At 39.5% G+C, this 72,089-nt stretch overlaps 1 protein-coding gene and 1 pseudogene across 1 annotated transcript; both read right to left on the bottom strand.

Annotated features, from left to right (window-relative positions):
• Positions 1-1,086: 1,086 nt before the first annotated feature.
• LOC100916647 lies at positions 1,087-1,454 on the bottom strand (annotated as a pseudogene).
• A 5,534-nt stretch (positions 1,455-6,988) lies between these two features.
• SLC26A9 (solute carrier family 26 member 9) lies at positions 6,989-35,742 on the bottom strand. Its single transcript, XM_003767623.2, has 20 exons — positions 35,502-35,742; positions 30,531-30,670; positions 29,996-30,106; positions 28,889-29,064; positions 27,250-27,414; positions 26,463-26,615; positions 25,558-25,640; positions 24,612-24,759; positions 22,834-22,947; positions 22,374-22,451; positions 21,595-21,690; positions 20,611-20,717; positions 19,590-19,659; positions 19,371-19,463; positions 19,135-19,248; positions 18,325-18,606; positions 16,597-16,651; positions 14,354-14,499; positions 11,234-11,305; positions 6,989-9,987 (listed from the first exon to the last, which is right to left on the bottom strand). Exons 1-20 carry the CDS (start codon positions 35,624-35,626, stop codon positions 9,940-9,942), a joined length of 2,376 nt encoding a protein of 791 aa, XP_003767671.1. The 5' UTR covers positions 35,627-35,742; the 3' UTR covers positions 6,989-9,939.
• Between the last annotated feature and the right edge of the window lie 36,347 nt (positions 35,743-72,089).

The following is a 72,089-nucleotide window of genomic DNA, read 5'->3' on the forward strand; positions in this document are numbered from 1 at the left end:
GGCTTCTGCCTCTCCTTTCTTCAGCCTCCAGCCAGCACCAAGGTGGAAGATGCAATGAATCTCTCTTGCCTCGAAGATAGGGCTTGTGGGCTTCCTCCCAGAGTGTTCCTCTCCGACCCCAGTCAATGTTCCGGAGAAATTCTTTTAAGCTGTAAGAGCTTCCTCCATATATATGATCTCCCAAAGGTTAACTCCTCCTTCTGGAGGAGAGGGATTCTGGGTTATCTCCCAGAGTACTTTCTGGCCCTAAGAACTTCAAGGGAGGTGTGAATTCCGATATCTCTTTCTAAATTCTGAAATCTCCCAAACATGTGAACTCCAATGAGTACTTAAATATTTCTTGCTTCTAAGAGCTCTCTAAAGGTGTGAACACAAACATCGTTTCTATCAGTTGTACTTAGTACCTTGTTTCAAGTTTTGACCCAAAATATCTCCTTCTCAGATCAAATCAAACATATTGAACCATGCTAAATTAGATAATTATTGTCTCTATCAACTCTAATGGCTTAACAGTTTGTAAAGATTCCAACAAATACTGATGAAAGTAAGGTTCAAGCAATGCTCATTATACTCTCCCATCTTCTCTTTCACTATAATAGATGTTTTGAGCTTCTTCATATGAAATAATTCACCCGATTCTACCTCTCCATTCCTTTTGTTCCTTTGTATTCCTCTTTCTCATCCTTTTTTATATTATTCCCTCAAATTCACTTTAAATATATATATATATATATATATATTCCTTTTAGCTGTACTATTAGTGATACAATTTTAAGAATTACATATATCACCTTCCTATATGTTTTCTTTTCCCTTTTTATCTGTTTATGCTTTTCTTGAGTCTTAATATTGAAGGGCATTAAAATTTTTTTTAAATCTTCTTATAAAAGCTTGAAATCTATCTATTTTGTTGAATGACCATTTTTCCCCTATGTGATGTATTATGCTTAATTTTGCTTGATAGGTGACTCTTGGTTGTAGTTCTAGATATTTTGCCTTCTTCAATATCATATTCCATGACCTCTGGTATTTTAATGCTGTAGCTGCCTATGTAATCCCTTTTTAAAGTAAGTTTTGGCTAGTTTATTAAAGAATAGTTTTGTACAGTTTATTTATCACTGTCTCTTCTGGTTTGCTTCAAATGATATCAAAATCAGCTGGATTAATAATAGCCCATGTACATATGCTGTAGTACTTTCCACATGCCCTATCCAATTCTATATTGTTGCCTCTATAGTGATGTTCTCCAGTTTGGCCAACATAGAGAAATATTTAATCTCTGATATCCTCAGGTCGGGGCAATTGTTGGCTAACATGACCAGTTTAGCTTTGTCTTGTGTAATCATTTTCTGGATCTGTTTGTGTTCTAACACATATTTTCTGCTTTTCATGACCAGCGGGAGGCTGAAGCTGATAAACTCTAGTGAGTTTTTCATTTTCTTTGCAGCCACCATTTTCCTGCCTACAGTGTAGAAAAAATCCTCAACCAGAGTCCTACTGCCAAGATGTCGGGGAAGTGAGAAAAAAAGGTACCTTATGTACCTAAAATAAGGTACCTTATGTACCTAACCTATTCCACTGATCTGCCATTTTATTAACCAGTACCAAATAGTTTTGATGATTGCAGCTTTATAATATAATTTTAGATCTGGTATGGCTAGGCCACTTTTTTTGTATTTTTCCCATGATTTCCCTTGTTTTCTCTTGACCTTTTGTTCTGTCAAATGAATTTTGATATAATTTTTTAGCTCTATAAAATATTTTTTGGTAGTTTAATTGGCATGGCACTGAATAAGCAAATTAATTTATCTAAAATTGTAATTTTTATTATGTGAGTTCTGCCTATCTATGAGCAATTGATATTTTCCCAGTTATTTAGATCTGAATTTACTTGTGTGAAGTGTTTTGTAATTGTGCTCATATAGTTTCTGAATTTGACTTGGCAGGCATATTCTCAAATATTTCATATTGCCTACAATTATTTTAAATGGGATCTCTCTTTCTATCTTTTGCTGTTGGGCTTTGCTAGTAATATATAAAATGGCAACAATTTATGTGGTTTTATTTTATATCCTACAAATTTGCTAAAGTAGTTAATATTTCAAATAGTTTTTTTTAGTTAATTCTCTAGGATTCCTTAAGTATACCATCACATCATCTGCAAAGAGTGATAGTTTTGTTTTCTCATTGAAATTTTAATTCATTCAATTTGTTTTTCTCCTCTTATTGTTAAACATAACATTTCTAGTACAATATTAAATAATGATCATCCTTGATCTTATTGGGAAGGCCATTACATTTAATGCTTGCTGAGGGTTATAGACTCCATTTATTACTATACCCTCTAGAATTTTTCACAGGAATGGGTGCTGTATTTTGTCAAACTTTTTTTGGGATCTATTGAAATAATCATATGATTTCATTTAGTTTTATTATTAATATAGTCAATTATATGAATAGCTTTTAAATATTGAACCAGTCCTGCATTACTCATATAAATCTCACCTAGTCATAGTGTATTATCCTTGTGATAAATTGTTATAATCTCTTTGCTAATGTTTTATTTAAAATGTTTGCATCATAAGTGAAATGAGCAGAACCAAGAGATCATTATACACTTCAATAACAATACTATATGAGGATCAATTCTGATGGAAGTGGCTATCTTCAACAATGAGAGGATCCAAATCAGTTCCAATTGATCAGTAATGAACAGAACCAGCTACACCCAGCAAAAGAAAAATGGGAAATGAGTGTGGATCACAACATAGCATTTACACTCTTTCTGTTATTGTTTGCTTGCATTTTTGTTTTTTCCCCAGGTTATTTTTACCTTCTTTCTAAATCCATTTTTTCTTGTGCAGCAAGATAACTGTATAAATATGTATACATATATTGTATTTAACATGTATGGGACTACCTGCCATCTAGGGGAGAGGGTGGAGGAAAGGAGGGGAAAAGTTGGAACTGAAGTTTTTGCAAGGGTCAATGTTGAAAAATTACCCATGCAAATGTTTTGTCAATAAAAAGGTATTAAAAATGTTTGCATCAATATTCATTAGGGAGATTGGTCTGTAATTTTCTTTCTCTATTTTGGCTCTTCTTGTTTTAAGTATCAGCATCATATTTGGCTTATAAAAAGTATTTGGTAGGACTCCTTTACCTATTTTTTCAAATAGTTTACATAGTATCAGAATCAATTGTTCTTTAGATGTTTGGTAGAATTCACTTGAAAATCCATCTGACACTGGAGATTTTTTCCTTAGAGAGTTTATTGATGACTTATTCAATTCTTTTTTTCTAACATGGGGTTGAGTTTTGTTTTCAATTTTCCTGGGAAATTTATATTTTTGTAAATATTCATCCTTTCACTTAGATTTTCAAAATTACTATTATACAGCTGGGCTCCTAATTATTGTTTTAATTTCCTCTTCATTAATGCTATATTTAGCTTTTAATTTTTGATACTGGTAATTTGGTTTTCTTCTTTTTTTAAATCAAATTACCCAAAGATGTAGCTATTTTATTGCTTTTTTCATAAAACCAACTCTTATTTTTAATTTACCAGTTCAATAATTTTCTTTCAATTTTATTAATTTGTCTTTTCATTTTCAGAAGTTCTAATTTGGTATTTAATTGGGAATTTTTAATTTGTCCTTTTCCTAATTCTTTTAGTTGTATGCTCAGATTATTGATTCTTCATATAAGCATTTAGAGATATAAAATTTCCTCTAAGAACTGCTTTGGTTGCATCCCACAAGTTTTGGTATTTTGTCTTTATCTTTGATGATATAATTGATTATTTCTATGTTATTTAACTCACTCATTCTTTCAGATTAGGCTATTTACTTTCCAAATAATTTTTAGTTTATCTTTTCATGATCCTTCATGAAATTTTTATTGTATCTTGATCTAAAAAGGATACATTTAATATTTCTGCCTTTCAGCATTTGATTGTGAGGTTTGCCTTATGATGCCCTAGTACATGAGTTTTTGTGTAGGTGCCATGTACTGCTGAGAAAAGAAAAAAAAATATATATATATATATTCCTTTCTCTCCCCATTCAATTTTCTCCAGAGGACTATCATATTTAACTTTTCTAAAATTCTGGTCAACACCTTCTTTCTTGTGTGTGTGTGTTTTTTTTGTGTGTGTGGTTAGATTTTATCTAGCTCTGAGAGGGGGAGGTTGAGTTCTCCCTCTAGAATAGTTTTGCTGTCTATTTCTTCCTATAGCTCACTTAACTTCTCTTGTAAGACTTTGGATGCTATACCACTTGATGTATACTTCTCTTATGATTTTTTAGGTTCCTTTTTGAGTTCTTCCATGATTTTTTTTCTGGGTTGACACCACTTACCATTTTTCTTTGGTGTTTTGCCCATAGGTGTTGTGACATTTTTGTTCTCTTGTGTCTTTGTCTTCCCTGTCACTGTAATAACTTTCTTTGTTTGTATTCTCCTTTTTTTTGTTGTTGTTTTTTGCTTGTCTCCCCACCCCCCTTTTCTCTTTTTAAAAAAACTTTGAGCTGCCAGGGTTCAAGGACTACTATCTCAGTCTTCTTGTGCCAGGGGCTGCAGGTCCTGGCTATTTACCTGTGCTGCACTGATATTGCCCTTAGATACATGAGGGATCCTTGTTTCTAGTGCTGGACTGAGGAAGTGGTGTTGGGGGTAGTTGGTGCTGCTGAAAGCTGTAGGGATATGGCAGATTACCTGGTGCTGAGCTGGAATCCTAGGGTGGTGTTTGGCATGTGCTAAAGCCTGATGAGGTATTTCCACATTTTCTTGGGGCTACAGACAAGCACATAATGGTCTGGCATTGGAGGAACTCTGCCCACACAGGCTGTACTGATGCATGTGGTGGCCTGGATGCTGGAGGATGCTGCTTGCCTGGGGCTGAAACACATGGTGGTTCCTAGAACTAGAGTCTGATGGCTCCCCTGACTATGCCAAGGCACAGGGATCCTGGCATTGGTATTTACCCACTCTACCACATTGGGGCTCAGGATTTCCTGATGATGTGCTGAGGAAGGATTTGCTGCTGGTTCATTAGAAAGTTTTATGTCCTGGACTGCATCCTCTCTTCCCCAAATGAGACAGACCCTTTCTGTTAGTCCTCCAAGTTTTTTGGATTGACAGATTGTCTTACTCTATTTCTTTTCTGTCTTATGAAACTATTGTATAATTGCTCAGAACTGAACATGGGAGAATTACAGCGATTCCTTGCTTATTCTGTCATTTTAGCTCCTGGAAATCCCTCTTTATTGCATTTTTATTTATTATATTAAATATTTCCCAATTACATTTTAATTTGATTCTGGCAGCACTGGGGAATGTTGAAGTCAGCCTTTGCCCCTGGCCATGTGATTGACATTTTTGATCCAGTCTAGAGTGTCCCTGGACAAAAATCTCGAGAAAGACTGGCATCATCCATCCTCTACTGGAACATTTCCAAGGAAGGGAAACTCGCTATTCCTGTAAAAACCTGCTCCAATTTTAGACTATTCATATTGTTAGGAAGGATTATTAGGAGCTGAAATCTAATTTATAAATTTTATGCCTTTTTCCTAATTCTGTCTCCTATGGCCAAGCAAAACTTGCCAAATTCCTTTTCCTCACCTCACTTGCAAGGGATGATTTTTACACTGATCTTTTCCTATTTCTCTTGGGACAGGATTGGAATTATCGATGTGTCTCTGACTACATGACAGGAGCAAGATTTCCCACCTCTATCCCCTAGTTTTTCTGTTCCTCATTCACTTACTATCACCAATCCAAGAGGGAAGGAGCAAAGGTGGAAGGAGTGAAGATTCTGACTCTTAAGATATTCTTCTTGGTTCTTATTCAGAGCAAGACCTGAATCTGCCACTAACTTGTTAGATGAGAGGCCAGTTTCTTAATGTATCTGAGTCTGCTTCCTCATCTGTGCAATGGAAATAATAGCACTTGTTTTATATACATACATACATATGTATATTTATATATATACATATATGCATACATATATATATGTATATATATATATATATATATATATATATATAAAATCTCAGTTATAGAGACCAAATGAGATAATGCATGTAAACCACTTCATCATTTCCAAAGTATTATATAAATGTAAGTGATTACCATTAGTCACAATCCCCCTTGAAGCTGAGAGAGATGGTGAGACTTTCTTAAGCTCACAACAAGGTCACACAAGGTGGATTGGAGCCAGAATCAAGCATCCCAATTTGGATCAGTGCTCCATTTGTCATTGTTTAAGAGAAAGAGCAGAAGAAAATTCATCTCTTCTATGCTGAGCTGTTACTAGCACAAAATAATTGGGGCTTATTCCCAATGCACAGACAAATGAATTTCACACTTCTTCCCCATGGTGGTCCCCTATGATCTTTGGATTGACTGGTAATTCTCTTTCTCACCTTGCCCACTCCTGGGCAAACATCATCCATCATGGCTGTCATTCTTCCCCCAGGGTTTGCCTTCCCTCTTCTATGCTGGTATGATAACACACAACTGGGGCAGACCTGTACTATGTAGGATCCCATAGATCCACAACAATGATGGCAGGTGCAGGTCTCTCCAGGAATAAATAGCCTTGAAGGTATCCTGTGGTTTCTGCCTTTCTTCTGTATACTCAAGAGAATTTGCTCCAAGTAACAGAATTTCTATATAGGAATTCTGCCTTCTTGCCTCAGTATTTTTTACTCCCTCCTTAATAATTATAATAGCTACTATTTATAAAACACTAAGATTTTCAAAGCCCTTTATAGATTTCATTGAATACTGTCCATGCATTCAATCTTCTCAAGGAAATCAATCTCTCTCTATATATCTATATCTATCTATCTATCTATCTATCTATCTATATTAGATTGATTTCCTTGAGAAGATTGAATGCATGGACAATATATATATATATATATATATATATGTGTGTGTGTGTGTGTGTGTGTGTGTGTGTGTGTATCCATTTGTTCACATTTTTAGAAAATTTATTACCAAAAGAACAAAAGAAGAATGGTGATTAAATTAAATAAATTATACAAATATCTATGATCTCAAAACCCCTAACCTGGGGAGGGGAAGGGGCAGCATCTCACAGGTCAGTATCAATAGAAACATTCAAAAGCATTGAAATTCTGGATTATTTCTCTATCTTTCCCTTTTCTCTCCTTCTGATTCATTCCCAGAAAGGCTGTTAGTAGAAACTTGGTTACATTCTTGTCACAAATGTTCCAGTTCAGGGAATGTTCACATTGTCTGCATATCTCTCTTCTCAGGAGCAGGAAGGCTTTTCATTGACTTCATTCACTACTGACTGAAGGTAGTAAGTGGCTGGAGAGGCATCCTAAGATGTATCTGAGGATGCCGGTTGCTCAGCTTTCTCCAGAAATCTGGAAAGTCTGTTTCCTCCTGGTTTATCCCTGAATTATTCTGGATCAATTTTGGTTCTTGAAGTTTCCATTCACTCTGTGGTGGTTCTGGACTTTTATTTCTAGATAAATCCTCTGGATCTCTTGGAGGTCTCTGGATTAGGAATGAAGAGGGTCATCCTAAATTTACTTTCAAGAAGATGGAATGAGCAGATGCTGTCCAGAATATCTGGCAAGTAAGTGAGGTATGATGAATTTTCAGAGAATTTGGCAAGAGTGTGAGAGATATGGTGAATCTTCAGTCCTTTGCTCTCTGAGTTTAAACTTCTTGAACAGCATAATGGTGTACCTGATTCCTACCAAGTATCTCTGCCCCAACGTTGCTCTGGGTCTATTCTAGCATTCCCTCCTTTAACAGTAAATTTTCTAGTTTGTTGGCTCACTACATACAGACAGACACACAGAATGGCTTCCACTTCAGTGAATCAATGGCAGAAACATATGTGGTTGAGGTTGGTGGGGAGGGAAGGCTTCAATCAAGTCCGATTGGGGGATTTTCCAGGCTGGGCCAGCCCAACCTTTTGGAGTGGGATTCACTGAAGCAAAACGGCTATGGAGAGAGATTTTGGAGATGGGGTGGAGTAGTGAGGGGCAAGAGCAAGAGGCACAGGGACTTCTGCGTGGTGTTGATTGGATGGCATCAATGGAAACTTTATAAAAGTGCAAAATAACAAAGATAGCCTATTCATTTGTGAGACTGTGATATATAGGCCCTCTTGTTGCCAATATTCTCTGCTAGGAATGCTATGTTAATGGGGCACCATGAGAAACAGGGGTCTTCTGGTTGAAAAAGGGTATTGTCCCCAAATGAGATAATGACCCCAGATATTCTAGTGTGGTCATGTCTCCATCCCTACTCCGTTTTTTGGTTTGTTTGCTTTTTTTAGTATCTAGATATATCTATCCCACCCAGGCTAGAAGTAAAGTGACCACACACAGGCCTGATCATTGATCTGCAGGGGAGTTTGGATGTGCTATGTTTCTAACCTGGTCAATTCGCCCATCCTTAACTTCTTGCTCCCACGAGCTCACCATGTTGGTGCATAATAGTGTTGACATCCATCAGCTTGGCTGGCTATAGCTTAGAACTTCCAAGTTCCGGTGATCCACCACATTCAGCTTTCCCAGGTGTAGGCTTACACCACACTCAGCCCTATCCCTAGTCTACTCCCACAGGGTAGGGATAGTGTTCATATATTTATATTTCAGTGTTGGGGAGGATGGAGGGGAGGGAAGGGATAGGGACTGCTGTGGGAAATTCTTTTAAGCCAGGAAGATCTGTTGCTGCTTTCCAATTTATAATCTTGGGGGATTGCTCGAGTAGCTGTGAGGTAAATATGTTATCTGGGCCACATAGCCAGGGTGCCCTGTTCTTGAAGGGCATTCTCCCCGCCAAGGAGGGATGAATGTGACCTCTTGGCTTCAGGCCCCTAGGTGAGCCACTTGGCTTGCTTCCTACAGGGGAGCAGGCTGTGGCTGGGCTGGGGTGATCATTGTGGAAAACATGAAAAGGGATAAAATGATACGTCCTCTCTGTCATTGCAGCTAGTTTAGGCAGACAAAGCACCTTGCCCAGGAGATCTGAAGGACCATCAGGTGACAATACTGGAATTCAGCCTGATACCAGGTAGTATTATGTTGGTACCAGCTTCCCCCAGGCTTGTGGACAGATTCAGATCTCTGTTCTTCGTGTATGTTGTTGCTTCTCAGTACCCCACATTCTTGGCACCCAGCATCCAGGATGGGACTCAAAAGGACACTTTGGTTTCTAGAGGTCTGGTTCCAAGGGGCATGTCCAGGGTGGAAGAGAAACTATTTTTGGCCCCTGATCATTCCACATGGGCTGGCAGTGATATACTGGAGGGCAAAGGAGGAAATGGAGGGAATGACTGTCACCCCTGAAATAGACTGCTGAATTCAAGAGAGACAGTAAAAGTGGTCCCAGAGGAGGCACAGAAATGGCCAGTGGACAGACTCAGGGAAGTTGGTCCTAGAAGGAGTGTAAGCCACAAAGTATCAGTCAAATAGAGTAGAAAATTCTTCTTTTCCATGGCCTCATCCCCCAGTGACCTTGGGCAGCCTGGAACCTACTGGCATCCAAGTGTGGCGGGGTAGGGCTGGCTTTCAGTCTCTGGAAAAGTCAGAATCTTGCATTTTTCTTTCCATCGTGGATTATCCTAGGAAGTGGAGGGACCTTTCCAATTGCCTAGGGAGTGAATGCCTTTTTAGTGTCAGTCAGACTCTCCAAGTCTTTGCTCTTGCCAGTCCTGAGAACTTTGTGCTGCAGTGGTTGGGTCCTTCTGAATGGTCCAAGCAGAAGAAAAAGGAAAAGGATGGAGAAGGTGAAAACGGGAAGCCTGCTGCACGTGCTTTCCTGTATCCAGCCATGACTCTGGAGGTCCATTTCTGGCATAATCCTAGGCTGAGAGAGTCAAACACTTCTTCATGGAAGGTCCTGGGCAATGGGAAATGCTGGAGATGGCGAAAAGTTCCTGCTGAAGTCTCACAGAGCTGTTAGTGTCTCAGAATGGAACATGCTCCCAAATATCTCCTGGAGGGGAGGCAGAAAGGAGAGGGCATTAGGCTTGTTGGTCATGAGAGGCTGAGAATAGAGCCTGATGGTTGGGGTCAGAATCATGTGGATTGAGAAGCAACAGAGAGAAAAATCAAGAAAGCAGCAGCATATATGCTGTAACATCTTCTACAGGTTTATGGCTACTGGATTTGATATGAGCACATCTCAGGTTTTTTCATCTACAAAATGGGAAGATTCATCTCTGTACAATTCTGACCTTTGAGGAATTTTGGGAGATTAGATCCCTTTTTCTGCCCCCTTTATTTCTTTCTTCCTTAATTTCTAAGCTTAGAATTTGCACTCATAAGCAAATAGGCTCAAGGCTTGTCTAGCCACAAAATATGGTGTCATGGTCTTTGTATTATTAGCTTTATTTAATCATTTTACTTTGTTACAAGAGATCTGTTACAAAATGAGAGTAATCTATTAATTTTTGGAATGTATAAACAAAAGAGATCAATAAATCTTAATTAGTAGTTTAAAAAAATCCCATTAGCTGACAACTGTTGTCTCTCCTGGTAGAACTTAAGTTCTTTGGGGCAGCTAGATGGTCTAGTGCAGTGGTTCTCAAAGTCTGGTTCAGAGCATCCTCGGAATCTCTGAAATCCTTTCAGAGAATCTACAAATTCATAATTGGTTTTTATTTTTAATGTGATCAATATCTATAACTATAACCCACATAAACAAAAACTCTTTGGACAGATCCTCAATCATTTTTAATAGGATAAAGATATTGAGAACAAAAGTTTGAGGACCACTGGTGGATAGAACACCTAATCTGAAGTCAGGAAGCCCTGAGTTCAAATTTGGCCTCAGAGATTTAATACTTAACCAGCTGTGTGACTCTAGGCAAGTCTCTTAATCCCAATTGCCTTGCAAAAAAAATTACTTAAAAATAGTCTATTTTTTTAAAAAAAGGATGTAAGCTCTTTGAAAGCAGATACTATACTGTTTGTCCTTGCCTCCCAGTGCCTGTATATAATTAGTGCTTAATCAATATTGATGGTTTGCTATGGAAATCATGGTTTTGGTGGAAATGGTAATGGTATGGAAATGGTTAAAAGAATAAAGATCATTAAAAGATGAGAATGAGAATTCTTCTCTGACCAAACTCTTTCCTTGACCTTCTCTCCTGACCCTACCATGGCTGCTGAGTGGGAGTCTTATTTCTGAGGGACATCTGTGTGATCCTCTTCCCTCCCCAATCCCACTCCTAGCTTACCTGTTCCAGATCACGGTAGCTAGATCCACTATCGTCTGAATCATACAGAGAAAGGTCAGTGTTTACTGGAGCCTGTGAAGGAGAAAGGAAGCTTGCGTGGGATGGTTGCCATTTAAAAGGAGCTTCAAACCAGGCTGGGGGACTGACCAAAGCCGGTGTTCTGGCTATTCTACAGTCGCTTATGCCATCCCCATTCTCATTCAGCCACTCTCACTCTCAGTATAACCTTCCTTTTTCTCCAAACTGCACAGCAACACACACCCTTCCTTCCCCTTTTCCCGTCATCAGTCAGATGCCAACGAGCTGTTACTGGCATGAAATGATTTAGGAGGATCAAGAGATTTAGGGCTTAACTGTCTGATCCCTTCTGTCGGCAATGACCTTCCCCCTCTGTGCCAGTGTTTTGCAATTCTCTATAGCACTTACAGCAAACGTCTAATATTCTACATGAATAGCATAAGGGTTTAGGAAATGTTTGTTAAATGAATGGACGGATCTAGTACCACCTACTTAATTTGTACACAAAGAAGCCAAAGGTACCAGATGCAGTGGTGAGAGCCCTGAGTCTGGACTGAGGAAGACCTGAATTCAAATCTCTCCAAAGCCACTAACTAATTGGATGATCTTGGACAAAGCATTTTAATCTCTTTGCCTCAGTTTCTTCAACTGTAAAATGGGGATAACAGTAGCATCTTCCTATCAGAGTTGTGAGGATCAAGTGAGACAAGATTTATAAAGTGTTCACACAGTGCCTGGCACATAGTAGGCTCTAGATCCATCTTATTTTTCTTTCCTTTTTCCAAGGATATACCTATAGTAAATTGAAGGGTAGGAATTTAAACCTAGACCTTCTGACCCAAAGTTCAGTGTTCTTTCCCCTTATCCAATCTACCCAACTTCATGTATCAGGAGGGTGTTTCCTTTTAGGGAGAAAATTTCCCTCCCTCTGACCTGGGACCAAAACTCACCAGGTTAAAGATGGCAGGCTGCTTTAGGACAGCTAGACTAGCTCTTGCTAACCCTGTTTCTTTGCACCTCCCCTTTTTTTCCATTCCTTTTGCCATCTTTAGGATGGCAGCCAAAAGCCTATTTATTTTCCTAGGCAGATTTTCAGCGTGATTACAGATGGTTTCACCTTTACCCATCTCTTAAGGCAAAGAACAAATAGTTGTTCTGTGGCCAGAATAGCCTTTTCTTACACGTGAAAAAGGCCTGGGAAGTTTTCCTGACATTTAGAGTGAAAGTGAGACCCAGGGGCTGAGGGCAAGGGCTGAGTGAGGAGGGGAATTAGAGAGCCTGGGCATGACTCCCTCATCTCCCCAACATTTTGGATATTTGCATCTCATATGCATATGCATACTATTCTTTGAGAGCACCAACAAATTAATTCAGAATTATTTGAATGTTTTTCTTTATCCAAGGAAAAGAAATGTTTTTCTTTATCCAATGGAGCAGCTAGATGGTACAGTGGATAGAACACTGGGCTTGGAGTCAATTCAAATCCAGTCTTAGGCATTTACTAGCTATGTGACCTGGGACACATTTTGCGCTGTTTGCCTCAGTTTCCTCATTTGTAAAATGAGCTGGAGAAGAAAATAGCAAATCACTCTAGCACCTTTCTCAAGAAAACTCCCAAAGGGGTCATGAAGAGTTAGACATGACTGAAAAAAAATGAGTAAGCAAGAGTGACTTGACCTAGGAGCTCTGTGTGATAGCAAATAGGAAGATGAATAGTTTTGGTGAAGATTTGAATTTAAGTTCTGGTGCCTCAGATGGTCTCTGTTTTATTAGCTTTATTTAACCATTTTACTTTGTTACAAGAGACCTATTATAAAATATTGGACTACTTTGGCATCTGGGGGAAGGGATGGGAGAAAGGGGAGAAAAATTGGAGCACAAGATTTTGCAAGGATTATTGTTGAAGAATTATCCATGCATATGTTTTGAAAAATAAAAAAAAAACTTTAATTAAAAAAAGAATGAAGGAGACCTGTTATAAAGTGAGAATAATCTATAAATTTTTGGAATGTATAAACAAAAGAGATCAATAAATCTAATTAGTAGTTTAAAAAAAATCCCATTGGCCAACAACTAGTGTCTCTCCTGATAGAATGTAAGCTCTTTGAGACAGCTAGATGGTCCACTGGATAGAGGATCTGCTCTGAAATGGTTCTGGGCAAACCATCCCTTTGCAACTCACTTTCATCATATGGGAAGTAAAGAAATCAATCCTGACACTATTTCATGAATTCTTGTAAGAAAAATCCTTTGTACACCTTCAAGTGTTGGCTCAGCCTCTGTTGATTATTTCCATTTCTGTCCTGGATATACTTTGCTTGTACATAGTTGTTTTCCTTGAAAACAACTTGAAAAGAGGGATTATTTTTTGCCTTTCTTTCCTAGCACTTTGTGCTAGTATTAGGAGTCCCTTAATATTTATTGACTGACTACCGGATATAAGCTATTATTATATCAGGGTTGTTTGGTGCAAGTTGGGAAAGTAAATAATTAGTGTAATTCCAGAAATATACACTGCCCACTCCTGACTGAGAGGAGATGTAATTCCTGAATGAGTGCTGATTGAGATGTAATTTTTAAATTTATTTTTGGATATGGTCAAATGAGGGAATTTGTTTAACTTGACTATACATGTTTATAATGGAGGGATTGTTTTTTTTTCTTTTTTTCTGTCATCAAGGTGGGGGGAAGTAAGAGAGAATGAGAAATTTTTGTTGATTAAAAATTAATTAAAAATTAAAGAGAAAAAATAAAACACTCATTTAGGTTCTCTGTTTTAGAGTGTTTCTAAGGCTTTTGCCTATGAGTTTTCTCTCTACTCTTTCCCCAATACCTTTTTCTGGAGAGTAGGCCTTCCTGGGGAGAATGGAAGAAAGGAAAAGGGCACATTTTCCTTTGAACTTCAATTTTTTCAAACGTAAAATGAGTTGGATTGAATGGAAGAAAATTCCAAGGTTTCTTTTTAGCTCTAACATTCTACAATACTACTTTAGTTATTGGTGAGTACAGAGAAGGCATCATTTATTTTCGTTCACTATTTTTTGGTACCCTGCTTCCTTCCCCTATTCCCACATGGGGTACCCTTAATATCAGGGGTCATACCATTCCTAAGTCTTGTCCTGTGACCACTGCTCTGCTGTTGGCTTGGGCAAAAAGGACAGCGTCATGGATGCTGGGAAAGATGTGACTTCGTTCTAAGGTCCCGTCTTCAAAGACACCTCCATTATTAATGTCATTGTACACTTGGGCTGGAAAGGAGAAAAACATTATCTGTCAAGAAGGTACCTGCTTGTGATCCAAGACAATTCCAATAGACTTGAGATGGAAAATACCATCTATATCCAGAGAAGGTAGGAGATTAAAATGTACGATTTTTACTTTTTTTGGTTTTTTTGTGGTTTTTGTTTTTTGTTCTGATTTTTCTTTCACAAGATGATTAATATGGAAATAATTTTTAAATAAGTCTACACATATAACCTATATTAGATTGCTTGTTGTCTTGGAGAAGAAGGAGGGAAGGGAAGGAGGGAGAAAAAAAATTGGAACTCAAAATCTTACAAAAATGAATGTTGAAAACTATATTATAATTGGAAAAAATAAAATACTATTAAGTGAAAAAATCTATCGAGAGAAATTTTTAAAGGGAAGAAGGAGGAGGAGAAGAAAAGGAAAAGGGGAAGGAGAAAGAGAAGAAAGGAGGCCTTGTGGGCTGAGGCAAGGAGAAGGAGGGAAGAAAGAAGTAGATGGAGAAAGGGAGGAGAGAAAAGTTAACGTTTAAGAACCTCTCTTACCTCGTTTGTGACATAACCTTTGTGTTGCCTACCTTAAAAGAGGGGAAAGGGGGTTTTTACAAACTTGAAGGCCCTGATTAAATGGGAATCATTAACTTCTTAAGACTTGGAAATCAAACTTCCCACTAGTTATCTTGTAATAGTGCAATGCTGGGTTGAGCAGCAGAGGGCGTTATGAACATATGGAAAAGCTTGAGCCTGAGAGTCAAGCTTATTACAATTTAACCTGAGGAATCTTTGGTGGTTATGTTCAAAAATATTAAAACTTCCTTGTTGTGGGGAATTAGACCTGTGCTTTAAAGAAGTGCTCATGGTATTCATTAGATTGTAAGTTCCTGGAGGAAGGGGTCTGCCTTTTGCTTCTTTTTGTATCTCCAGAGTTATCAAAGTTCCTGGTATATAATAGGAGCTTAATAAATGTTGACTAATTGATTGATTATTGTCCCTAATGACTTTTCTTACTATTGCCTTTGAAAAGCCCTGGCTTCCTTTTTTATTGGAGAGCCAACTGGCTGAAGTTCTCTCCTCTCCTTTCTTTCTTGCCCTCTCTTTTCCTTTCCCTTCTCTTCCTCTTCCTCCCTTCCTTTTCTTGTTCTATCCACATAGGAAATCATATCCTTTGCTGCTTGATTGCTGAAACCTTGGGGTTTATAGACTAGATTTCTTTTTTAACCATCATGCCTTAAATCCAAATCATGCTGACTCTTACTGATTGGTCAATGATAGGTCCCAACCCAAGCCTACCTTGATCATTGTTTGGGTTCTGATAGTTCAGCATGAAAATAAATAGCAAGTGTCTCTGTTTTGTCCAGAAACTCTGAAGGTCTTTTCTTCTCAGATTTGTTAAGTAAGTAAAAAAAAAGCCATTTTTTCCACCTCATTTCTTACCTTAATCACTGAAATGTGCGCCTCAGAAAAACTGAGAGCTGGGAAAGACCTTAGCTAAGAATTTCCACTGCATCTGGGGGCATCTCGAGCATGACTTGCCACCAGACCTAGATGGCTCAGTTGGAAAGAGTAAGGCTGATGACTTTGCAGCCCTGTCTCCCTTAAATTCGATTCACTTGCATTCATGACATCTCTTTCCCAAGATCAATATCCTCTTCAAGAAGTAAGGACAAACAACAATCTTGTAAATATTCTTTATGCATCTTGAATATATCTACCTTTTGCACATGGTATCTCTCCCATTAGAATTTAAGTTTCTGTTTTGCCTTTTTCTTTGCATCTTCAGGTTTTGTAGGGACATAGTGATTAATAAATGCTTGCTGATTGATTGTCTCTCTCTCTCCTCCTCTATCATTCTCCCCTCTCTGCCCCCCCTTATTTTCTCTCTGTGGGCAGATGGGAACTGTTCCTATGATCACTTTTGGCCTTGTTCCAAACCTAGCCATTACACTAACATTACTGTTCCTGGGATATTTCCATAATCTGTTCTCATTCTGATTTTTTCTTGATGCTTTCCAGGTAGATAATAACTTAAAGACTACCCGGCAGTTCTGCTCTCCCTAAGTAGCCTCTTGTAACTACCCCTGGATGTCACCCTTCTCTTACCTTGAATATTCACCAAGAAGACCTTCACACCAATCTTTCCAAAGGTGGAGGAGAGCTGGGGCCAGAAGTGTTGGGTCAGGAGAAGGAAGTGGGAAGCAGGGGGAGAGAGAGACAAAAGGAGAAGAATGTTCTCAGTGTGTCCCACAGGTGACCCACAAAAAATACTTCAAGTAGAGCTGAACAAGTCAGTCACACCAAGAACTGTGTGTAGCCAAGGATAAAAATAGCAGCAAGTATATACTACTTCTCCCTGAAGTGCTGACTGAGAGCTCTGGAAAGCAGGATGAAAACTTAGAATTGACCATTTGATGGGCACTTCAGGATAATTATAGCTCCTTGGATATTCCTCTTCTCTGACTCTTGGGAACATGGAAGTAGCAATTCTCTTGCTCTCACTGAAGGGGAGACTCAAGGCAAGCTTTGTCCCCATGGTCATACAGGGACAAGGATTAGGAGGGTCTTGGTTGGCTGGATTCTTTCATTATACTTAGAGGGCAGGATGATCCCTATGTGACTAAGAGTCTCTTCATCTGTAAACTAAGGGGGTTAGGACTTTAGAGTTTCTTTCTAGACCTCTCCATGTTCTGGATGATATTATGAGGGAGATGGATAGATGGGGCCTTGGCTAGGAGATCTTCATACTCAATGGAGGTATAGAGAGGGCCTGTAGAGTTAGGGATTTCTAAAGGTCCTTCCAGTTCTCAATTCTCTGATCCCGTGGCCTGGGACAGGCAGGAAAGCTTTCTCTACAACCAAATGCTTAAGGGACCAATTTATTGCAGGAAGTCTCTCATATGGTCGCCTCTCCTCCTCCTTCCTGCCTCCTCTCTTAATTCAGTCAAGCTTCTCCACAAATCCTCTCTTCCCCCAGTCACTTCTATGGCCCACCATTGACTTTGTTCTTCAAGAGGTAGTTAGACATGCTATCAGAAGATAAGCTTAATAGCAATTATCTGACCTGCTCATTTAGATTTCAGAAGGGGGAACTGAATTACTATATCTCCTTGCCTCTCTCCTTCTCTCTCTCTCTCTCTCTCTCTCTCTCTCTCTCTCTCTCTCTGTCTCTGTCTCTCTCCCTCTCTACCTCCCTCCCTCCTTCCTACTCTCTCTCTCCCTTCTCTCTCTCTCTCATTCTCTCTCTCTTTCTTTCCTTCCTTCTTTTTCTCTCCCTCCTTCTCTCTCTCTCTTTGTCTCTCTCCATATATATAAAATATATATATATGTGTAAATATATATGTAAATCTATGTATTTATATATAGATGTTATATATACTACATATACAGTATACACACAAATATATATGTATATATATATATATATATATATATTAAGAATATACTTTACTCTAAGTTTTATGACTAAAACCTGCTTGCTACATCAATTGCCAGTCTAAGGACAGGATGGAGCAGCAGTGAGCAGGTGTGGCCATATTCTCTCTGATGGACATTGGAATTTAGAGGAATGGGAGTAAGGACACATATGCCCCATATGCCCTTTTTCTGAGTAACTTGCCAAAAGGTGAGCAAGTGTTCTGTGTACAGTATATTCTAGAGAGATTGCCCATCCTGAGCAAATTTAAAGAAGTACAAGCTTATATTACTTTGCTCCTTTCCCTAGGGGAATTTTAGCATTGGTTCAGTTTCTCCAATAGGGAACTTAATAAAGTGTTAGGAGGAAAAAGGGGAAATTGGGAAAGTATCTTTCTTCTCTTTCCATTTAGGCTTTACCTTTGCCAATGCTTTAATGCCCATAAGATCAACGAAGCTGACTCCACTCATGTCCAGGATGATGGTGTGGAAGGAGATGAAGGGCGGGGCACTGGCTAAGGCATTCTCAGGTTCACTTGATAGTGTAAAGGGAGCTGGTGGCTCATCTTTGGGAGGTGTTGGGGTCTCTAGACTGAAGGTGATATAGGAGATCCCAGTTCCATTGGCAGCTGTCTGATTGTTGTTGGTATCAGTGGGGGAAACACCTTCAAAGTCTTCCTGGAGTTCCTGCAGGGAGACAGTCTGGGGGCAAGGACAAGAAGATAGTTCAGAGTGGACCCTTACAGATTTTGACTTAATTTAAATAACCCTGCTAGAATTGGGGTTTTCTTAGCCTTTTTGGGTTCTTTCAGCATTTTGGTGAAACTTATAAACACCTTCCCAAAATAATGTATCTAAATATATAGGATTACAAAGAAAATATATTAAAATTAATTCATTATAATATAACCCTCCAGTTTATGGACTCTAGTTTAAGAACTCCTGCTTTAGGTCCCCATAGATAAATTATTGTTACTATACAGCGGAGAATCAGAAACTGGAGGAGAGAGGGTGGGGAAAAGGGAGGGAGGGAGAGAATGGGAGAGACAGAGATACAAAGAGAGAGAGAGATGGAGAGAGAGAGAGAGAGATGGAGAGAGAGAGAGATGGAGAGAGAGAGAGATGGAGAGAGAGAGAGATGGAGAGAGAGAGAGAGAGAGAGACAGAGAGAGAGAGAGAGAGAGAGAAGATGATGTATGTGTGAATGTTATACTGTTGGGTTTGGCTCACCTTGTTTTTCAAGAATAGGGATTTCCTCTGTTTTGTGGGCATCTTGAGTCCCTTCTCCTGTTTTTTTAGGTATTTCTGCTTGGCCAGGAACACTTTCTGGGGATCCACACCTATCTATGAGGAGAAGATCAGTAGTTACATTGAGCTTCACCTTTTTTACCTCTCACGTTTCCCTCCTGAGCCCAGTGCCATTTAGAGAACTTCTTCCCTTTAAGTTGAAGGGAATTGTTCTTTACCTTGGAAATGACCTTCTGTCTGAAGATTTCTGAGTTGGCAAAGTAGAGTGGAGAACAGTAAGTCAGGATTTTAATTCCTTCTACTTCCTGGACCTGCCATAAAGGACACTGGGTTTAGGAGGCAGAATGTCTTTTTATTATTATTTTTAACCTCTTTGCCTTAGGAGGGTGTTAGCAGGAAAGGGAGTACTTAGGAAATGAGAAGAAACTGCTACTTACCCTATTGTAGGTCTTAGGGTTCACATAGATATCTGTGTCCATGACTTGGGCCAGGGCAGATCCATTACGACTGAATAAGTAAGGAAAAGAGAAAAACAAATGATAACAATCATAATAGAATTCAAAGGATGCTGCTAAGATTAGAAGGAGGGAAAGGGAGGAAACTGCTTCTTTCCTCTTCTCAAGGTGGGGGTTCTATCAAGGGGGAATTACATGGTGATTTAAAGTCTAGGAGTAGAAAGTAACGAGGTAGGGAGAGGGCAGGGAGCCATTTACTCCAGAGAGATTTCCCAAAGAGGGGTTGAAGATATAGTCATAATGTATATATGGTACCAGCATCAGGACTTCCTGGTTCTGAATTGTTTAGAGAAGAAGGGAAGGTTTCTTGAAGTTTAGCATCTTCTCTTCCCTATCCATTTTCTCTCTCTCTCTCTCTCTCTCTCTCTCTCTCTCTCTCTCTCTCTCTCTCTCTCTCCGTGTGTGTGTGTGTGTGTAAGTAACTCAAATGCTTGTAATTTTTCTAGAGGTATGAAAGAAGCCTGAGCTCCTGGGCACTCCGTTCAATGGTTTAGCTTCCTCGGGATATGTCTAGGGTATATGGGAAAGGTTATTCTATTTTTCAGAATCCCTCTTCTTACCTCTGATGCTTGCCATATTTTCTCTACCTTTCTAACCCTTTATTCTCAAATGTCTTTGGAACCCAAAGGCTATTAACTGTGACCTCTGAAATGGCAGTGATAGCACATTTTCCCTGAGAAGTGGATTTAGACAGGGTTCCCCATGCAACCACCCTGTATCAATGCCTTTTGCTAACATTTGCTGGATCAGGTTTTGCAATGGCTTTCTAGTCCTGAACCACAGAGGAACCTTTTTTTTTTAAAATAAGAGAAAAGGAACAGAGTTTGTCCAATAAAGGCATTAGTGATGGATACCATAGAAATTTGGCATCAATTACCCTAAGCCTCACCTTAAAAGAAGAGGAGTTTGAGGAATAGCCCCAATCTGGTAGTAGAGTACTTACAATTGGGTCTGGAAGACAACCACTAGGATGGAGAAGGAGACACCCACTGCTACACCATAGGGTAGTCCGAGGAAAAATGATGAGAGGAAACTCACCACCCAGACACACTGAGGAGAGAGAAGGAAGTTGAATAATACTAGGGCTCTTATACCCGCCCAGGGAGAAGCCCCTTCTTCCAGGCGGCCTTCCTGGGGCCAACTCCATTCCCTTTCTTCAATGAATTGATGCAATTTTATAGTCACAACTATCAATAATTTTTTCCTCTATTCTCCAGAGACTATGTATTTGAAGTATGTAGTCTAGGCTGCATATGTCCTTGATGGGGCCTCATCAGTTCTTGTCAAATCCAAGGACTGGTTATCCTGGAAAGATTTTGGAATATGAATTCCTATGATTCCTCTCTGAAGAGCTTTTAGAATTCTTGAAACTCATTGTATTTCCACTTGCCCATTTCTCTTGTGGGGATTTTGGGCAAAAAATAATGAAACTGTGATTTTGAAAAATATAATATGGTAGACAAATTTAAGGGGTTGAAATGAACTCGAAAATAATAATGAAAAACAACATGGTGGAAAGGGCATTGGATTTGGAGACACAAAGCCTGCTTCTTTGCCATTTATCTAGTAGTTGTGTTACCTTCAACAAATCACTGAACCTCAATGCACAAGTGAGGACAATAATACTCATAGAATTTGTTTTTTTAGAGCTGTTTCAAGGATCAAATGAGATAGGGAATGGAAAATATAAAAGTAGACTATAACTATTCCAGGGGGAAACAGGGAGTTTTTTGGGAACCCATGATTTTTCTGCCTTCACCTAATTTTGCCTAAAAATTCCCTTTCTGAACAATGGAGTCTCCCATGGGTGTCTAGAGGATGAAAAGTTCTATAGGGAGCAGATTTCAACTTTGACCAGAAATGGTATTAGAGGTAGAATGAACAGGAAGAAATGGGCCTTAGAGGCCTGAGAAGGTCAGATACTCACACAATCCAATTTGCTTTTCTTCCATAAATAATAGGGGTCAGTGAGCTGCTTAAGAGAGTTCTTGAGGTTGACAGCAATTAGAGCCCCCAGGACAGACTGCAAGAAGAATAAATAGAATAAACAAAGATTCAGATAAGTAGGACATAGTCTCTTTCCCTGTCTGCTAACTTTCTGGTCAAAAAGAGAGAGAGAGAGAGAGAGAGAGAGAGAGAGAGAGAGAGAGAGAGAGAGAAAGAGAGAGGGTCAGAGACAGAGAGAGGCAACTGAGATTCAAATCCTATTTGTTTTATTTGTCCTTTAATCTTTTTTTTTAATAATTTATTTATTTGCAAAGCATATGCATGGGTAATTTTTCCAACATTGACCTTTGCAAATTTTCCCCACCTTTCCCCCACTCCCCTCACTCAGCTGGCAGGCAGTCCAATGTTTTTGTTAACTGTGTTACTATCTCTGTACGATGAGAAATGTCAACCAATGATGTCTAAGCTTCCTTTGAACTCTAAATCCACAATCCTATGAAAGACAGATTCTCTGTAGCCTTGTCTCTTTGAGGTAAGACCACCATAAGTGTTATAGGCTCAGAGGCACCTCAGATTTTATGTTAGTACCTGCACCCTTGACAATTCCATGTATGTCTTTCTCCTCCAAGAAATTAATCTCTTTGATTCATGCTTCAGAGTTTTGATCTGGGTCATTGTTATAGTTCTTCTATCTCTAATACCTTATAATTATGTGATTTTCCCCTTCTTTAGCTCAGCTTGCCCCACTTTTGCTCTTACCTTGGGTAAGGGGTACAGATAGACCCCCAACACCAACATGGTGATCATCACCACCAGTGACACACACAGACTTGATACCTATGAAGAGTAAAAAAAAAAACATCTGAACAGTTGAGGGGAGTGGAAGAGGTGGAGGCAGGGTATATGAGATGAGGACAAGGTGAGAGTGAGGAGGATAGGGCATAAACTGAATTTGTCCCTGTCCCTCAATGCCTCAGCCAGAAGTGGTGGAAGGAAGGGTGGTGGTGGATAATTCCAATAGAGGACAATGAAAAAAAGTGTCTAGGGACCTTAATTGTTTCCACTTTTCTAGGCTAGGGTAGTGTAAGGGATCTGGGTGGAGGTAGTGTGATGAGCTTCTTAGAGTCCAACTTGACACCTGGTCCTTCTGGAGGGGTTTTCCCAACTGACTTTAGGGAGATATACTGCCCAACATCTCCTTCCCCCTAATCCAGCTCACCTGGGATTTGCCCCCTGCTCCATCCACAGCGAGGGTAACTGAGAGAGCACAGCAAATGACATGAATTTTAAAGAAGGAGCCAAAAAAGTTGCTACACCCAAGAGCAATCATTTCCTGTAGGGAGAGAAGTAATGCTTAGAAATCGAGAGCCCATCTCCCCTGCAGATGGACATCAGTCTGGGTAGAGTGGGAGCATGAGTGTGTGTGTGGGGTAAGGCAGTGGGAGAACCTAGAGTAGGAGAGTCTCTCCTACTCAACTGTGAACTCTGAGATCTAGCATGGCACAACAGACCCTGACATTGGAAAGAACATAGGTAATGGACTCAAAAGTCTAGGGTCCAAATCTTGACTCAGATACTTAAAATCTCTGTGACTTTGGGCAAATCATTTAATCTCCTTGGGACTCATTCTCCTCCTCTGTAGAATTATGGGTTTGGACTAGATGACCCCCCCCCCCCAAGATCCCTTCTAACACTAGCACAATGATCTCATGATTCGGACTTCCTACCATAATTTCAGCACTCTATCTGTTATGTCACCTACATGCCACAAGCATCATTAGGGACAAGATCAATAGAAATGATTGGGCCTTAGGAGGAAGATATTTCAGGGCTTCAAGGTGAGCTTTGCCAATTGCAAAGAGCCAGAAGAATATAAACCGAGGTGGGGTTCTAGAGAAGCTCTATGAATAACAAAATTACAGAGAATTCAAAGCTGGAAGGGACTCTAATCATCTAGTTTAGGAGTTTTGTTTTTGCTTTGCTTTGTTTTTTTGTTTTTTTTTTTTTTTGAGAAGCAATTAGGGTTAAGTTACTTCCCCAAGATCACAGCTAGTAAGTGTTAAATGTCTGAAGCTGAATTTGTACTCAGGTCCTCCTGATTTCAGGACCTTTATCCATTGCTCCATTTAGGTATCTTGAAATTTAGGAGTTCTTAATCCCCAAGGATTGGTCTCAGGTGGTCTGTAAACTTGGATGGGGAAAAATTACTTTAGTATTTCCCTAACCTCTGAAATTTAAAATTTCCTTCAATTGTGAATTTAATTTAATTTAATTTAAATTTACATTGTGAATTAAAATTAATGTGAGAAGAGGCCAGTAGACTTCACCAGTCAACACAGAAAGTCCAAGAGCCTTGATCTAGTGCAAGATTTTCATTTTACAGATGAAGAAACTGAAGTCCAGACAGGTATAGGAATTTGGGCTTACCTAGAACAATGTGCCAGAACCCAAATCTCCTGATTCTTAGCCTAGTGGTCTTTTCTACTGTATCTTCCTGTCCCCTAGGTTCTCTGGCCTACTCAGAGGCATACCACCAGTGGCAACTGGGGTAAGTCATGTTCTTTATTTGAGCAAATTTCCTCAGAGGCAGAATGGTATAATGGGTAAAATGTCGGACTTGGAGTCAGAAAGATAGAAACTCCAATCCTGCCTCAAATATTTACCAAGTGTGAGCTTCAGTTTCTTCATCTGTAAAGTAAAGAGGGTTGGACTTGACCTTCCAGCTTTAAATCCATGATCCTATGATTTGTGAAATGGGAGCTTCTGTCTAGATCTTTAGGGTCCCTTTTATCACCAAGTTTTAGGAATCTCAGTGTTTCTACAAACAACAATGGTGTTAAACAAGCCCATATTTCAATGTTCTAGTCCCCATTATCTACACAGTTACAGCTAACCCTTACCAGCAGTTGTCTTTGCACGGCTTCTCCAGTAATGTTGTCCATCCCCTTTTCTTCCCTCCCTGCTCCCAACACATTTCTATACCTCTGCTTGCATTACCTGGTTAGAATCCACATCATAGCCATGTTTGGTTCCCAGGGTCCTGCCAATGGCCAGGTTGATGACATAACCCACAATGGCCAGGGAGAAGGCTGTGCCAATCATGTCCTTCCACTGGGAGACTATGGGGGACACTGGGGTAGGGAATCTGTCATGGAATCAAAGAGGAAAAAGGATCAGGACTCTGTGTGTCCATGTGTATGGAAGGAGGAGGGAGCAGGAGTATGGGAATCAGGAGTGGGGCAGGGTATGGTCAAATAAGAATCACAGAATCATAAAATTTGAGAAATTATAGGGATTCGAGAGATTATTCGGGCCAAATCCACCTTTTTAGGGAAGAGAATGATAATATTTTTATATCTATCATCCATTAGAGGTATACGTAGTATTATTATTCTCATTTACAGAGGAGAAAGCTGGGGAATCAGAGAGTTTAAGAGAGTTGCTCACTATAGCATCACTAAGTAGCAGAAATGGGATTACAAGCTGGATCCATTGATTCTAAACCATTTTTTGTCCTTTTCTTGCACTCTACCTTCCAGGACTATGGGAATGTAACTGATGAACTTCTAATTTTCCACAACCTTGTATATAATATCTTGCCTGTAGTAGGCACTCAGCATATACGTTGACTGAACCATTATATTCCAAGTGGCTTAAAGGGTGTAATCTTGGGATAGAGGCAAAGCAGAAATGTTTCCTCTGAACAGACTAGCCTTCACCTGATTTTCTGTCTAGCAAACTGTGTATAAATTAGGTCTACATTCCAATAAAATTGTTCCCTGGAGACACAGACTGAGGGCTAGCCTTGGGGATGTGAATGTCCTAATGAGAACCCCTAAAATTGAGTCACAAATCCAGTACTGTCTTATGCTGTAGAACCAAGGTTCTAGATTGGGCCTGGGTCTGGGTGGGTCAGCCACGCTCCCAGCCAGCTTCCACTCACCCCTGTTGGATCTCTCCCACAATCTGCATATGATACTTCTTGGGCATCTTACAACCCCCAGAGATAGCCGTTGCCACCACCACCTATTGAGGAAGGGAAAGATGGAGCCTGAGCCAAGGCCAGGGCATTGAGCCTCTATCAGGTTTCCTTCTTTCATGAAAGGAACCCAGGCCCTTCTGTTTCCAACTGTTTGACAGAAACTCTCCTGGGAGGGCTAGACATAGACCAAGATTGATTCTCACTGCCTGATTTCCTGTTTCACTGACTGCAGGATGGACTCTTTAATGTCTTTATAACTAGATCTTAAGATAATAGCTTATATACTCAGAAAAAATCTTAAAAGTCATCTAAATAGAAAAGGGGGGTACTAAGCTATATATGAGGATCCCTGTAGACCATTTATTGATTCAGTTTTAAAATGTAATATTATTGGTTTTATTGTTTTTCAATTTGTTTTATAAAGGATTTTCCAAATACAGGAGTGTGGTGGGCCATGAGTTGCTTTTGGGCCATGTTTCTTATACTTCTGATTTAGTTCAACCCTCCTTTATTTTATAGATGAGGTCCTGAAAAGGAAGGAGATGTTATAAATGACAAAGCCAGGGTTTAAATTCAGGCTCTTTAAGCCTAACTCTAATACTTTCACTTCACAGGGATCATAAAAGTTTAAAGCTATAAAAGATATTGTGCTAATTTAGTCTAATTCTCTTATTTTACAGATAAGGAAATTGAGTCCCAGAGAGGTAAAATGATTTTTCCCAGTTCACATAAGTAGGAAACAGCAGGGCCAGGCCTTTGCATACAAATTTGCTTCCTCTGAAGCTAGTTTCACATCGTCCTTTTGCCCCCTTGGCCATTAGTCCAGGTTCCCAACCCCAACCCCAATTTCCGATGGAGGTCCTCACCACAATCAACTCTGTGGGGATGGGGACTCGGATCTTGTGCATGTAGCGGACATTGAGCTCTTTCACCAGCACCAGAAAGACAGCACTGATCAGGGCAAAGACAAGCGAGGCAATATTTGTATGGGGCAGGTTTTTGCAGATGTCGATGAAGGTCTAGAGGGAGAGCAGGGACATCAGAGTTGATCAGGAAGAAGAGTTCATTGCCTTCACAGGCTACCTTCCTTTCCCTTCTATATGTCCGCTTCTGGGCACCTGTACCAGGCTTGAAAAAGGCCCAAGTGAAACAAAATTCATCCTCTCATACCCACCACCCTCCTCAACCCAGATCTGAGAAATCATCAGAAGAGGAGATCAATTCCTTCTCTGTCCCTGAGTGGAACAAGAGCAAACAGATTTTAAGGTACAGCTAAAGGGAACAAGGTTAGATTTAAGGAAGAACTCCTCTGACCAGCACTCAAACGAGAAACCAAGGAAGGAAACAGGAATTAAAATTATAGGTATGGGAGGGACCTTAGAGGCCATCCACTCCAAACTTCCCACTGAGTACAAGACTCTGCTAGCACAATTCCTGATAGGTGATCAACCAGTTCAGGTGCTTTCAAGGATATTGTTGCATTCCGTAATCCTAGTTTTTAGCAAAGTGTCTTATATAGTGTGGGATTTAATGAATGCTTAATGAATGAATTCATGAAAGGAACTCATCACTTTTTTAAAATAGCAAATTTGAAAGGGCAGGAAATATTCTCAAGTAACTTCCCCAGCCCTCTGGGTTGGGTTCCAGACTTACCAAGACAATGGCTCCTGGGCCGGTGTAGGAGGGGATGGTCAGCCCGAAAATGTACTTGAGCACAGAGATCAGGATCTGCAGCCCAGCAGCAGTCATGAAGCCTCTGATGAAGGACTCAGACAGGTAGATGGCTATAAAGCCAAACTGTACAAATCCTAAGCCCATCTGGGCAAAGGAGAAAGAGAGAGAAATGGAGTTGCCTACTTGGGACCATGTCCGGAGCTATTGCCACAGCCTTACCACCAAGGACAACAGCAGAATGTTGCATCCATGAGTGAGTAGTGATCTTTTACTGTACAGATCCAATCTCCCCAACTAAACTGTAAGTTCCTTGAGGACAAGGACTATCTTGTATTTATTATGGTTTCTAACACAGTGCCTTGCACTGGAGTAGGACTGGACTGGGATGAGGCATTTTGTATATCCCAAGTAAGGTCTGAGATTTCACCTGCTCCCCATCCCTATCCTCATGCCCATATAAATCATTGTTTGTAAGAAGTTTTGGGCCTTTCCTGTATTTTCTTTTTGCTGAGGCAATTGGGATTAAGTGACTTGCCCAGGATCACACACTTAAGTGTTAAGTATCCCAGGCTGGATTTTAATTCAGTCCCTCTGACTCAGGACTGGTGCTCTATCCACCACACCATCCAGCTGCATCCCTGTATTCCTGTTCTAGGAGGCAGTAGAGGTTAGCTGAAAGCATGTTTAATTTGGACCCAAAATACTTGGGTTTGAATGTGGTTCTGCTGTCACCTTTGGGCAGGTCACTCTTACTATTCAGCCTTGTTTTCCCTCTCTGATAAATGGAGTAGGTGGTCTAGATAATGTCCAAAATGACTTTCAGCTCTAAATTCCCTGAACTCTTAGGTTTCTCCTATTTCTAAAATCCTATGGTCCTAGATTGTCACTTATCAAAGCACATATTTATGAGAAGTGGGACTTTTTACAATAAAATATGTATTTAGGGGGAAAAAGTCATATAAAAAGTGTTATTCCTGGCTCAGGTACACTGGTGGTGTAGATGGTGTAGATGATAGGCGTTTAGAGAGCAGTGGGAGTAGAAGAGAGACATTTCTTAGCAGCCTTTAAGTATATAAAGAATTAGAAAGGATTTCAGAGAGACTTTTAATATCTTGGGAGAAGAGGTTATCAGACACTGGAATTCCAGTGACAGGTTGAGATTTGGGGATCTTTTCCAGAGATCTCTGGACAACCCCTTAAAGAGAATGTTATGGAGGAAAATGATATAGATAGAGAGCATGTTGGATAAAGCAATCTTTAATGTTCTTTGACATAGAATTCTAAGCCTCTAATCTCAGAAGTTAACTCTCATCTAACAGAGTATGAGCGAGCTGATTTCTCAAGTCTTCTTCCAGTTCTGTGGGAGAAGGCAAATTGCTATAGCAGCTTTAATAGGTTAGACATTGCCCTTTCTGTCCTCCATCTATAGTAATTGGTTTTGTGCAGAAGGAGGGAAGAAATAGTTTCTAGAAAGCTTAACAATTCTTGGGTTGAAAAGGCAACTTATTCTACCACCCATAAGGGCTGAAAACCCTTGAGATTTGTCTCCTTGGGCCCTTACTTCCCATACTCTGAAGGAGCAGGGTCTTGATGGTACTCTTCTGCCCTTGCCACTCACCTGAATGATAGCTGTTAAGCAAGCCAGTGTTGCTGATATATGGAGTCTCTCCGCCTCCATGGCTGCTATATCCACATGACTTGTGTTGGTGACATTGTTAAAGACCTGGAATTTTGACTCTGGAGCCAGCTGCAGACAGATGTTACCCACCAGGACACTGATAACAGCAAAGGTACCTGTGGTGCCCCACCCACCCCAGCAAAAGACAGAAGTTTGGATCAATACCCACTACAACCACCCATGGTCCCAGGGATATCTCCCCAACCCTCAGGGGGCCAAAGGAATAGTAATTCTACCGGGGAAGGCAGTCTTGAGTAAAGCTTCTGCTCCCAATAATTCTATATTATTCTCCCCCTCTACCTCACCATGAGTCAATTTATTATTTATTATGAAGAATTTCTTCATATTTGTACAAGATACTTCTAGATATACACATTAGCCTTGGAACAGCCTCATGAAAATGACAAAACCATTGTACTCTTCATTTTATAGAAAATGAGAATCAGGGAGAAAGGCTAAGTGAGAAGCCTTTGGGATCATGCAGTGAATGAATGAGACCTAGCTCAAAGAGACTTCAGAGGTCATTTAGTCTCATCTCACCCAAAGCATTGGCTTCTACTTGAATATTCCCCTGGCCCCATCCCTACACCAGCAGAGAATTCATTTTTCATTCATTATTCATAATAAGGAAAGTTAGCCAATTTCACTTTCAGATTGCTCTTAATTGCCAGGAATTTCCCCTACATCTCTCTTCCTATAATTTCCACCCATTGTTCCCAGTTCTGTTCTCTAGGACCAAGCAGAAAGTATAAACTCCCCTCAGGGAATCAGAGAAGCATAGATAATTGGGGCTAGAAGGAACTTCAGAGGTCATCTCATTTCCCATGATAGCTCTTAAGCTTAATCAAGATCTTAAGAATATCTCTTTGGGACTCAGACTCCCAATTTTTTGGAGCAGTCCTCAAATGACAAAGGTTGCAGTCTCTTTAACATCTTAGTGAGTTTTCCTCTTCTGGATGAATCGGATAAAGCAACCCCTTTTAGATCCTTGTACTCACCAACAAGGAAGATGGGGAGGGGGAATTGGAGGTCAGGAGGTTTTTTTACCTGGTACCATCTGATGCACGCCACCCAAGAAGAAGTAGGGCAGGAGAGGGAAGAAGGATGAGTAGAGACCATTGACCGCAGGAAGGTTGGCCAACAGTGCAAAAGCCATGCCTGAAGAAGTTATGAGATCATTAGTTTAAAGGACCTCAGGAGTTGCCTCATTCCATTTCCTCACTTTACAGTTGAGGATAATAAGTTCCAGAGAGGGGAACAATAGCCTCACAAGGAGTCAGTGGAAGATCTAGGATTTGAAGGCTGGCTCTAAGGCTTAGACTTCGTTCGACAGGCTGCACCATACTTTTTGACAATGAATAAGTCTCATAGCCTAATCTTTAGAAAGCAGGTCACCCAAGGGAATATACCTGAAGGAAGCAACCCCAACCCTTAGGGGAATCCTAGCCAATGCTCCCCAGTTTGGGCCTTTGGAGACTAAGGAAGGCTCACCTTAAGGTTCAAGATTATAGGTTTTTCAAATTTTGTTTTGTTTTAGACAGGGATATGAAACATCATATCTAGCCTAAGGGGAATCTCTCACCTTGTGGGACCTGGATGGATCCTCCACTCAATCCCCCAAGCAGATCAGGCACGATATAGTCCTTGATCTTGTATTTGGGGAGCCATGAGAGGACAGGGAAAAGCCCAAATATCACAGTTTTGATCTTGGCAGAGGAACATCTGGAAGGAAAGTGAGGAACATGTCACAGGAGGGATCACTAGGGATCATCCATCAGGAACAGCATCAAGGATTAGACAGCCTGGGCTAGAAGGTCTAGCACACTACAATCTATGCTCATCTATAGACACTGATTATATAAATAATTGATTCATGGTAGACAGAAGGTGACTTCTTTAACCTAGACCGAAATTCCTATATTAGGTTTAAAACTTTGAGTTTTGTTGTAATTCGGTCTATATTTCTTTTTTTTTTTAATTTATTAAAGCTTTTTATTTACAAAATATATGCGTGGGTAATTTTTCAACATTGACTTTTGCAAAGCCTTCTGTTCCAAATAATCCCCACCCTCTCCCCTAGATGGCAGATAGTCTAATACATTTTAAATAGGTTAAAATATATGTTAAATCCAATATATATATGCATATCCATACAGTTATCTTGCTGCACAAGAAAAATTGGATCAAGAAGAAAGAAAAAACTGAGAAAGAAAACAAAAGGCAAGCAAACATCAATAGAGAATGCTATGTAGTGGTCCACACTCAGCTCCCATGGTCCTCTCCCTGGGTGTAGATGGCTTTCTTCATCACTGAAAAATTGGAATTTCTGATCTATATTTCTAGTCAGGATTGTATTCGAACCATCATGAAGCTAGTCACCAGCTCATTTTTTAGATAGCAACACTGGAGGAGACTGCACTGCCTTCTCAGTGTTATGTCCTTGCTGACTCAGTCTTTAAGATGGGAAAACTTGGACACACACACACACATACACACACACACACACACACCCCTACATGGGTCCTTTCCCTAGTTAAAACAACTTACATTTGGTAGGGGGTAGGTGGAGGAATATTTCATTGGTCAACACAGGGTGGGGAGAGTTGATCCTTTCCCTGTTTGTCCAAGGCCTTGCAGCCTTTTCATAGGAACTCCCTTGGCCAGGGAACAAGGACTTGAGAATGGAGGCTGTCAGAAGGTGGATTGATGAATGGGGGTGGAGGTATGTGCATCTGGGGGGTAATAATTTGCTTTCCATGGTCCAGTTCAATGCAATCAAGCATTTGGGGATGGAATCAAGGCTCATTCTGGTGATTCATCCACCTTCTTTGAGTAGCCCTTCTTTCTTTACCGTCACTGACTGACTCTTTGGTGTTGCTTAACAACAGTTTTCCCGATATTAGGTCTCTTGGATGTCACCCAAAACCTAAACCAACACAGCAAATGCTTTGTATCTTGCTAAGTCTGGGAAATTTCTTACTAAATCTGGGAAATTTCTTAAAGCCCCAGAAACTGGCAGGAATTGGCTTTTATAATTTAGTTTTCTCAACCAGTAATCAATCAGATAATTGACAGGCATTGATTCATAGGAGTTTAGAATTTTGGTCTTAGAGATCATTTAATTCAAATTTACAGATGAAGTAATCGAGGTCAGAGAGTTTAAGTCCACACAACTAACAAGCACATATTAGAAGAGGGCTTTGATTCCAAGTTTTCCTGACTCCAAGACTGAAACTCTTTTCAGCACACAATAATATATCTCTATTAAGTGGTTACTATGTACTATGTGCCAAGCATTGTGCTAGGTGTTAGGGATACAAAAGGACACAATGAAACCCTTCCTGCTTTGGAGACAGAAAGTATGTACATTTTAAAAATGTATACAGAATAAACATAAGGTAGTCTAGGGAGAGAAGGTGCAGTCCCAGCAAATTAGAGAGATTGGGAAAAACTTTTTATCAAAGTGTACTTCTGAAGGAAAGAAGGGATTCTCTGAGATAGAGGGGAGGAAAGACTATATTCTAAGTTTGCAGGGAGATGGGAGAATTGTGTATGAGGGACAAAAGCCCAGTTTGGTTGGACCATAGATCATGATAAGGAGATTAATAAATAATGGAAAGGTATGTTTCAAAGGGTTTTAAAAGTCAAATATATGAGTTTAAATTTTAAGTAGCCATTGAAGTGTGTTGAATAGAGGAATGACATAGTCAGACTCATTTTGATAGCAATGTGGAAAATGGATTAGGAGAAGAGACTTGAGGAAGGGAGAAAAGTAATCCAGATAAGCAGTAATGAAGGACTGAATTGTGATGGTGGCTATATGATTAGAGAGGAGAAGATGATTACAAGGTGTGTTATGGAGGGTGAGATTTGAAAATGGATTTGATTTGTGAGGGAGAGTAAAAACTGAAAGATAATGCCAAAGTTATAAGCCTTGGAGATTGGAAGGATGGTGATACCCTTGATAGAAGTAGGGAAGTAGGGAAGACCAATGTTATTGATGGGAATTCTGAAACTTTCCCCTTGTCAGTAAATGCTAAAAATGATCCTCCTGGGAACTTAGTTTCCTAGATTGTCTTATTATCATAGTTAAGGCTACTATGATTTGCCCAGACTGCTTTGACTATAATCTTTTTTTTTCTTTTTTCTTTTCTTTTCTTTTTTTTTTTTTTTTTTTTTTTTTTTTTTTGCTATAGCAATTGGGGTTAAATGACTTGCCCAGGATCACACAGCTAGGATGTATTAAGTGTCTGAGGCCAGATTTGAATTCAGGTCCTCCTGCTCCAACTGTGCCAACTAGATGCCCCAATTATAATCTTTTAAGATACCTATAACGGGAACTTCCTAGACTGTTTTGTTAAGCCTTGATAGGAACCAGGTTTTCCCAGAATATCTTTAAGACAGTCTCAATGTCAACACACATCTTTTATCTCCCCAACTCTTCCTTGGTATTTCCTCTCCTCCCCTGAGAAACTCCTGAGGTTATATTTCCCCAATAAAAGATGTCCACATATTGAAGATCTCTGTTAAGTCCTTTTCAGGATTAAACCCACTATGAAGTCCTCTTTCTCTCCTCAGAGCAATCTTCTCTTTAATGACATTTTCCTCCTTCCTATACCTAACTCTGATTAATCTGCTAAATTCCTCTATGTTAGGATGCCAGTCAATGGTGTACTCCCAACTCAAAGCATATTCCTGTAATGGCTTCTTCCAAACCCCTTTCCTTGCTAACTCTATTTCCTTGCTCTCCCAAATCTATTTCTGTTTACCACCTCTAGTGCCTATTTTACTTCTTCATTTTGTCTGTAACCTCTTGTCTTAAATAAAGGCACCTTTTGGTAAAGAGAAATCCTTGTGAATTCATCACATATGCCCTGTGCCTTGTATTTTGAACTAGGAATTGCTACTCAGATCCCATCAGTATCATTGATCAACAAAAAAGTCCTGGCTGAATTTCCTGCTTCTCCTGAAGCAGATAGCACAGAAAGTAGAAGTCATTGGGCCAAGACAAAGAAGCAGGTCAAATAATGCAGAACAACCCTTGAAGCTTCTCTGGAAACTCAGCCCAGATATGGTGTCAATAGTCTAGTGTCAAGTATCAGAAGACATTGACTTCTCCTGAGAAGAACTAAAGGCACCAGTATGTTGGCATATTTTAAATAAATGGTTCTCCCCCCACCAAAAGGACATATTTAAAAGTTGAATCTGCATTATTGATATTTTTCTATCACTTTTAAAGCCTAGATGATTTACAAAACAATAAATCAAGCCCTGATTTGTAATGTTTGCTGATTTCTGATCTGTAAATATTCACAGTGAAAATTTGACAATCTGGAGATCATACCGCTGGCCAAAGCTATACTCCAGGGCTGGTAAAGGGCTAACCTTATTTGCAAGTCTGTTTTAATACAGACAAATCTCAAAAAGAGCTAGAAACAGATGTTAACTATTGAAGCTAGAAAATATCTAGATCCTACTGGGTATTGACAAAGTGATAAAAGAAGGTAGTGGTCACAGGGGAGGTACAGGGAGTGATTCCTAAAGTCTGTTCACTGCATCCATGTGGAAAAGTGTGAGAAGTAGAATTGAATTCATCAGCCCACTTTACTTTAATCCTCCACACGATTTCCCACCTTTCAGAACAATAGCCTTCTTTTTATCCCTTCTGCCCAAGTCCAGAACAGCATAGGGCATAGATTTCCTATTTTCTTTGGATCCATTAGCTGGCGGTGCTCATCAAGTCAAAGAAACTCTGAACTAGGGGCCACGCACAGCACTGGCATCAGAACCTAGAACCACAGTGGCTGAGCCTCCCTTGAAGAGCGGGGTTGGGCCAGGGATTTCAGGCAGAGATTCAAGTGGATGATCCTCCCAGCCTGAACCAGTTCCACCTGCATCACTGCCCCAGTCATTGCCAGTGACCTCAATCCAAGAAAATGAATCAGCTGTTCTCTAGCTCTAGGGGGAGGGGAGATTAGAGCCAGGCAACCCATGACAGGTTTTGAGGACTGCCCACAATCTGGGTGAGGAGAGGACAGGGACTTGGGTCCTTAGAATACTTCCAAGGTGAGACTCCTGGGGCTGCTTATATGAAGTTGTTTCATCCAGTTTGTTGCCTCCAGGAATCTCTTTTGCTTATTGATGGCCACAAGTTAGAGAAAGAAAAGATGGGGCTGGGGCAACCAGGAGAACAAAGCAGATGGGGAGCAGTAAGATCCTTGCTTTTGCCCTATTTGCCCAACCTTCCTTGCCTTAACAGGTAAGAGGAGGGGAGTAAGTGGGTGAAGGTTTCTCTGGACTAAAGGAAGTTGTAGGATTGAGATGGAGACCCCCTTATTGCTTCTGCAAAACCTAAGTCAAGGTATTTCTGATAGCATCCCCCAAAGGAGTAATAGAGAAGAGCTTAGAGAGCTAAGGTGGAATGAGAACTCCATAAAGAGAGTTTGGAGATGTTGGAATTCTTTCTCTTCTTCCTCCAGGCAGCTCTCTGAGATTTTCACCCAATAACTAGTGAGGGGACAACCCTCCACATGGCCAGAGCTTGGCATCTTACCTGAAAGTATCGCGAAGCTTTTTGCCCACTGGGTAAGTCCGGTCCTTCTTCTCAAATTCCTCATCAAAAAGGGTGAGGGAATATGCAGCTCGGTCTATCACGTATCGAGGTCTGGGCTGGTTCATGTCTGGGACTTCTATGAGTCCTGGTGGAGATAGAGGAGGTGACAGTGAGCGGGCATCTCTCCTCAGTGCCAGCTGAGGCCTTCTCCCGCCTCTTGCTTTTTAGCTGCAGATTTGTCCCTTAGCTTTCCCCCACCCCTTGAACTTGGGACTACCTCCCATCCAGGAAGGTGCCTCCCTCTTCTCTTTCAAGCCCTTCCATAGGACTCACTTCTTTGGCTCGACCTTCCCTCCCAGTGACTGATGAAGGAAACACGGGCCCTGGGAGATAGCTGGCACCCCACACTTATGAAATCATAGCATTCAGTAAGGACCAGAAAAGAAGGGTGGGAGCCAGGGCAGAGCTGAGTTCAAGTTCCTACTCAATCTCTGATTTCCAGCTGTCCCTCCCTCCTTACTAACTCCTAAGTCACTGCCTCTCGGTATATTGTTTCCCTTCTCATTTATGAGAGAAGTCAATAAGTGGAGAAGAAATTGTGCAAATAAACTGCCTGGAGGCAGTTTCTAATATAGCTTCCAACATGACCTCAGGAGGACCCCACCAGCCTAAGGTGTCAGAGCGAGGTGTCAGATCTAGGCATCTAGGACTCCACTAACAGGTTTTCCTGGGACAATAGCTTGTTTGGGGAAATCTGGATGAGGCATGCCATCAGTTCTCACTCCTACAGTTTCCTGAGCCTAACCCTTTCCCCTCCCGTCTTTACCATCTCTTTATCACTTTGGCCTTTTGACACTCCATGGCTACATGCTAGAGGAAGTGCCTTTGGGGAGGGGGGATAGGGAGCAGTGAGCTTCCCCTCTCTTGCCTGATTAGGGAGAGACCAGATGGCTATGGGGGTGGTAGTGGGGGTGATTGACACTCGAACAGAGGGGGAAGGGAAGGGCAAGGTGTGGGTTACTGCTATGAGGAAGCCATGAGGGGACAAGTTGGGTGTTGGGGAAGGGGAGTGAAGAGGTTGGGAGTAGGTGTGGCTGGTTTGGAAAATCATTTGATTTGGGTCTGAAACCGAGTAGCTACATAGAAGACGGGTTGCCTCTCCTTTGGCTAAGAGCCACTTGTCCATTTACCCATGGTGAAAATTGAAGTAATGCCAGGTGAGACTGGTTTTTTGTTGTTGTTGTTGTTCATGACCAGTTTTCAGATAGGCGGTGGTGATGGTTGTCAGATTTGAATAAGTTAGTTGAAGGCACATGGTTAGCACAAGACTGGAAGTCCCGAAAATCTGAGCTCTAGCGCTAATTCACAATATGATTCCAGCCAAGACATTTACTTTTCTAGGATTCAGTTTCCTTGTATTTATGCTAAAGGGGTTGAATTAGATTAATGTTTCCTAGTTGCCATTCTAGATCATATTTTTTAAACCAGTCTTCAAATTTATTAACTGCCAAACATGCCGACTTTAAAATATCTCATAGACTTGGGGGTGGGGTGAGAAAGTAAACCCTCCCTTCTTTTTGTCAAATCCTGATTGAAGCTTCAAAAGATGAAAGTACCAGGTGATGATGGAGAATTAATTATTTTATTAGGCCATGATACAGTTTGGGTTATGAAACCCAAAGGTTTTATTTTATTTTCCACCACAGTCTAACTAATCAAAGTAATTATTTGCTACCAACGTTTCTGTGGGGAAAGAAGAAGCAAGAGGATGACAACCCAGATCATACCATTAATAACAGCTAACTTTCATAGGGTGTGTGTGTGTGTGTGTGTGTGAGAGAGAGAGAGAGAGATACAGAGACAGAGACACAGAGAGAGACAGAGAGACAGAGACGCACATACAGAGACAGAGAGACAGAGGAGGGGAAGAGAGAAGGGAGGGAGAGAAAAGGAAGGATGGAGGAAAAGAGAGAGAGAGAGAGAGAGAGAATGAGAGAGAATGAATTGGGATAAGTGACTTGTCAGAGTCACACAGCTACTAATGTCTGAGGCCACATTTGAACTCAGGCTCTCCTGATTTTAGGGTCAATGTTCTGTCCATCGAACCATCTAGTTGTCCCCTGTTCACATTCATAGAAAGCAGTGAGGTAGCACAATGGATAGAGCACTGGACTTGAAGTCATGAGGACTTGAATCTTCATGTGTGCTGTGTGATACTAGGCAAGTCATTTAACCCTATTTGCCTCAGTTTCCTCATCTGTAAAATAAACTGGAGAGGAAATGGATAGCTACTTTAGTATACTTGCCAAGAAAATCCTTAATGGGGTTAGAAAGACTTGGACATAATTGAAACATCAAAGAAATTTTCATAAAGATCTTTAAGGTTTGAAAAGTGCATTACAAATATTTCATTTTATCCTCACAAAACCCTTGGGAGGTAGATTCTGTTATTATTCCCATTTTACAGATGAAGAAACCAAGGCTGGCAGAATTTAAGTGACTGGCCTAGGGTCTAACAATTAATAAGAATTTGAGGTGTTTTCCTGACCGAAAGTCTAATACTCTGTCCATTAAACCACTCAGGATCATAGATTTAGGATCATAGACCTTAGAAGGCATTGTAGTCCAACTCCCCCTCTTTATGGAGGAGGAAACTGAGGCTTAGAAAAGGGACTTTTTTTGGCCCACAGCCATATAAAGCTGGCTACTCTCCTTGGCTGCAGCCTTCCTTTTAGGTAAGGGTAAGGGGAAATTAAAGTGAGAGGGGGAAAATGGAAGTGGACACATGTCATATGTGTCCATTCACTTGAAAGAAAGGAGGGGAGTGGTTGGGTGACTTCACAGGCTTAGTCTTTCAAGGGCTGGTTGAGTGATGGATAGTGGTGACTTGAAAAGCTATTAGAGTTGTTTGAAATCCTCCTGAGAAAACATGGGGGTAGTTTCCCCACCCAGCTTCTTCTTTCTATCCTCTCTGATCTTAGCACGTACTGATTTTTTTAAGATCCCAGAGTAATGGTATGGTTTATAAGAAATAAGCTGGTTTCTCAGAGACCCCACAGTAACTAACTGGTCTTTAAACTCATTTCTATGGGAAGTCTAACCAATTCCTCTCAAGGTGATAGCTCCAAAGGGGCTCACTGACATTGAATTGAAAATGGCTTAGCTGTGAGAAATAATGTTAAGAATTGGACTTAGAGTCAGGAAGGCTTTGATTTAAATTCTGACTCTGACGCCAGGTTTGTGATTGGAAAAATCCCTTGACCTTGTTGTGTGTGTTTCCTATGAAATGGAGGCAGAGGCAGTTGTCCCTGAAGCCCCTATCTCCCAGGGCTGCTATGAAGTTCATATAAGATAGGATATCTTTGCTAACTTTAAAGTACTATATAAACACTAAGAGGAGTTTGGGGTTACCTGCTAAGCTGGGTGACCTTGCTTTAGTGACGTGCAATAGGTTGCAGTGTTTTGGGAGAAACTTTCCTAGTCTTTATTGAAAGACCAGAAAACTGTTACTGTTTTTTTTTTTTTTGCTTGCAATAAAAACTAGCTTTTATTTAAAAACTAGAAGTTCTAGTCATTGTTAAAATTAAACTCATCTTCTTCCCCAATCAAACTCCTCCTCCAGACTTCCTATTTATTTTAATGACAACACCATCATCTTCTCTGTCACTCAGCCTCGAAACCTCAGAGTCATCATTGACCCCACCCTGTCCTCACCCCCACATCCAAACAGTCAACAAGATCTGTCAATAATTCCTTTGGTAATACCTTTCATGCATCTGTCCCTTTCTTTCCATTCCTACTAGCACCTCCTTCAGGTTTTTGTCACCTCTCACCTAGATTATTGTCATCATCTCCTAACTGATCTCTCTGCTTCCAGTCTCTCTGGGTTCAATTCATTGTTGGAAGATCGATCATAAAACATCACTTTGTACATATAACTTACCCCCTCAAAATATTTTCATACCTTTCTTGTCACCTATAGGATTAAATCTGGACTCTTTAATTTGACAAAATCCTCAATCGTCTAGTCCCAATTTGCCTCCTCAAACTTATCTGTTCCCTATCTGGAGCTTTTCATTCCAATCACATTTGATACTGTCCCCAAATAACTTGTGAACATATTTCTTCTTCTGAACTCATGGAGTTGTCATTTTCTTTTTTGTCTCTGCTTATTTGGAACTTGCCCTTCAAAAACTTGCCTTCAAAACCCAACTCAGATTTGTCTTCTTTAAATCCTCTTCTGACCTCCCAAGTCCACAGTAATTTCCTTTCTTCTGGAATGACATAAGAGTCCTTTCTGCCTGTCTCATTCACTTGGTTCTTACCTTCTGCCATAACAGAATTGTTATCTTTTTTATCTGTGTGTATCTCATCTCCCTAACTAAACTTTAAGTTCCTTAAAGGTAGAGGTCATATTATATTTTATCTTGAGAGGGAACAAGATATAATAGATAAAGTACTAGACTTTTTATCATGAAGATCTGAGTTCAAGTTTTATTTGATGTGTGACCCTGGAGAGTAATTTTCCTCATCTGTAAAATAGGAGATGGGACTAGATGACCCTCGTGGTCCTTTCCAAATTTAAAACCATTATCATTTGATTTCTCAGTGGCTTTTACCTTGCCTGCACATAGAATCATAAGATTTATGTCAAAATGAAACCTAAAAGCTATATCCAAACCCTTCATTTTACCAATGGATGGTTTCTTTCCATCTCTGAATCTCAGTTTCTCCATCTGTAAATTCTGTTCCTTGAGGAGGGCATTTTTAACACAATCCAATTTGCAATGGGAAGTGAAAGAATATGATGTGGATATAGTATGGTAAAATGGAAAGCAAGGGAAAGAGTAGCAGAGCTAGGATTCTAATTTAGGTCTTCTGGTTTTAAATCTAGGACTCTTTCTCCAATATCATTCTACCTCCCTAAGAAGATGCTTAATATGTACTTGTTGATTGAGCAATTAGCTGGGTTTTTTTTTTGGCTATTTTTCCCATGGGTAAACAGCTTAGTTTCAGTCCTGAGGCAAGATGGTAATAGAGGAATGAGCACTAGACTTTTCACTTGTGTGTGCTTAGGAAAGTCACTTCTAGGTCTCAGTTTCCTCATGTGAAATAGTGGAGCTGGATTAGATGGTCTCTAAAGTTCCTTCCAGGCCCAAAGTCTATGACTTCAGTCCTTTTCACCTATAAAATGGGGACAATGATAGTTGTATTTCTTAGTTCACTGGGGTTGACCCGAGGAAATTGTCTTGTCATATAAATTTTAACTATTGATATTATCACTATTAGTTCAGTTCACTGAATCAAATGAAGCTTTGCTCCATTCCCTAGCCATTAGGCTTCTCAGCATCATATTCCAATCTTGGCTGTTGCTGCTTTTGGGCTTTAGCCTTCTCCGATTACCACTCTGGCTCCTGGGTGGGTTTTAGGGATGTGAAAAAGAAGATAGTGAAGGGTGGGGAGAGTCTTAATGAAAAAACCTTCATGAGAGCAATAGTAGCATCATTCACTCAAGTTGTGGTGTATGATTTTGATGGAATCCTACTGTGCTAAAAGAAATAATGAGCAGGATGATTTCAGAAAATCTGGGAAGACTTATATAAACTGATACACAAAGAAGTGAGCAGAACTAGGAGAAGACTGGAGACAACAGCGATATGATCAGCTGTGAATCACAGTTCAATATAATAATTGTTTAATATATTGTTCAATATAATAATCTAAGATTATTATAGTTCAATATAATAATCTAAGATAATTCCAAAGCATCCATGATGAAAAATGTTATTTATTCCAGAGAGGTGAACTGATGAACTTTGAATATAGATTAAAATATATTTTTTTCACTTTTTTTGATAGCATGGCTAATATAGAAATGTTTTTCATAAATGATAACATATTGCTTGCCTTCTCAATGGGTGAGGGTGGGGCAGGAGGGAGAGAGAGAATTAAGAATTCAAGTTTTTTAAAATGTTTAAATAAGTTTATTTAAAAAAAAAAAGATTTATTGCTGAATTCTCCTTCTGTGGGGCCTCCTTGAGGATAGATGGAATGACACAGGGAAAGAATATGCCCAAAGAACAATAGCAAATAGATTTTTATAGCCTTGTGGGGACTGGAAAATATGCTTCCATCCTTTGCCACATATAATTTGCCCAAATTCTGCTCCTTGAATCAGGTTAGTATAGGGAGGAAGGATCTCAACCTTTATACACAATCCGATTTGCAATACAAAGTGAAGGAAGATGATGTAGAGATTGTGTGGTAAGATGGAAAGCATGCTTGATGTATAGTCACAAGATTTGGATTCGAATCAGCTTTGGTCTAAACCATGTTAACTTAGGTGAAATACTTAATATCTAGCAGCAGCTGGTGATGTAGAGTATAGATTACTGGATCTGGAATCGGACGGAAGTCCTGAGTTCAACTCAGACACTGGACAAGTCATTTAATTTCTGCCTCAGTTTCCTCAAATGTAAAACTGAGCACTTGCCTCTCAGGACTATTGTGAAGATCAAGTGAGATAATATTCTAAAACATTTAACACAATACCTAGCACAAGGGGGTGCTTAAAAGATACACATTTCCTTCCTTTCTTTCTTGCTCCCTCTTTGGCTTTCACTTTCTTGTTTGCAAAGTAAAGAGGTTGTGTTCTGTAGTTTATAAGGTTCTTTCCCACTTTAGCTCTATAATGCTATGATCCTGCCTGCTGGTAAGGTAGGACTGAATTTCAGTACTGCCTTCGTAGGAAGGCACATTGTGGGCACTTAATGAATGTTTTTGATTGACTGAGGGCATTTCTATGGTTCATAGGAACTATGTGATACTTCTATCCCTTGGAAGAATTAGACTTCCTGGATTTGCTCTCTGGACTCATGACTGACAAAAGTTCCAAACCCCCAACTCTGGGACCTACCCCAAGAGTTGAGTGGACAAGGAGCCTGTCATACTTCCTAATTACAAGCATAGTGTTTGAAATGGGGTGGAGCTTGGGAAGGAAGGCTATTTCAGACCCTGATAGGAGGGAAAGCATTGCCTCTTGGGAAAGGTGGATCTTAGAAAGGGTCTTCTTGGGGTGGGTACAGGGTTGCTGCTTGGGCCTCTGGGATAGGGTCCCTGAAAAGTCAAGCTGTGGGTGGGGAATCTTGGGAGGGAGAAAATGAGAGGGAGAGCTGTAGGGAACGTGAGGACTCAATCCTTAAACAAACATGTAGCCTGGAAGGCTGATGTCAGGATCTCTGAAAAAAAGTCAAGTGCTCTATTACAATTGGTGTGTATCAGTGAGACCTGCCTCAGATCAAACAGTCTCAGGTCCCTTTGAGGTCCCTCAGCACCTAGGAATGAATAGCAGGTGCCATATGACACCACCAGGAACAAAGGGGAGATCCCCTCACCCACCCGTGGCCTGGAGAATGAAACTAAGTCTCCCCCAGGACTGTGGGAGTTATAGAAATTTTAGCTGGGAGACTGTGGGGGGGGGGGAGAAGGATTCAAGGACTTGTGGTAATGGTTAGGGAAATAGGGGCTTCTGGGGACAGCTGTCCCCCATGCTCTCATCCCTTCATTCATGGAAAGAGGACATCAGAATGGTCTTGCAAAACTTGGTAAAAGAAGGTGCCTGGGATTGGGACAAAGTTATTCCAGATTCCTTATGATACCAGATAGAGGATTGGTATAGAGCAAAAAGGAAATGGGAAAATGGCTTTTATTGAATGAAGAGAGGCTGTGGAATCTACTCTTCTCACTAAACACCTCTTCACTCACTCCCATTCCCACCCCCACCCCCATCCTCTACCTTTTTGAAGTTCCAGATTTCTCACTCGGATTTCTGATTTCCTCATGATCAAACTAGAGCATTCATAGAACCATCAATTTAGAACAATTTTTTCAGGTAAGGAAACTGAGACCCAGGGAGATTGGGAAACCAAAATCATTATGGAGAAGTAACCATTGATAGGAAGCCAGCTTTAGAATCAAGAAGCCTGGCATTAATAAGTTTTTGACAATGGTCAAGTCATTTAATCTCTATAAGTCACAGTTTGGTAGGAGAAAGGGACTAGAAATGAGGCAAGACTATAGTTGGATCATGGGCAACTCTCTAAAATTATAGATAAGTGGCTCATCCTTATCAGTGAAGGGACATTTAACAGTGAAAGTTCTTTAAACTCATAAATCACATCTGGTCTTTAAAAAAAAAAAAAGTTGTTTTTAGTGGAGAAGAAAGCCTTGACTTTTTGTTTATGTTTTGGAGATTTTAGTGGTCTGTGAAATCTCATTAGAAGCTTTGGACAGCCATGGGCTTGTCTGGTTTGCCCTGGGGGACAATAGGACTCCCAGGTTCTCTTCTTAGCTCTGTCTCTGACTGTTGTGTGACCTTGGATAAAGTACCCAATCTCTCTCCCCTCCCCTCCTTCCACCATATGTGTAACTTGGAAAGAGCTGTCCACTTCCCCTTATTTTATCCAGGTCTCTCCCCCAGTTTTCCAGGACAGTGAAGAAAGAATGTGATTTATTGGGGAGATAGGTACAAAGCAATCAGGCAGAATGAGGGATGAGCTGGGCACTCTTCTGGAGTACATAGAATTAATTATGAAGGATAGGTCTCAGACTCACTATGGAATCTGGGCCTCCCCATCCATAATCTGGTCAGGTGGGTTTCTCTTTATCAGTCTTTAACTCTTATCACTAGTACTTTCCTGTGACAATCACTATCCTAAGAGTAAAAGTCACTTAAAAGTTTCACCTTGGTCCTGGCTACTGGAGAACTCTATAAGCTGAAGGATCTGGGAGATCCAGTTAATCAGGAGTAGACTGGGACAGGGGAGAAGGAAGGAGAGAGGTTGATTTGAGATAAAGTTTTCAGGTTGAGTGAGATGTTGAAGATAACTGGTTATCCATGGTATTTTACTAATGATTTCTCCTGCCTCCTTTGACTCCTCACAGCTTTCTGACTTTTGTCATTTTTGAATGTTAAGGAATTGCTCCTTTACACCTATAGAATTCCAAGAGTTATTCTTTCTTTTCCATCTTTCTCTCATCCCTACCCCATCCCAACTTCTCCAACCTGAGATCAAAGGAAATGCTGTTAGAATTTTCTTTTCCAGAAGACTTTTTCTTAAAATTAAATTAAAATTGTTTCCATGAGCAGACATCTATTTTTTTCTTCTTTCTATTCCCCTTCCCACTGGAATGAAAAGAATGGAATGCAATCCCCTTGCAATAAATTTCAATAGTCAAGGAGAGCACATTTCTGCACTGAACTCATCCAAAAATATTTCTGCAACTTGTTCCCTGAAGAATTTTGTGAACAAGGATATCAACTGCCTTTGATGGTTTAAAGCTGATCTACCTGGAGTAAGGATAGGGACAACCTGAGAATTAGTCTCCAGCTCAAGAAAACTAAAACAGGGGGCCAAAGGACAAAGATCATCCTTTTCTTGCGTTATGGACATGATATTGGAGATCTTTCTCTCAAAAAGAGGGAATAGGAAATGTAGTCTTGATTTGGCAGAACACTGAAGTCCTCCTCCTGGCTATCCCATTGGGGTATTAGTATAGTGTGGGGATAGGTTTGCTGAACAGGGCCCAGTGCTTTAGCAAAGGAAGTGTCCAAGGATGGAGGAAACCTTACTTATTTGGATAAACCATTCTTCAAAGGTTTGGCTCTAACTAACTCTGGGCTGTTAACCTCTGACCTCAAAGGTCTTACCTCTCTAGCTTCTAATCAATGGGTCACTGAGGGCAGCCAAAAGTAACCCGGAACAATAATTACTCTGCCACTCTCTGTTCAAAGATCTATAAGGGACAGTATCTGCAGTACAGCTACCTCATTTAGCAATTTATGAATAAATTCAGGAGATAGAAAATGATTCGATCAACATTATGTAGCTGGTCTGAAGAATTGGGATGTGAACCCAAGTCTCTTCATGTCTTTTAGTTCTGTCCTTTTTCTTCTCCATCGATTCTTTATTACACAATCTTTACTGGTCCTTGGAAGCCTCAAGTCATTGTCCTTTATGAAGATCCTGCTTTGCTAAGGCTCCTAATCGGAATTCAAAATCCTTGACTTCTCCTGACTATGTGGGCTACAAATTGATGTTTTGCCCCTCCCCCAAGGGTTTCTCTTTTTAATGGGAGAATTGTGCTTCCTTGCCTGTTCTAACTTCTCAGAAATCATCTGTGTAAATTAGAATCCATCTGCTTGCATGAGAAAGGTTTTAGGGATGGGGAAGTGATTGGAGAGGAAAATGCTGGGATGATTTGGTCTGGTTAGAGGTTCATAATAATAATAATGGCTAGCATTTATATAGCACTTTTAAGGATAACAAATCACATGGCAAATACCTCATTTTATTCCTTACAATAGCCCTGAGAGCTAGCTGCTATTATCACTCCAATTTTACATAGGAGGAAACTGAAGCAGAAAGTTTAGGTGACTTAGCTAGTGAGTGAGTACCTGTGGCTAGATTTGAACTTGGATCTCTCTCATTCCTAGTCTAATATTCTCAAGAAAAAAGGAAGAGATGGAGTCTGGGGTACAGAGGCTGAGATCTTTGAGAAAACTACCCAATAGTTTTTCCCCTCTTCCTTTTCCCTTCTCTCCAAGAAGCTTTTAAAAAGTAAGTAGGCAGTTCTCCTTTCTCTCTGTGGGATAAAGTTCCTGACACACTTCTACCCTAAGCATTATCTTCTTTCCCACTCAGAGCCACAGGTTCATACAATCTCAGGACTGGAAAGAAATCGTAGAAGTCATATAGTCTATTCTATTTAAGTATGATATGGTGGAAAGATCACTGGAACTTGGAACATTGAACAAGAGAGTCATAAGATCTGAGATTGTTTCCTGCCTCTGTCCTTCACTATCTGTGTGACCTTGTTATGCCTGATCCTCAGTTCCTTTTTCTGAAAAAATGGAAGAGTTGGACTGAATGACCTCTAAAATCCTTTCCAGCTCTCTATATTGATAATCCTATGGTTTTGCAGAGAAATAAACTGGGAAAGGAAACCTCTCCCTTCAGAAGGGAAATGCCTTGTTCAATATCACTTAGTAAGTGGTGGTAGAGCTAAACCCTGGCTGCGCCTCATGTTCTTTCCATTATCCTTTCTATCAATCAATCCAGTAGTCAATAAGCACTTATTAACCACCTACTATCTACCAGACACTATCTTCATTCAGAGAAGGTTCATTCCTATCCCCTTTACCCAAACGGCTATAACCCAGCATAAATAGAAATAACACCAGCCAGAGGTGCAGAAAGAGGGTCCGAAACCCAAAGCAATGAAATAGATTGCTGACCTGTGCTGAATGACCATAGTGCTGATTATACTGGAGAGCACTGCCAGAGAAGGGCACAACCCCCCCGGGAATGGCGGGAGGGGAGAGGGAAGCTGGCTCTGGGACAATGACTACAAACCACTGCTACCCTTCCCACCTGAGCTCAAGTTGGCACGTTTGCCAGTCCATGCCCTGCCTTTCTCAGTCCCCCTGCCCTCCCAGTGTATCCCGTCCCCGGTGTGCCCTTTGTACTGATCCTTGGAGATTCTCCCCACCTCCATTAAAGAGGGGTGGGCTGGGATGGGGACTGCTTACCAGGAGAGAGCAGAATGGGGCAGGGCTCCAGGCAGCAGAGAGGTGTTCCAGGAGGTGTGTGAAAGGGCTCTGCTCAAATATTCCAGAGAGGCGATTTATAAATAACCTCGCCCCCGGTCTGGAGGGCCAACCTCAGTACCTGATTGGCTCTTAGGGGAAGTGATTATGAACAGTACACCACAGCTCAGCCCCAGGAGATAGGAAAATGAGATAAGCAGAGAAGGTCCCAAGTGAACAACCCTGTTGTTGTTTCACCTGGGGAGAAGGCCTGTTTGATGGGAGCCTGGCACTTCCTAAATCCACCCCAGACAATAGGTCACATTCAGCTGGGGGGCCCGCCCCGGAGGCTCCCCCAAGGCGGCAGGCCTAAGAGAGGGAGGGTGACTTAGGCAGGTTTCTTGGAGAGCCCCCCTCCTGCCCTCGGACCGGGGTCACCAGGCCAGAAGGGCCTCTTGGACAATGGAGCCCATTGAGGCCCGTGGCTGTACGTGTGTGTAAGGGAGGGGATCCCTCCGCTACTCTGCTTTGAAGATGGGGGAGCCAAGAGGAAAGAGTTTGCTCTGGGTTTCCCAGTATCAAGAAGAAAGGGGGAAAAATCTCTAGGAGGCCCCAAGAGAGCCCTGGGGAGGCTTTGGAGGTAAGATAAAAACACTGGGCTGGAAAAGGGTGAAGACGGGGGTTCTGGGTCCATTTTTTTCCCCGACTTTAAGCTCTAGTCTCTTAAACTATCTGGTCCTTAATTTTTCCTTTGGTACAATGGATGATTGTACTTGATTTTCCCAGAAAATTTCAAATGAAAGATGAAATTGTAGTGAGAAAGGAATTGGGATGTGGATTTAAAGAAACACAAATGATTATTCTTGAGGAAAGCTGATCTTCTAACATGATGCCTCCGGGATTCTGCTGTCCCTGTAAGGGGGTTAGGAGTTAATGCCCTTCTGAGTTCCAATATTAGAGGAATGTATTCTTCCATTGAAATATTTTCCTTACTATAGCTAGAATTAGTTGCTTATTATCTCCTACCTTAGAGAATTGTGAGGACAGCTTTGTGTAACCTTAATATGCTATAGAACAATAGATTTTTTTTAGATCAATCCCTCCTTTTATAGATACAAAAACTGAGGCTTAGAGAGATTAATTGGTTTGCTCAGAATGACATATTTTGTAAGAGATTAAGGTAAAATTTGAATTCAGATCTTTCTGATTTTCCATTCAGCATTCTATCCATTGTACCCCAAGCTGTGAATTATCATTTATTATTAGTTCCTAATCTGGAGCTTTAAAAGATTAGGGAAGGCAGTGCAGGGAGGAGGAGAGAGGTGATACTGTCCCTGCTTCTTGGGTGGGGGATGCACAATTAGACCCAAGTATGCTCCTAGTCAACAGGTGAGGTACTGCTTTTGTTCCACCTTGTTCTTACAAGTAGAATGGCTATTGATGGAAGAGGTAAGGTTCTTGATTGATGTCCTGAAACACTGGAGCATCTTATAGACCTCACCCCACTGACTGATTACTAGCGAGGGGGTCTAGGGTGAAGTTTGAAGAGAGACGTAGATGGAGAGCAGATACTGGGCAGATTCCAGCACAGAGTTTGCTTCTGATAAAGCTATGGTAGGAGTCTAAATTCAGGTAATGGGAGTGGGAGAAGAGAAGAACCAAAGAGGGAGAAAAAATTCACTAGAAATAGATGTGGAATAAAGATATCTCAGGCTTAACCTGGCATTATCTTTTTCTTCTTGACAGGAATTCTGATCCATCAATAAGATGCCAAAAGATGTCGAATATCTGTTTTCAGCAAGATATTTGACAGATTCTTTGATCCAACTTATTTCTTCTCTAGCACATCCTCCACACATCTGTCAAAGTGAAATTCTTAAAGCATGGGTACCATGACACTATCAGCTAAATAAACTCCAGTACATCTAGGATCAAGTTTAAAACGCTTCAAACCCTACCTTTTCCAGGTTCATAATATATTACTTCCTTTTTGTACTCTCCTTTCCAGCCAACTAGATCACCTTGCTGCCTCTGGTATATAATTTTTCATGAACCACTCAGCTCCTTTGCACAGACCATGCCTAGAAGATGTCTTTTTCTTCCTTCTGCCTTTTAGAATATCTTCAAAATCCAGTTTAAGTGCCATTTTTTCTTATCTTATATTCCAGCTATTTGTACTTTGTCCCCTCAAATCACTCTTTCTTTTACTTATCTGTGAGCCTGTTGTGTCCTTCCAGTAGAATATAAACTCCCTGAAGGTAATTCACTTTGTTATTTTTGTTCCCAGAGACAAGTTGAGTTACTGGACCATATTAAATGCTTAATAAAATTTGTTTCTCTTCTCCCACTCCCATTAAAATAAAATGATGCTATCTTTGTATATAAAACGGAGACCAGATGGGTATTAAATTGATTGAATGGTACAACCTTAAAAGCAGGGATATAGAAAGAGATGAGAAGGGCTCTGTCCTTGGTCTTATTCAATTCAATGGTTTCAATATACATTAAGTGTTGTGTCTTTGACACTGGGGCAACTAGGTGGTTCAGTGGGAAAAGCTCCAGGCCTGGAGTCAGGAAGAGTCATCTTCCTGTGTTCAAAACTAGTTTCAGACACTTACTAGCTATGTAATTTTGGGCAAGTGGTGGTAGTGATGATGAGGATGATGATAGTTGGCAATGATAATATCTGGCAATTAAATAACGCTTTTTTTTAGACCAGACTTGTAATTCCATTGATGGGAAAAAATGCGTAGTAAGGGAAGTTCCTCCTCTAGTGCAGAGTAGCTCCTGTTCTGTAACCCATACTCTTAAAGATTTATGTAGGTCCCTAGAATTTAAATGACCAACCCAAGCTCACACAGTCAGTATATTTTTTAATACCAGATATTATCCTACTTCTCCCTGACTCCTAGATCACTTTTTAAGCCACTATACAATGCTACCTCTCATTTTAAAGCTTGAAAAATTTTACATACATTATTATCTCATTTGATCTGCCCAACAAACCTGTAAAGGTCACAATTACTGATGTCACAACTGATGTCATTATTTCCATTTTACAGGTGATGAAATTGAGGTTGACTTAAGTCAACTAATGGTTGCCCAGAAAATAAATGTCAGAATCAGGACTTTCTGGGCTTTTTCTCTTGATCGATATTGAAAAATGGAGGATAAATCAATTCCTCCATCCTGTCTCTACTGAGCACCCACCATGCATGAGGAAATACGCTAATTTGAAAGGAATACAAAGAAAAGTTAGAAAGTCCTTATCCTCAAAAATGAGTAGCACAGTGAATAGAACATTAGGCTTGAAGCAGGAAGATTCATCTTTCCAAGTTCACATCTGGCCTCAGACACTTAGCAGCTTATGATTCTGGGTAGATCTCTTCACCAGGTTTGCCTCAGTTTTCTTATGTGGAAAAAGACCAAAGAAGAAAATAGCAAACCACTCCAGTATCTTTGCCAAAAATCATCAGCATTTTTATGTTACTAACAAAATCCAGTTGCAAGTGCAAAGAGAAATTCCATTTCAAATAACTATAGATAATATAAAATATTTGGCAGTCTACTTGCCAAGGCAGTCAGGTAATATATGAACACAATTACAAAACACTTTCCATACAAATAAAGTCAGATCTAATCAAATGGAAAAATAACAAGTGCTCTATGGTAGGCCGAGCTAATATAATAAGAATTTCAATACTACCTAAATTAATCTACTTATTCAGTGCCATGCCAATCAAATTCTCAAATTATTTTACAGAGCTAGAAAAAAATAACTCTGCCAAGAAAACCTCACATGGGATCATGAAGACTCAAACATGATTAAAATGAGTGAACACCACCACTATCCTCAAAGAACTTACAATTCACTAAAGGGGATAAGATAGAACCATAGAATAAAAAAGATTGATTAAAAGTTAAAGGATGATAAGTTATAAGAAAGATTCAAACATGTTTAACAACATGATGGATTATTTGCTGTCTAAGGGAAAGAGTGGAATGGAGGGAAACTTTCTGGAAAATAAGGTTTTGCAATAGTGAATGTTGAAAACTATGCATATATTTTGAAAATAAAAGTTACAGAAATAAAAAAAAATAATAAGAAAGGTGCAAAGTACTAGAAGTGAATGTAGTAGTTTGGAGTCAGAGGACTGATGTGCAAATCTCACCTCTGATGCTTACTGTCTGTACAACTTTGACCAGACAAATCAATTAACCTCCTTTTCATCTGTAAGACAAGGGAGTTGGGCTAGATGGTTCTGGGCTCCCTATCAAGCTCAAATCCATGACCCTTTGATCCTAATATGAGGTATGGAATTCATCATAACCAGGGAGTTTAACCCATGGTTTCCATAACATAGCTCTCTTCCCCTTTTACTTTTTTTCATTCTCTTCCTCCTCCTACCCTAAATGTGAATTATCGCTATCCCTGACCATCTTTTCTTTTCCTTCCAAAATCTGTTCCTTGATGACCTACTTCATGTCTCATGGCTTCAATTACCACCCCTATTCATTTATTTGAGCTATGTCCAACTCTTCGTGAGTTCCTTTGTGTTTTTTTTTCCCAAAGATACTGGAGTAGTTGGCCATTTCCTTCTCCAGCTTATTTTCCACATGACAAAACTGAGGCAAACCTGGTGAAGGGATTTTCCTAGAATCACATAATTGGTAAGTGTCTGAGGCCAGATTTGACTTTGGAAAGATGAATCTTTCTGCTTCAAGTCTAATGCTCTATTCACTGTGCCACTCATTTTTGAGGTTCTAACTTTTTTTTGTGTATTGTTTCACATTAGCATGTTTCCTTATGCATGGTGGGTTCCCAGTAGAGATAGGATGAAGGAATCAATTTGTCCTCCATTTTTCAATATTGATCCAGGAAACAAAACCCAGAAAGTTCTGAACTTGGATGTCTAAAGGATCCAATCCTGATTCTGACATTTATTTCCTGGGTGACCATGAGTTGACTTAAGTCAACCTCAGTTTCATCATCTGTAAAGTGAAGAAATAACATTAGTAGTTCTGACCTTTACAATTTTGTTGGGCTGATAAAATGAGATAATGTGTGTAAAGCATTTGCAAACTTTAAAGTGAGAGGTAGCATTGTGTGGTGGCTTAAGAAGTAGCCTAGGAGTCGGGTAGAAGTAGGATAACATTTGGTATTAAAAATATACTGACTGTGTGAGCTTGGGTTGGTCATTTAAATTTTAGAGGCCCATACAAACCTTTAAAAAAAAATCTGGTCCTAAAAAAAAAGTGTTATTTAATTGCCAGCTATCATCATCATCTTTATTATCTATCCAGAGATAGAATGGTATATACACACACACACATGCACACGCACATGTACATGGGGTGGGTGAGGAGGGAGAGAGAGAGACAGAGACAGAGACACAGAGAGAGAGAGAGAGAGAGAGAGAGAGAGAGAGAGAGAGAGAAAGAAAGAGAAAGAAAGAGAAAGAATATGAATAAATGTGAGTTCTCTTTCCCTGCCTCATGAGGGAGGGAATAAAGCCCTATTTGATTAATCTCTTTTTCCCCAAGGTCAGAAAAGCATATGGGAGGCTACGGGTGTGCTTATGTTCCCCAAGGAACCCTGATTCACAAATCCCAGACACTTCTACTTAACCCTTCAGAATTATCCCAGGTGCTTTCTCCTGTCTAGCCTCTTCCTAGGCTTTCTTCCTCTCCCTTTAACATCCTGAATTTTTTCTTGTCTTTCGTTCCTCTGTCACCTATCCAGCCACACCCCTTGGAGGGGAGGGGAGGAGGGTAAGCTACACACCTGTCCTCTGACCTCTAGCTAGGTAGAAATAGATTTTATTTTATAGTAATAGCTTTTTTATTTTTCAAAATATCTGCAAAAATAGTGTTCAGCATTCACCTTTGCAAAACTTCGTTCCAAATTTTTCTCCTTTTTCCCCCTTCCACCCCTCTAGACAGCAAGTAATCCAATATAGATTAAACATGTGCAATTCTGAACATATTTCCACATTTTTCAAGCTGCACAAGAAAAATCAGATCAAAAGGAAAACAAATGAGAAAGAAAAAAGCAAGCAAGCAAACAGCAAAAAAAAAGGTGAAAATACTATGTTATGATCCACTCAGTCCCTATACTCCTTTCTCTGGGTGTTGATGACTCCATCCCAAGTCTGTTGGATTGGCTTGAATCACTTCATTGGTGAAAAAACCCATGCCCATCACAGCTGATCATTACATAATCTTGTTATTACTATGTACAATATTCTTTTGATTCTGCTCATTTCACTCAGCATCAGTTCATGTAAGTCCAGGCGTTTCTGAAATCATCCTGCTGATCGTTTCTTATAGAACAGTAATATTCCATTACATTCATATATCAACTTATTTAGCCATTCCCCAACTATTTTAAAACAGTGGTTTCAGATTCTCTACAGAGATCCATAAGATCACAGATTTAAGAGGTAGAATGAACTCTAGGTGACATCTAGTCCTACTTCTTTAAACTCAAATACAAAGGGGTGGGGCCACTATATCGTAGATAAGGGTCCCTGTGGGCTGTACATTGATTTAGAAAACCACATATTAATTTTATCTATATTTCATTGTATTTTTTATTTATCTTGTTAAATATTTCCCAATTATATTCACGTTGAAGGCCTTACACAGCCTCCTGGTCCAGAATTTGACACCTTTGATCTAATCCCAGACTTTCATTTTATAGATGGAGAAATTAACAGATAGATTAATTGACTTCCCCCAAAGTTAGTAAATGAAAGAGCTGGCAAGAGATTGGGTCTTCAGATCTCAAATCCAGCTTTTCCTCATGCCTCACTGCCCCACCCCCCCCAAACAAAGAGTTTAACTTGCTATGATTTGGATTTGAACTGAGTTCCTTGTGGACACAACACAAAGTGTCTGTCCCCAAAGAAGACGGTCCCTGCTTATCACAGTGATTATCAGAGCCAAAATGTTGGAAAAGTATATTATTTGGAAAAGTAATAAAGTTAATTCCTCGCAGCACTTTTAAAGAAGGTAGGATGGGGAGTAGCAGAATTGGCCATAGAGTCTGAAAAGACCTTTGAAGTCACAGGAGCACAAGTTCATAGATTGAAGGCTGGAAGGGATGTTGAAGATCATTTAGTCCAAACTCTTCATTTTTCAGATAAGAAAAACTGAGTCAGGGAAGTGAAGTAAGCGACTTGTCTAAGATCACACAGATTTTAAGTAAATCACAGAGCTGGGATTTCACCACTATTCCTCTGGTTCCAAAGCCAGTATTTTTTTTCATTTCATCAAACAAATCTGCATAGAATATGACAACCACCAAAAGATTTGAAAGTGACTATACAGGGAGGAGAAAGGATGACTTAGGAATTCAATATGATTTGAATGCCAGCTTGGTATAATAGAAAACTGATGACTGGCTCTGGAGTCAGAGGGCTGAGATTTGAATCCCAGCCCTGCTTTTAATTGGTTTGTATAACTATATAGGTTATGTACCTTCTCTGAGCCTCAGTTTCTCCATATGTAAAATTAGCTAATTGATTATTAAAGCCCTTTCTATCTATAATACTCCTCCTGAAACCATCCTGACAATGGGTTTTGGGATTGTGTAGGTCACAGAAATGAAATCATGTCATTTCTGGGTAACCTGATGACACATTTCTGCTCAAAGACCCATTTCTGATGGGAAGATTAAAGTAGAAAGCTGGGAAAATGAAGGGACATATGGCTAAGAAAATGATTAATCTTGCCCCTTACCTAGCTCCCCTTCAGCCTTCTGGCTTGACCATTACCTGTTTGCTTCCTGCATGTGCCTTTGTCTGGGGCCCATGCCAAGGGTGTGGGCCTGGGCAGATATCATGTCTCAGGTTAAGCAGCCTGGTGACTTGGGCAAACACCTCAGGGCTGAAGACATTGTGGCCTCTGCCACTCTGCCTTGTGGCAACAGAACCCAAATTGGCCCTGGGGGTGTGGGTTTCAGGAAGGCATAGGAGTCTGGCTGAATGATCTGCTGTTGACAGCCAGCAGAGGTACCTAACTCCCTATCTACCATGAGGTTCAATCTCTTGGGGCCCTAGCTGTGGGCTTTCTGCCTTCCTTTGGGGACGGGAAGATCAGAGTGGTTGTAAGGCTGTGCCAACTGTGAGAGTTGGCTCCTTCAGCCTTCACTATGCCTGAAGGCACAACAAAGAAGCTCTGCCCTACAAGGGGGCATAGGATGGAATCTGGTAGGATTCCAACTTTTTTCCTGTCTTTCTACACCCTGGCACTGTGATGCTATGCAGTTGGGGTACTAGAAAAGACAGTTGCCCAAAGGGAGATATTGCAACATATTTTGCATCAAAACTAAATACTAAAACAAATTAATGCTTGTCACAGTCATAAGGATCTCTAATGCACATAGTAAGTCAATAGACAACAAGCATTTAGTAAGCCCTTCCTGTGTGCCAAAAACATGAGCATCAAAAATAAGAAAGGCAAAAACATGGTTCTTGTCTTCAAAGAGTTTGCACTATAATAGGGGAGACAACATGCAAACAACTATGCACATACATACAGGGGAATAGAAATAAATTCAGAGTGAGCACTTAATGAATACTTGCTGTTGAATTAGAATTTAAGCAGAGAAAACACTGCTCCCTAGAAGTAGATTTGGTTGCTAGGGGGTTATTTGTTTTTGCTCAGTTGATAATCAGAGACAGAATTTAAAAAAAAACATATATTAAGCACCTACTATATAACAGGCACTAAGTTAAGTTCTGGGTTACAAAGAAAGGCAAAGAAAGCCCTCAATGAGCTCACAGTCTAATGGGGAAGTCAATGAATAAAAAGAAACTGAAAGGGGGAGGGGACCCAGCTTGGGTTCATGAAGAAGTCCTGTGGCCAGGGAGGAAAAAGATCTGAGGAGATGAGAGTTTCAACGTGATTTCATCTTATGGAGACAGAGATGATCAACTTCTAGCCAATGCCCACAGGTCTCAGCTCATTCTACAGCTGAAATCTCCCAGGTTTCATAACCTTAATCACTGAATGGGTGCGGCCTCAGAAAAACTGAGACCTGTTGAAGACCTTTGCTTAAAAAGGCCAGCGTTTCCCATTTCATCCAGGGCCATCTCCACTTGTCCAGATCTGTATCTGGACTCAGATGGCTCTGGAGGGGAAAGTGAGGCAGGTGACCTTGCCCAGCCCTCCCTCCCTTAAATCCAAATCACTTGCATGTTATAGCATCATCTCCTAGATGTCTTGGTCCTCTTGGAGAACGAAGGACAAACAACAGCAATAATGACATCCTATAGAACAATGAATTTTTGGAGATTATGAAGTCCAGGAGAGCAGTCAGATTGGGAAATAATCACAATGAATAATGATATAATTGCATTGGGATTCAAAAAATCCCTCCAATTTCATAATCATAATGTTCTCCATTTTACAGATTAAGAAATTGAGACTTAGAGAAATTTAGGGACTTTCCCATTGTCCCACTGGTCTTGAAGCATTCAAAATTTATCAGCCCTCCTTATCCTCAACTTTCTTAGCATATGCTGCACCTTTCCAAAACCAACCTTCACTTCTTCAGGTGCAAGAGCAAGTCTCCTCCTCTTTGGAGTTTTTCCTGATCATTTAGCTTTCACTGAAACCCCACCCACCCAAGCAGCCTCACACACATTTTTCTGACATTCCAAAGAATTGAAAGCCTGGATCCCATAGTTTAGTCGATAAAGATTATCTTGTACAACCCTTAAATTGTCAAGAGCTGGGAGAGACTCTAGGAGTCATCTAATCCAGGGCTTCTTAAACTTTTTCCACTTGCTATCCCTTTTTGCTCAAGAAATTTTACACAACCCTGTGTATATAGGTATATAAAATAGGAATACAAATCAAACATTTACTGAAATTAAAGCACAATTTCACAAGCCTCATATTCAGTAACACAAGCGACCCCCAGTTTAAGAAGCTTTGATCTAGTCTAACCCATCATTTTATGGATGAGAATACTCATGTCTGGAGTGGCTTAGTGGGAAATCAAACGCAGGTGTGGGACATCAGAAGGAATCATTTTGATCTGCTGTGGCTGTGTCGCTATTCTGGGTATGTGTGAGGCAAAGGGTTCCAGGAGAGTAGGGCCCCAGGATCCCAGAAACATGTAAAACATATGCATATTTTTAGTCTCTAGGAAAGTATCCTAATCAGAACAATATTGACATTTCCTTTAGCACCATGACAGCCGGTTCCTGCCTGGGGGCAAGAAGGCAAGTTATTCATCATTCCTTAATCTTAATATTACTTGGCTTAGATTTTCTTATAGCATGTTATCTAAGTATTCCTTTTGCATTCAACATATTTTATCTTGTGTTTTAGCTAATTGTGTGTGTCTCATCTCCTCCCTATTAGAGTGTACTTTTAGAACCATTCTCATTCTCTCATGCCCAATGCCTTTCACACAGTAGGTATTTGAAAAAGGTTTATTGTTAATTTTTTTCCCTGGGTCAAACATTACTTCTTAGAGGTAGGGACGTGACATGGATCATGAGGTTTCTTGTTTTTGTCCAGTTGTGAGAGCACATGGCATGGAGGGGATTCAGGCAGGGGAGGTGGAGTCTAGGAAGACACGAGGTATATGGATGCATGAACTCTCTAGAAAGAGGAAATACTGTTCTGCTCAGAACCAGAATTTGGTGGAATGGGTGTGGGTGCCATGTGGCAGTGTACCTTGCCTAGAAAATGTCAAGAATGGGGATATGGGTCGGGGAGAGGGGTTAGATACAGGTTATTAATATGACTTTTTATCCTTGCTCAGATTCTAATTTTGCTCGAGTCTTATAGAAAATAAAATACAAGGGGGACTTTCTTCTGTGGGGAAAAAGGGCATCTGAGTCTCCCATTTCTAAGGGGGGAAGAGGATGGGATGGCCCATAGGAGTGCCCTGGGGCATCCTGAAGCCTCATTCTTCCGTAGTCTACACTATACCTACATGGTCTAGACCAGTGATTCTTAAACTTTTGTTCTCAGTATCCCTTTATACTATTAAAAATTACTGAGGACCTGTCCAAGGAGTTTTTGTTTATGGAGATTATATTTATAGATATTTATCATATTAGAATCAAAAATGAATTTTGAATTTGTAGATCCTCTGAAAGAATTTCAAAGATATCCAGGATTCCCTGGACTACACTTTGAGATCCACTGATCTAGACCATAAAAGAGGTATAAATCTAATTTTTCTTCAGCTTTTGACTTACCATGTGATCTTAAGTCAGACATGTTTCTTCTCTGGACCTTCTGGAAATAGTCATGATGCTGCCTGCTTATATCCTTATACCACATCTCATCCTCCTCAAAAGCATCCAAGACTTTTCTCGTCTCCCTGCCTCTTCACTCTGCCATTATAAATCCTATCCATCTTTCAGGGGCTAGGTCATGTCCCATCTTTTCTCCAAAGTTTTCTCTGATCTTTTTATCAGTTTCTTTTTTTAAATAAAAGAAGTACTTTTTATTGCTGTATTCTTGCAAGTGTACACTACAGGAATCAATGAAAATTCAGAAAGCTAGATGAAAAGGTCTGACAAAAATAGAAATTTGGATGATTAACTTGGCACATATTCATATAGTTAAGCTTTTATACAGAATTTTTTTCCTTTGAGTAGTCATAACTCATATCACATCATATTTCACCAAAAATCTCCATATGAAAATTAAATTAGGAGAGCTTTTGGAATAGTTTCAATAACATCTTACTATAGGAACAAATTGATTTTGGGGATCTAAAAGGAATTGTACTTAAATATTTTCCAGTTAGCAGGGATCATATTGAACTTTAGACAGGTGAAATGGAATCAAATCATCAGCATCTTAAGAAGCTTTCCTATTAAATCTGGCCTTGCTGTTGCCTAATCATCTTCTTCATGGCTATAGAGTTGCCAGACAGGGTACACAAAATCAGGGTTTGGGGTAGGTAGTCAGAATGTCTACTTGTTCTCTTGATTGCTTGGTCTGTCAGCTTGAAGGAGGTGTGTGTGTGTGTGTGTGTGTGTGTGTGTGCGCGCGCTCTATACCTATGACCTATACTGCATGCATGAACCATACTAAGCACTTTAGTCCCTACTAAACCTTCCACTTCCTTTTCTTGACTTCTAAAAGACCTAAGAGTCTGAATTGCTCATTTTAGTACTTAAAAGATAGCTATATGCTGCCCTTTACTTGTCTCCAGGGGCCATGTTATACATATCTATATGTAGCTCATAATGGCTAGCATAGAACTGGTCCAGTAATAGATGCTATTTAAAAAGCATGTTTTGGGGTCTTCATTTGTCCCCCTAACTAATTTTTCTGACTTCTTGTTGCTGACACAAAGTTGAGGAGCCTCTAGTCACATGCCAGACAATTTTCAAGGCTAGAAGATACAGTTAGTGTAATGGAAAGAGTATTGGCTTTGAAGAATGGATTCAAACTCTGGCTCAGAGGCTTCCTATATGAGTTTAGGTGAGTCACTTACTTTCTATGGCCCTCACTTTCCTTACTTGTGAAATGAGGGGGTTGGACTAGATGATCTTTGAGAGTCCTTCTAGTTCTTATGATCCTTCTGACTCTTGATTTGCTAAGTGTGGAGCAAGGGTACTCTTTGGAAACGTGCTGAACCAAATCTCTATTATTTACTGCTCCTCCTGCTCTCCTGGTTGGCACTCTGCCCAGGGGCCAGAAAAGTGCTTTGTAAAGCCTCTTCTCCCAAGCTTATTCAACAGTGAGAAAACTTACTAACATTTTTTAAATCTGATCCTCCCCTCAGCCAAGGCCCCCTCTAGATATTAACAATTCTCTTACTTGTTATGGACTCCAAGCCAGTTGCTCTGGAAGGAGTTCAGAAGTGGAGCAGCTGATGTATCCCTGGAAGGATCAGAATGGACAACATGGGTATGTTTTGGAAGAGGATAGGTTGAGGGGGAAATAACAAGAGTTTTATTTCCTTTGCAAAAAGTAGAAACGCGTGGGGGAGTAGCTAGTTGGTATAGTGGATAGAGTACCAACCCTGAAGTTCAAATGTGACCTCAGACACTTAACACTTCCTGACTGTGTGACCCTGGGCAAGTCAATTAACCCCAATTGCCTCAGGAAAAAAAAGTAGATACCTGGAACACAGAGGTGATGCGTTAGCTCCCCTTCCCTTTTCCCAAGCATCAATTTCATGTAAGTCTTCCCAGGTTTTTCTGAAGCATCCTGCCCGTCATTTCATAAGCATAATAGTATTCTATCGCATTCATATATTACAACTTGTCCCCTTGATTTCTAATTCTTTGCCACCACCAAAAAGAGGGATCTTATGATGCACCCACCCCTGTGTTTGGTCTGTGGATAGAGTGTCTCTACATTTGGGATGAGTGTTCTCCCTCTACAGAAATTTGTGGATCTCTTACTAGAGGAACTATTCACTTCAGGGCCAGAAACATGATTGTGAGTCTGTGACTTCCTGAGGGGAGAAAATCCTGCACAGGAACTGTCCTGGGGCAGATACTGGGCTCAAGGCAGAAAAGGAAAGAGGGATGTTTTTCTCCTGCACCTCAGAGTTCCAGACTTTCATTGATGAAAATTCCCTTAGATTCAGGCTCCCTAGTAATGAACTGAACCAGCTACGCCCAGAGAAAGAACTCTGGGAGATGACTAAAAACCATTACATTGAATTCCTAATCCCTATATTCATGCCCACCTGCATTTTTTATTTCCTTCACAAGCTAATTGTACAATAATTCAGAGTCTGATTCTTTTTGCACAGCAAAATAACAGTTTGGTCATGTATACTTTATTGTGTATCTAATTTATATATTAATATATTAACATCTACTAGTCATCCTACCATCTGGGGGAGGGGGTGGGGGAAAGGGGAAAAATTGGAACAAGAGGTTTGGCAATTGTTAATGCTGTAAAGTTATCCATACATATAACCTGTAAATAAAAGGCTATTAAATAAAAAAATAAAAAAAAATATTCAGGCTCCCTTAGATAATTCCAGCCCCGGTCTCAAGCCTAATCCAACTTCTTGAATAGGTGGCACAATGTCTAGAGTTTTGGAGTCAGAGAGACGAGTTTGAATCTTGCCTTAGATTACCAGTTGTGTGATTATGGGAAAAATACCTCCCCTCCAAAAACTTTGATTTCCTCACCTGCAAAAACGGGATTAATAATAGCACTTCTGCCTCACAAGATTATGTTGAGGATCAAATAAGATAATTCATGTAAAATACTTTGTAAATCTTAAGATATTATGTAAAGGCCAACTTCTATTATTGAGATGATGATGATAATGATGATGATGATGATGATGATGTTAATGCTGGAGATGATGATGATGGGATCACAGGATTTATAACTAGAATGAGGCCTTAAAGATGATCTATTCCTACCCTTTTATTTTTTCAGTGAGGAAACTGAAATCTAGAGCATCAGCTTGCTTAAGGTTACTAAGCTAATAAAAGGCAGATCGGGGACTCTGATTCCAAATCCAGATAAGTCTGATTATTTTTTTCCTTGTATTGTGCTGCTGATTTTCACAGTAGAAAATTTTGAGGAAAAGACAGCAACATATGAAGATTGTAGAATGGGAAAGCCAGGGGGTCCAGCCCAATGGATACCTTACTCAAAATAATTCCTCAGGACTTCTCAAAATTGGTCTGTGGATCTCTTCATTGGGATATAAAAAGAACAAATATTTATTAGACCCTTCCCAGGTGCCAGGAATTGTGCTAAGGGGGTTATAAATATTACTTCATTAAATTCTCACAACAATCCTGAAAGACAAGTACTATTATTTACAATTAAAGAAACTGAGGCAGAAAGAAATAAAATGATCTGTTTAGGGTCTTTTAAGTGTGAGGCTGAATTTGAACCCAGATCTTCCTGACTTTAGTTCTAGTACTCTATCCACAAAGTTGATTGATTTTTTAATTGATGCAGGCAGAGCCTTTTTGAGGTCCTGGGCTTCAGAAAGCAATTTTTAAAAAGCCTAACAACCTGAGGTAATTGGTAGTAAGGGCATGTGTGTAAGGTTCCCTTTCGCTTGACACAGAAAGGAGGAACCAGGGCCAGGGAACAGTACTCAGAAGTTCTCTGGAGTCATAAGGGATAATTCAATGAGGATTGTTCCTGTCAGATCTTTCAGGGCTGGTTCCAGCCTGTGCTGGGCACAGAAGGTGCTTTGTTCCCCAGAGAACTGCTTAGTTTTTGAAAAATTTAATCTCTCCCTTTTGATGCATTGGATAGGATTCCTACTGCAAACATCTTCAGAGGAAAGGCAGGATGCCAGGGCCCACAGGGCTGGGTTGTGTGATTATTGGACCTCTTAACAATTCATAGGGCTGGCAATGGAAGGAAACTGAGACATCATCTAGACCAGGCCCTTAATTTGACAGATGAGAAAAACTGAGTCAAAAACTGAGTCAATAACATGCCTAACTAATGTCATGTAGTAGTAGGAACAGGATTCAAACCCAGGACTTCCAACTAAATCTGATGATTTCTTTTTTTTCTGAGACAATTGGGGTTAAGTGACTTGCCCAAGTTCACAGCTAGAAAGTGTTAAGTGTCTGAGGTCAAATTTGAACTCAGAGATAATGTTCTATCCACTGTGTCACCTAGCTGCTCCTGATGCTTATTTTTTTTTAAAGATTTTTTTAAACAAACAAAATCTACTTTCTTTCCTTCAGACTTCTTCTCTCTCCACAATCATAGAAGAAAGAAAACAAAGTAACAAACACACATAATCATGCAAAACAAATTCCTACATTGACCACAGCAAAAATATATAATACATATACACATATGTGTATATATATATATATATAAATTTGTATCCTGAATCTATCACTACTGTATCAAGAGGTGAGTAGCATCACAAATCTTCTGGAATTGTTTCACTGATCAGTGTTCTCAAAAATTTCCAAGTTGTTTGTATTTACAATGTTGCTGTTATAGAGATTGTTCTTTTGGTTCTGCTAAATTCACTTTGCATTAATTCATGTAAGTCTTTTCTGATAGCATACTGCCCATCATTTCATATAGACACATGATAGTATTCTATCACAATCATATACTACAACTTATCCCCTTGATTTCTAATTCTTTGCCACCACACAAAAAAAGGTTTGTTATAAATATGTTTGTACATATTGGTCCTTTTCCTTTTTCTTTGATCTTTTTTAGTATACAGATCTAGAATATTGCTCAGTCAAAGGATATTTGAAGTTTTACAGTCCTTGGGACATAGTTCTAAATTGCTTTCCAGAGTGGTTACACTAGTTCACAAATCCACCAAGAGTGCATTAGTGTCCCAATTTTTCCATATCCCTTCCAGCATTTGTCATTTTCCTCTTTTTTTGTTATCTTAGATCCATCGGGGTGGTACTTCAAAATTGTTTTAATTTGTATTTTTCCAAACAAACAAACAAACAAATAAATAAATGAAAGAGGCAGCTACATGATGCATTGGATAGAGCACTAGCCTCAAAGTCAGGAGGACCTGAGTTCAAATGTGGCCTTAGACACTAAATATGTACTAGTTATATGTATCTGGGCAAGTCATTTAATGCCTCACCAAAATAAACAAATAGACAAACAAATTTGTATTTTTACTTTAAATTTTTTATTAAAGATTTTTATTTTCAAAACATATGCATGGATAATTTTTCCTTTTTTCTCTTTTTTTATTGAAGTTTTTTTATTTTCAAAATATATGCAAGGATAATTTTTCAACATTGACTCTTGAAAAACCTTGTGCTCTAATTTCCCCCCTTCCTCCCACCTCTTCCCCTAGATGGCATGTAATACAATATGTGTTAATTAAATATGGTACAATGTATGTTAAATCCAATATAGGCATACAGAGTTATACAATTATGAGAAAGAAAATAAAATCAAAGTAAATCACAAGAAGAGTGAAAATGCTATGTTGTGATCACCCTCAATTCCCACAATTCTCTCTCTGGGTGTAGATGGCTCTCTTAGTCACAAGATCATTGGAACTGGCCTGAATCATCTCATTGTTTGAAAGAGCTTCACCCATCAGAATTGATCATCATATACTCTCATTGTTGCCATGTGCAATGATCTCCTGGTTCTGCTCATTTCACTCAGCATCAGTTCATGTAAATCTCTCCAGGCCTTTCTGAAATCACCCTGTTGGTTGTTTCTTATAGAACAATAATATACTATAACGTTCATGTACTATGACTTATTCAGCCATTCTCCAACTGATGGGCATCTATTCAGTTTCTAGTTTCTTGCCATTACAAAAAGGGCTGCCACAGACATTCTTGCGCATGGAGATCCCTTTCCCTTCTTTATGATCTTTATGATATAAGCCTAGTAGTAACACTGTTGGGTCAAAGGGTATGCACAGTTTGATAGCCTTTTGGACATAGTTCCAAATTATTCTCCAGAATTCTTGGATCAGTTCACAACTCCACCAACAATGTATCAGTGTCCCAGTTTTCCCACATCCCCTCCAACATTCATCATTATGTTTTCCTGTCATCTTAGCCAACCTGGGAGGTGTGTATTCGTACCTCAGAGTTGTCTTAATTTGCATTTCTCTGATCAATAGTGATTTGGAGCACCTTTTCATATGGCTAGAAATGGTTTCAATTTTTTCATCTGAAAATTATCTGTTTATATCTTTTGACCATTTATCAATTGGAGAATGGCTTGAATTTTTATAAATTTGAGTCAATTCTCTGTTTTAGAAATGAGGCCTTTATCAGAACTCTTGAATGTAAAAACTTTTTCAAAGTTTATTGCTTCTTTTACATATGACTATTGATATCTTTTATTTCTTTTGAAAATTAACTATTCATGTCTTTTGATTAACTTTATTAATCAGGGAATGAGTCTTATTTTTATAAATTTATTCTCTAATTTATGTAATTTATATCTTAGTTCTCTATATATTTGAGAAATGAGGTCTTTATCAGAGAGACTTTCTGTAAACATCCCTTCCCCCAATTTCTTGTTTTCTTTCTAAATTTTGGCTATATTAGGTAAATGTGCAAAATATGTTTAATTTTATGTAACCAACATTATCTTTTTTCCTTCATATGATTCTCTCTTCTTTGTCATAAACTCTTCCCTTATCCATTGGCCTGACAGATACATTTTCCCATGCTTCCTTAATTTGTTTTTAATAACATCCTTTGTCAAAATCATATACCATTTTAACCTTATCTTGGTATAGGATATGACATGTTGATCTGTGCCTACTTTCTTCCAAACTGCTTTTCCAACAATTTTTGCCAAATAATGAGTTCTTATGCCAAAAGCTTAAATTTGGGGGTTTATCAAGCATTAGCTTACTGTGGTTATTTAATATTGTGTAGTACCACTATGTCCCTAAGCTAGTATACTGATCCACTGTTCTATTTCTTAACCATTACCAGATTTTTTTTTTTTTTGGATGATAACTATTAGGTTACCTTCCTTCACAATTTTATTTTTCATTGATTCCCTTGATACTCTTGATCTTTTGGTCTTCCAGTTGGATCTTGTTATTATTTCTTCTAGCTCTATAAAATAATTCTTCGGAAGTTGCAATTAGATAGAATTGTCCTTTTTATTACATTGGCTCAATCTACCCAAGATAAATTACTATTTCTCCATTTGTTTGGATCTATTTTTATTTCTATGAAAAGAATTTTATATTGTGTTCATATAGTCCATGGATTGTCTTGACAGATAGATTCTCAAGTATTTTACATTGTCTATAGTTATTTTAAATGAATTTTCCCTTTCTATCTTTTCCTGCTGGATAAGTGCTAATGATTTATTTGGGTTTGTTTTATATCTGGCAATTTAAAATTTCATTAATCTCTCCTTTAATTTGTCAGTATTTTCATCTTAGTATTTAGTGGAAATTTTTAATTTGTTCTTCTAGTTTTTTATTTTATAATTTTTTTAAAAAACTGTCATTCCCAATTCATTGATTTACCCTTTCTTTTTTTATTGATGGAAGAATGGGCTGGAATAATGTCTCACTCTGATCTTTTGTTGGTTCTGCCACTCCAGATTTGTATTTGAGACATTATTTTAAAGTTTTTTTGGAGGAGACTATTGGGAACCGTCAGTTCATTGCTTCCTTTATTTGTCTATGTTCTGTGGTTTTTTTTAATGTTATTACTTTTTACTTCTCTTTTAGATAGCCTTTCTCTTCTGTGTATTTGCATTCCTAATTGACTATTCTCTCATTTATTGCTTTGGTGAGATTGTTATTGCAGATTTTACTTTCTTCTATTCTGCTTCATTATTTTTGCTTTGGAAGCCATAAATTCTGCTTTCACAATTTTGATTATTATTATTTTTAAAAAACAGTCAGAAATATACTGCTATGGTTACATTGTCTTCTGGGAAGCCACAGGTTCCTTTGCTTCATTAAATGTTAATTAATTTTCTTTTGTCTTGCAACTTTATTCATAAGCTGTCTGGACACTTTTACCTAATCTGGAGGCCATATACTCTTCCGTTATTAGCATCTTCCCTGTTGTTTATCTGCTTATGCTCAAGGTCTCTAACTGAATTTTATTCCTCCTAGAATCTTTGGAAATTTCAGATCTCCCCCCATTCCCTCCTCCCCCCATGAGTAGTTCCTCAGTTTTCGGTTGCTGCTTTTTTTTTTTTTTTTTTTTTTTGCAATACCATGTGAGCCTTTGTCATACAAGATAGGACTTGACTATATATAATCATATATGATATATAATCATATATGACACCATATGGGAACCACCTTTATCAATGCAGATGACAACTCTTCTGTGATAAGATAGTTAATTATTAGATAGTTGTTTGAAATTCAGAGAAGTTAAGCCATTTATCTCTGGTCCCAAATTCATTGTCACAGGGAATAGGTTCTAAACACTAAGTCTCCCTATCTTTATCTTTAAAACTCTCATATATAGTGCCCTCTAATTATTTCATGTGTTGACCTCCTCCTTACTTAGATTGCCTTCTCTAGCTACCTCTGCAAGCTCCCTTATCATGTGGGTGAGTTCTTTTTGGAGGCTCTACCTTGAAGAAGGGGTCCAAGCAAAATAACGTTTTGGTCATGTATACTTATTGTGTACCTAATTTATATTTTAATGTATTTAACATCTACTGGCCATCCTGCCATCTGGGGGAGGGGGTGGGGAGGTAAGAGGTGAAAAATTGGAACAAGAGGTTTGGCAATTGTTAATGCTGTAAAGTTACCCATGCATATATCCTGTAAATAAAAGGCTATTAAATAAAAAAAAAGAAGAAGAAGAAGAAGCGGTCCAGATCAATCATCTTCATTCACCACCACACACATTTTCAGTTCCTTTCTGTGAATTGTCTTTCCCATTAGAATGTAAACTCCTCAAGGGGAGGGACTGTTTTTATTTTTTGCTTGTAATCATATGCCCAGTCCTTAACATAATACCAGGCATATAGTAAATGTTTAATAAATGTTTATTGGCTTGACTTAATTTGATCATAAACTGTTTGGCTAAAATAATTGGGTTTTATATTTATATTTGCCAGAGCTCCTAGCACATGGTAGTCACTGTGTGCGTGTTTGCCTATATGTGATTAATTTATGGAGAAAGGGTATACAAGGATTGACATTGTGTGTACCTTCTTACAGGCAGCAGAAGTGCCATAATTTGTAGTCTGAATTTCAGGATCATATATGTCCTATCTAGCTTCTACCACCTTGGTAATAATATATCACTTTATTACTTATCCTACTAGGTGTTATCCAGCTAGGTGCTTTAGGATAACATACTCCACCCCTAATACAACTAAGGTTGCTTCTAAATGTGTAAATACATTTCCTTTTTTACAAAATCAGCTCAGAGCATGGAAAGTAAGAGAGCTTGGGATTTCCTAGAATTCCAGAGATGGGAAGTCAGTAGAATATAGCAGAAAGAATGCTGGGTTTAAAGTTAGTAGACTTTGACTTGAATTTTCTCTCTCCCACATTTTTTTCCATTAAACTTGTGATTTCATCAGCATAGTAAGAAAACTCCTTGTACATATGCAGAGCCCAGGGTGGGATTCAGATTTTTTGATTCCAGTTTTCTTTCAGCCCCAACATGCTTCTCCAGGAAGAAGGGCCTGCCTTTGAAGATATGTGGAGATGCCTTGGTTTGATCCACACATTTTCTCTAGAAAGGAGAAAATAGGGCCTGGGCTGGGGAAGGAGGAGATTCTTAGTAAATGTAGGCTGGGGTTGAACTTGAACTTGTTGACCTTGGTTGATACTGGCTAATTTTAGACACACCAGAAGCCTGGGTGGAGTTCAGGATAACATGGCCAGATGGGGAAGAAAGGTTTGCTTGACCTGGATGCCCCCAATCTCATAGCCCCACCAGTAACACAAACATAATGCTCTGTGCCTGGCACAAGTGTTCTCAATATATCTGGCAACATGGTCAGCCATGGAAAGCTTTAGGGGCCTCGATGTCCTATTAGCTTCTAAAGAAACATGGCATAAGGGATTTAGGAAGATGGATTAATTAGATTAGGTATGTTTGGCCCCACAAGGCAGAACTAATATAAACAAGGGGAATGTTGTAGAGAGGTGAATTTCAGTTTGACATAAGGAATGACTATTAGAACTATCTAAAAGTAGAATTTGGGGGCAGCAAGGTGGTTCAGTGAATAGAGTTCCAGGACTGAAGTCAGGAAGACTTTTTCTGAGTTCAAATCCAATTTCAAAGACTTACTAGCTATGAGACCTTGATCAAATCACTTAATCCTGCCTGCTTCAGTTTCCTCTTCTATAAAATGAGCTGGAGAAGAAAATAGCCAACCACTCCTGTGCCAAGAAAACCCCAAAAGGGGTTATGAAGAGTTGGATACATTTAAAATTATTCAATAACAACAAAAGAATGGGAGATAATGGGGAGGTAAATGAAGGTTGGATGGATAGTTTTGGACGTGTTTTTAATGGGTTGGACCAGATGACTTCTAATGTCCCTTTGAAATTTTGTGACTGAACATTAGATACAACCCGGTGGAAAACGATATTTGGAGGGTGACCAAAGGAAATGGAGGGTAGCAAAGTGTCTGGCACACAGTTGGCACTTAATAAATACTTTTGATTGAAAGAGAAATTGTAGGATTTGTTTCTTGGGTGAATTCTTTAAGTGTAAAAAATCTATCTATCTGTGATACAATCAATATGGACCCCCTGGAGGCCTGGGGGTGAAGTAGATTTAGAGTTAGAAAGGTCCTTGGTTTAGAAATTATTTAATCCAAGTCAGAGGATTATAGATCTAAGACAGAAAGGATTCTTAGAGGTCATCTAATTCAATTTCTTTGTTTTACAGAGGTAGAAACTGAGGCAGAGAGATAAAGGAATTTTCTTAAACTGACATGGCTAGTAAAGGGTCAGAGACAAGAATGGAACATGACCCTTTTAACTCCAGATCTCAATGATTTGATAAGAAAGCTGTCAAATTCCCACTGACTCAAGGTCTAAATGAAAATGAATTTCTTGCACAACCTTAGGCTGTCATTTCTCTAAATCTAACTTTCCTTATCTATAAAAGAAAAGAACTGGACTAGATGGAGGTTCTTAACTCTTTTGTGTCATGGATCCTTTTAGTTTTCTGATGAAGCCTATGAACTCCTTCTCAAAACAATATTTTAAGTGAATAAAAGAAAGTAAGATTTCAAAGGAAATCCATTATGTTGAAGTACAGTTATTGAAATATTAAATAAATAACTTCATGGATTCCAGCCTAAGAATAAGTGATTTTTATCAGTCATCCAGCTGGAAGGGCCCTTAAAAGTCCTCTTGTTCAATGCTCTTATTTTATGGGCAAAGAAAATGAGGCCTTGAGAGATGATGAGACTTATCCAAAGTCACGTAGCCAGGGACAAAGAGAAGCAGAACTGAAGTAAAGGTTGAAAATTCCAAACCCCTTGATTTTTTCTATCATACTACTCTCTTTGAAGGAAAGACCCACATGTAAGGTAAGTTCCATATCCTGGAAGAAGTCCATGACTCATTTATTTTAAACAAATATTTATGAATAATCTTTATTAATAGTGATAATAAGACATATGCTTATCATTTGTTTCCAACAACTTCTGGGATTAGCATATAGTAGCTACATTGGGCTTTTGTGGGAATACTGCTATTGATATAAAGTGGGACATCTGGGGTCAAGCCCCAGATAGCACACAAGCACATACACATATATACATATAATATATATATATATACATATATATGTATTTATATGTATACAAAGATACAGTGACACAGAGAGAGACGGAGAGAGAAAAAGAGAGACAGAGACAGAGAGAGAAACAGAGACAGAGAAAGTATACAATGGATGATTTCAGCAAGATAAAGGCTAGTCAGGAAGTTAGACCCATCAGTGATTAGACACTAAACTGGCAAGTCATTTTCTTTATATTTCCTTATATTTCAGCTCTGTATCCACAGGCAATTTCCCCTCATTAGACCCTCTCATATCTCTAGTCCCCAACAATGCAGGAAAAGCATCTGATCCTGGACAAAAGTAGCCAAGAATAGAATAATTAATTTGAGTAGTGGAAAAATCCCTGAGATTCAAGAAGATCTGAGTTTGAATGCATAAACACTTATTCTCTCTGTGACCTAGGAAAATTTACTTTTCAGAAACTTTCAGTGTCTTCATCTATAAAATGGGCTAGAGAAAAAAATGGCAATCTGTTATAGTATCTCTACCAAGGAAACCCCAAATGAGGTCATGAAGAATTGGACAAGACTGAAAATGACTGAACAATAGAAACCATCACAATTCATAACCAGAGAGAAAAAACTGGGAATCAGACATTTTAGAAAGATGGGTGAACGAAATATTCATCAAAGACATGTGCCAGGCACTGGGCTAAGTCCTGTAGATATAAATAAAAAGGAAGTCAGGCAGCCCCTGCCATCAAGGAGCTTATGTAATGACACTTTTATTCACAATCAACAACCCTATACTTGATTGTACAAAAGGGAAAGACAATACATGAAGAGAAAAGATTTAAAGGTTGGAGATGATCTAAATGAAAGGATTGAAAAAGGTAGGAGAACTCATCCAGTATCATTTTTAATTTTAAAATTTTAATTTTAAATTCCTTGAATTCAAGGAGCCCTCAGTATGATTGCTTCAGTTAAAAGCCTTAATTTACTGAGTCAGGGTGAGCAGCCTTACAAAATTCCAAGATTATCAACCACAAGGGAGAGAGAGCATTTAGGGCTCAGTCCACTGTTAGTCCCTTTCTACTGGGTATGTGTAAGTAATATAAATTCTCCCATGGGCCAGTGTACACATATTCCATCACTCTTTGGAGAAAACCATTCCTGTTCTGTACCCGGGACTTTGGACAGCACACCAAGGACAATCCAGGAGTAAGAGTGTCCTGTAGGTCTTTAGGGATGGGAGAAGAGAGCTCACCTGCTCTGATGCTCTCAAGACTCTGTACTGACTTTGCTAGGTTTGGTCCTAATTTCGGGCTCACCCTAGTGATTTTTCTGGCATCACACTGAGCTTCTAATTTGTCCATGACAGTGGAGAGCCGACTGAGTGATAAAAAAAAGTTCAGATATTACTGTAGGAGAGTTATCAATAAATCCCAAGAGGAATGGAGCAGAGGTGGTCTGGAATGAAGGGACTTAATACTGGAATTATTAGGAGACAGGTACTTTATAGGGACCTCCTGCTTGAAGTTGCAGAAGAACTTGAGTTCAGAGAGATAATAAGAGAGTCAAACTCACAAGGTTTTTATAAACCTCAAATGAGATGTCAGCATAAACAACTTTGCAAACATTAAATCACTATATGAATGTCAGTAGTTATTGTTATTGTTCTATCTATGTCTTCTCATTTTTTTGTGTAACTCATATAGAAATAATTCTGTGATAAGTCACTCTCCTGCTAAAATTCTTTTATTATTAATGTTTAAAGAACTACTAATCCGGTAAATAAAGTGTTTTTTTTTATAATTGAATAAATATATTGGGATTCAGGTTCATCTATACA

The sequence above is a fragment of the Sarcophilus harrisii genome, chromosome 4 (assembly GCF_902635505.1).
Source record: "Sarcophilus harrisii chromosome 4, mSarHar1.11, whole genome shotgun sequence".
Classification (NCBI taxonomy): Eukaryota; Metazoa; Chordata; class Mammalia; order Dasyuromorphia; family Dasyuridae; genus Sarcophilus; species Sarcophilus harrisii.

Bases quoted from the DNA above. Each gene is read 5' to 3' on its own strand.
- SLC26A9 (XM_003767623.2), bottom strand. From the start codon at position 35,626: ATGAACCAGCCCAGACCTCGATACGTGATAGACCGAGCTGCATATTCC. The intron at 30,671-35,501 runs GTAAGATGCCAA...CTTTCCTTCCAG, and splicing joins AAGCTTCGCGATACTTTCAG to ATGTTCCTCTGCCAAGATCA. The intron at 18,607-19,134 runs GTGAGCCAAACC...CCTTGCCCCCAG, and splicing joins CCCTATTCTTGAAAAACAAG to ACTGTCTCCCTGCAGGAACT.